This window comes from Homo sapiens, chromosome 5, assembly GCF_000001405.40.
Source record: "Homo sapiens chromosome 5, GRCh38.p14 Primary Assembly".
NCBI lineage: Eukaryota > Metazoa > Chordata > Mammalia > Primates > Hominidae > Homo > Homo sapiens.
In genome coordinates, this window is record NC_000005.10 from 23,129,946 (window position 1) to 23,202,034 (window position 72,089).

The window sequence follows — 72,089 nt, forward strand, 5'->3', positions numbered from 1 at the left end:
ATTGTCGTATTATCAAATTGTTTATCTTTTTGTTATCGAGTGGTAATTACTTTTAATATTCTGAATACAAGTTGTTTATAGACAAAATATATGTAAATATTTTCTCCCTCTATATTGCCTGCCTTTTTAAACAGTGCGTCAGAAAGCAATAATTATTATTATTTTGATGAATTTTAATGTAACGTTTAAAAAATTTTATTCCTCCTGTTTTTGTGCCCAGTTTAAGCTATCTTTGCTTATCTCAAGTCCTGAAACATTTTTTCTCATTTTATATTTTTCTTCAGAAGTTTTATATTTTAAGATGTTATGTTTGTATGCATTATCTATTTCAATTAAATGTTTGTATATCACATAGAAGAACTTGAGTTTTTTTTAAATATAGGTACCCAATTTTTCCAGTACTGCCTTTAAAAACACTTTCACTTTTTTATTGAAGTATCTTCACATTTGTTGAAAGACAGTTGAACATATATGTGTGTATCAATTTCTAGAAGTTTGGTTGTGTTCCATTTATCATTTATATATCTCTTGCCAATATCACACTGTCTGGATTATTGTAGTTTTAGAGTAAGAGTGAAATCTGGTAGAATGAATATTCTAACACAGTTGTTCTTTTTCAAGTTTGTTTTAGCTATTCTACTTACTTTGCATTTCCATGTACATTTTAAAATTAACTTACCAATTTCTGTAAATTAGCCAGCTAGGGCTATAAATGGGGCTGTGTTGAATCTGTAGTTCAATATGAGAAGATTTGAAGTCTTGATATAACTGATTACTCTAATGCAAAAGCATCAGATATTGTTCCATTTAGTTATGATTCGTAATGTATCAGTGATAGGTTATGGTTTTCACCTTACAAGTATTGATTCAAACACTCATCGTGGAAAAGTTTTATATATGATATAACATTTTTACCCAAAAGACCCTGATTTTAATTATAAAGTTTTAGATACAGTATCCCATTGAGTGTAATGCATGAGAGACATTAACCAAAAATATATTGTAAAATCCTAAAAATTAAAAAAATACAATATAAAATTCAGTGTATTTCAAGTTGTCTCTAACATAAATGAATTTGACCACCTAAAACTTGTTTCTTCCCCATCCTAACATCGTATGACCTTTTCCTTAGCTGTGTAACCTTATAAAAGATGGATTACCATTCCTCCACCCAATTTCTCTGAAGAAACAAGGACAAACATCTTTTTATATTCTAATTTTATTGATTATCTCTTTTTATTTAGGGCTCTTTCAGTGTCTTTATTTTCAACATACTGGATTGGTTCAAGAAACAATGATTTAGATGATTATATACATAAACCAACAGAATACTAACAAAGTTAAGACAGCCAAAGTTAACTTTTATACTTGAAGGTAACAGTTCACAATTGCAAGCGGTTAGGTTTTAGCAATCATAAATACACGCCTCAATATAAAATTGTAAAATAATAATGCCCTAATGCTATGCAAAGAATATTATAAATAAGATTTTCAGAGATATACAGTTTCTTTAAGAACTTAGGTGGTAATAAAGATTACATGCCTTAGAAAAATATTTCACAATGTAAAAGTTAGCTCTCGTAATAAAAAAGACAGTGCCAAAAATTAATGTAAAAAGTTTGTGTAAAATGTTTATATGAAATGTAAAAATAGATAAAAATAATATTGCCAAATTATTTATAGTTCCATATACATAATGTGCATAGATATATCTAAATTAAAAAATAAATTGTTATAGACATTTGTCCTATTAATCCATTTTCCAAAATTTGCATAATCTAATTGGGAAAATGGAAAATCAACTGTATTCTTCTATAGTAATCTTATATTCCATAATGCATATTTAATATATTTCTATGCTTAAATACAACATTTATTTAAAACATCTCATATCGCTTAATAATGTACAAAAAGTATACTGGAATTTTATCAATTAAATGCTTGTTTTTATACGGAGTAACAATTCTCACTATATCCAACTAGAATTTTTGTTTCCTCCATCAATAACTAAAATTAAGAAAGACAAGGAAAAAGGCAAAAAATGTGGCTGTCTGATTAGTAATACGTAAACAAACATTCATCAAGATCTCTGACTGTCCTGGAAAAAAAGTGTGATACGTTAACAATCTTCTTTCTGTAAATCATAGTGGACATATAATGTATCGGTGTTTCACTCAGCGTTTCATTTTTGGTGTCAAAATTTCTATTTCTTTAGCTTACTTGGGAGATTCTTTATGGAGTGAAGCTCATTAATTCTGCGATTTTTAAACACCTACTAAAATATAATATAAATGGATACTTTCCATAAGGAAAGCATTTTCAGAGCAAATACTCTCAAGGCTATAGCTATATTTGTTCCATTTTGGGCCTCATTATGAAATTCATGACTTCTCTCTTCAGGAGGCCAAATGCCCTCTAACACATCAAAATTAATCAGACATACATGTTTGATTAGTTCCACCGCCACAGCTGCAGGACATCCACCTTGCCACTGCACAGTTTGTCTTTTAATCCTTTCTGCGCTGTGACCTCACTTTTCCCTTTTGGGGAGTCTGAAATAACAACACTCTTAACTGAGGCCTCTAAAAAAGCAAAAAAAAAAAAAATTCATTGTGGCTTTAGCATTATTACATTAAAAATTATTTTTAATCTGACTCATTTTATAATGTATAATAGCTCTGCTAGCTTTTCAAGATTTAAGTACACTGAATTGTATTCCTAAACAAAAAACTGCAAAAAAAGTTTTAAAAAATGTTTTTGTTCTTTTTTGCAGTGCTGATTTGATGTGACAAACTATGACATCGATGTCTCTTCTTTGTATACATTGTGAATATTTCTGTTTTGGTTAGATCTTAATTACAGTGCACACGCATCTGACATCGCATCTCTATTTCCTGAGAACTGTAATTTTGCTGTTCACTTTTTGCGAGATTTTCTTCTGTTTATTTGTGTGTTCCCTGTCCTTTGTTATAAACTGCTACTGCTTGGTTTGTTCTGGACATCCGTGCCCTCATTTTTTATGATTTAATAGATGTCGTCCACTTAGTGTTTGAATCTTCAGGGACTTTGTGTGTTGTTTTAACACAAGATGATGAACAACCTCTGGGACACCATGAAAACCTAACCCTTTTTATGTCTCCATTCCCAGAGAGCTATTTTTCACTTTTCTTTTAAATCACAATTCTGTTTTTATTAATCCGTAACCAAAAATATGCAGAAGCATCATACGGATGTCTAACAATGACAAATGAATGGATTATTACTATTTTGATGCCAATCACATATCTTGTGACTCTTTTTCTTTTTTGAGAGAGAGAGAGATTTGGCCAACATTTAATATTTATGCAGCAACAAGGACATTTTTCATTTATATATATACGTATATATATAAAATACATATTTATAAATGGTAATCACATATAACTATTCAGAAATGAACACACTCACATTAAATAGAGCAACATAATTATTTTAAATCGGCATGCTAATTAGCAATAGATAATGTGACATTTTTGACTGCTTATCAATATGTGTCTTTTTTTATGGTTTCTTTATAAAAGTTCCAACACCTCTATCTTTCTCTTATTGCGTATCTTACAAAATGTGGAACAATTTGCAGAATATTAATATCATGTCTTAAGTATTGCCTTAAATGGTTTGTGGGATATTACTTGATATTCACCTTCTTGATAGATAAGATTCATCATTGGCAGCAAATAATTAAAGGTAAAAAAAAATGCCTAAGATTAACAATTTTCTAAATTTAAAGAATAGAAAAAAGGCCAGGTGTGGTGGTTCACGCCTATAATCCCAGAACTTTGGGAGGCCGAGGAGGGTGGATCTCCTGAGCTCAGGAGTTCCAGACCACCCAGGGCAACATGGCAAAACCCTATATCTAATAAAAATAATTTTTAAAAAATCTAGCCGGGCGTCCTTGCAGGCGACTGTAGTTCCAGCTACTCGGGAGGCTGAGGCACAAGAATTGCTTGAGACCCGGAAGCAGAGGTTGCAGTGAGCCGAGATCGTGCCACTGCACTCCAGCTTGGGCTACAGAGTGAGACTCCATCTTAACAAACAGACAAACAACAACAAAAACAAACAAACCAAAAAGAGTGGAAAATACATCTTCCCCCAATTCACCTGAACTTTAATGAACAGTCAACATGGCCTTCTTGTATAGAAGTGGCACAGTTGTCGCCTTAGAAGAATCAGGAATTCCTCCCTGCATTCAGGGAGGAGCATGTTCGCTTGTTGTGTTTGTTTCACTATTTGACTCAAATATTACAATTACTACAGTAATTAAGACTAATTATCTCAAGTCCAATTACATCGACAGCATAAATTTTTACCTCATACAGTCCAGTTTCAGTATTGAAAATAAAATCAGTCTGGGCACAGTGGCTCACGCCTGTAATCCCTGCACTTGGGGAGGCTGAGGCGGGAGGTTTACGAGGTCAGGAGTTCGAGATCAGTCTGACCAACATGGTGAAACTCCGTCTCCACTAAAAACACAAAATTAGCCGGGCGTGGTGGCACATGCCTCTAATCCCAAGCTACTCGGGAGGCTGAGGCAGGACAATGGCTCTAACCCAGGAGGCGGAGGTTGCAGTGAGCCAAGATCAAGCCATTGCAACCCAGCCTGGGCAACAAGAGGGAAACTCCAAAAAAAAATAAAAATAAAAATAAAAAGGATTAACTCTAGTTGACTCCAAATTTATGCTGCAGCCATACTGGTAACTTCTTAGAAACAGTTAGCAATAATCTGTGAAATACTGACGGCCTTGGAAAACAGTTGGACAAAAAAGAAAAAAATCAGCACCTTTGTTAAAAGGAATTTAAAAAAAGAAATATTGGAGACCAAGGGGAACATTTAATTCACCATAAAATAATTTCATTTTTATTCATTTTGAGCAAAGTTTTTTCAGTTGCATAATACCAAAAGCAAAATAATAATAATAATAATAATAATAATAATAATAATAAAACTTTGTCCTTCATTACCAAAATTCATTCAAATATTACTCACTACATGACAATTTATAGTTTCTAAGGTGGGGACATACCTTTCAAACACAAACTGCAATTCTCTTTCACATGTGATTATAAGAAAATTACATCTTTCCATAAATTTAATAATGTTTAGATTACAACGCCTTAAAAATATGGTCCTATAATCTTCTAGTCTAAGGAACAACAATGAACATTAACAATAGTAGCAACTAAATAAGACAGAGAATTGAGTCTGTAATCCCAGCACACTGGGAGGTCGAAGTGGGAGGATCACCTGAGGTCAGGAGTTGGAGACCAGCCTGGCCAACATGGTGAAACCCCATCGCTATTGAAAATACAAAAATTAGCCAGGCATGGTGTTGGGTGCCTGTAATCCCAGCTACTCGGGAGGCTGAGGCTGGAGAATTGCTTTAGCCTGGGAAGCAGAGGTTGCAGTGAGCTGAGATAGCGCCATTGCACTCCAGCCTGGGCAACGAGAATGAGACTCTGTCTCAAAAACAAACAAACAAACAAACAAAAAAAACACTGGCTAATATTATTTCCTTGGTTCAAAATTACTTAGTGTTAGAGGCATGCAAAGGATAAATGTTATTTAATGTGGATACAGATTATGAATATTTCATATTCATAAAATTCAGCAAATTGTTAATATTATTAAGAGTCTAGTTTAGAGATTGTTCCAGAGGTGATTCTGTTTGTGGGTATAAAAAAATTACTGTATGTTAAAAATTAAATGCAGTTTTTAATTTTTATCATATTGCTGCCTCCCAGGCAGCCACAACATTTTGTTATCATTGTATATTTTTCATTGTAGTAGCCAAATTATCATGTTAAACACTACCTATATAGAAATGCTATCTGTAGTATTTCAGTCTATGTATTAACTAATATTGTCAAATAAAGTCATGGTTTAGAAATGTTTAGAAATGTTAGAAAAATCTAGAAATGTTATGAAAAAAGTTTGACAAATGCATCTAAATAATCTTTTCTCTCCTATGAACAGAACATTCAGAGTATTTTTACCACAGAAAAGATAGAATCATTCTGTCTCATCATTCTTAACAGAAACACACATGGAAGAAACTTCAATTTCTTATACGACTAAAGAGAAGACATTTTATTCAAATTCTGTCTTAACTATACATATAGTACATTTGGACTTGACTATTCATATGTCATTATTTAAGAAATGATAATCCAATTCAATTATAATTTTATTATTTATTCTGAAATATATATTATTTAACAAATGGAAGGAGTCCTATAAATCATCTAGCCTAATAATATTGGTTTATCTATAAGAAAGTCCAAAATCTTAAGTCACTTTTATAAGGCCATCTTAGCCCATTAGGGCTCCTATAACAAACCATCATAGACTAGGTAGCTTACAAACAACAGAAATTTATTTCTTACAGTTCTGGAGGCTGGGAAGTCCAAGATTTCAGCATCCTCTTTTAGGTTGCAGCATCCTCACTGTGTCCTCATGTGGAACATTTCCCATAATCGTCTCTCAAAAGGCCCCACTTTCTAATATTATCAGCTTGGTGATTAATATTTTAACATAGAAATATGGGGGGAGCAGGGTACAACATTTAGATCCCAGAAAAGTTAATTAGTGGTGCAGGATTGGAAACAGACCTCTTAATTTCTAACTGAGAAAATAAAATTAGATGTTTTGGAATCTGAACATTACATGTGTAAGAGCTAATGAGTAGAAGACAGGCTACTGGATCATAAATTCATGTGAAACACAAAAAGTCTCTGTGACATTGTTACCTACTGATGGGAGATTGTGGTAGGCACTGGTACCGCCCCCCAATAAACAAGATGTCCATGTGCTAATCCTTGTCATCTATGAATATGCCATGTTACATGATGAAGAAGGCATTAAGATTGCAAATAGAACTAAGGTTACTAATCAGCTTATCTTGAAACAGAGTGATTATCTTGGATTATCTGAGTGGGCAAATGTAATGGCAAAGTGTCCCTGAGAGACGTAAGAAAGAGAACCAGGGAAATGCCAGTGTGCGAACTAGATTCACCTTGCTGGCTTTGAGGATGCTGCAAGGTTGCCACAGATCAGTAAATGCAGGTGGCATCCAGCAGCTGGAAAGGCTGGTAAAAAGATCTTCTCCTCTGGAAGGAGAAAAGCCCTGCTGACATCCTGATTTTAGCCCAGTGAGATCCACTTTGGACTTCTGACCTCCATACGATAAGACAATCAATTTGTGCTGTGTTAAGCCACTATGTTAGAGGTGATTTATTAAACCACCAACAGAAAATTAAGACAGAGATGAAAGAAAAGTTGAATTAGAAGTAACTGAGAGGTTTTTAACTGAAGTAATTGGCAGAAAAATGAAAGAGGCAGAAAATATAGAAGAGGTCTTGAGAGATAAATGTCTTAGCATTTTCAGTTTGAGAAAAAGAAGGATGATTAAAATAGAAACCTTCAATAGAAAATAAGTTTAAATAGGTATTAAACTCAGACACGGGCATTGGAAGTGGAATCTAGGTTTAGTCCTTTTAAATATTAATATGGAGGTGACAGCTGAAGTCTCAAGGTAGTACTTCTTTAAAGGAAGGAGAAAAAAATAGGAGAAACAGGGCATCTGATCATAGGCCAAGAGCCAGAGGTAGATATCTATATCATCAATATCTATCTGTCTGTATCTCCACCTTTCTCTCTCTCATAGATCTAGCTATTAGCTGCATATGAGATCATGTGCTATTCCCAACAACATAAAAGCATGATAATAATTTTTCTAATTTAAATTTTAGTTAGAATTTTAATTTCTAATAAATTATTATTTGACCATATTCCTAAAATGAAGCCACCATGCTCACCCATGACATTCATCTTAAATTAGAAGACCTGCAAACAGCCTAAATTGAACCCCTCTGTGATTTTATAATTGAAAGTGAATGTCTTATCAAGACTTGTCTAGACTTTTAGCATGTATGATGCTAAATTGACCTTTATGTAATCAGCACAGCATGCTAACCTTAGCTCTATGCATTTTCCTACTGTATCTGGATGTACTAGAATGTCCATGAATCTAAGTCCTGAGCAGCCTCTTTTCTAGATATAGCTTGTATTGCTTAATATTTGTGCTCTATGTCCCTGAACAATTAGTTTTTTACTAATTAGACTTTGACAAAGATTTTATTTCAGAAGAATCAGACAAAAACACAGTTTATTTATTATTTGGAGGAGACTGTATCAACATATAAATCTTGGAAATTTTTGTAAGTGAACAATTAAGATCTGCTTAGAATAACAAAAATCAAAGCTGAATAGGCATGTAGTTTGGCTAAGTTTATATTTATAAATGGCAATTAGAAGAAAATGTTGAAGTTAACATTTTTGTTTAACACATTTTGTGAAATAGCTTTTTAGCTAACAAACAAGACCTGTTTTATACACACAGTGAAACCAAACCACACTTTAATAGAATGATGCCTCCCTTAAAAACATTAATCTATAGAATTAGTAGGGATTATTGCACTAACATGCTTATATTTTTCATATAGGAAACGGAACCTAGAGATGATTCAGAGTTTGTTCTTTTGAGAATTGAAACTTAAAATCAAAGTAATATCAAACAAAATGGCTTTCAAATATATTAAGGCATGCTCTTTAATGTATTGAAATATAGAAACTTGAATTATATTTAAAATTTGTTTTGAGGTGGGAAGATTTTTCAGTGAGTGGTCAGGCAAGCAATTGCTTTCACACTGAACACTAAGGAAAGATTATAATACAAAGGTCTTCAGTTATGTGACAATAACTTGGAATCAATGATGGTTGAAATGACATTTGGTTTTCCATCTTCATTAAAAAGAAAGCATGAAAAGATTATATATTTTTAGTATAGCAAAATGAAAAACAGCATAGGTATAGAGATATACTAACGTGGGTTTGAAACACAGCAAAGGCATTTATTGTCTGTGCAATCTTCAAAATCATGGTCAGCATGTATTTTATCATCTGTAAAAAAGGCTTATAAAACCTACTCCATCCACTTATTATAAATTAAATAATGAAATAAATATAATTAATTTAATAAACCTGTCATAGTGTCAAACATACAGTTAATGCTATTACTATCATTACATAAATGATCACTTTCAAAATGTATTTGTCTTTATTGATCATATATATATTCATGTGAAGTGTATGCATGAGAATGCTAAAATATAATATTAACATTTAAAATATATTTAACTATATCAATGTAATTCACCTATTAAATTATTGTAATGATATTCTGAAAATTCTTACGCAGATTGAAAATGTGCCTGCCTTAAAATATGCTCCTTTTGTGAAGAGACTTTAGTTGTCAGGGATATTATTTGACTGCTTTTACTAGAGCAAACAGAGTATTAAACATATCCACTCTTATCTGAGGCTTTAGGAAAGGACAGATTCTTCCTGTCACCTAGAGTCTGATCACTATTTAGGAAAAAAAAAAAGTTTAAGCAGGACATTGGGTTAGCAGAAAGACTGTGATACTTCACTGGCTTTACTCAAATCTCAAATTGGCAAGATCAACTAGGGCAGCAGACAAACACTAATAGAGCAAGAGAGAATGACTGAGTTCAGGTTTGAGGTGCCAAATTAAATCAATCCATGACTGCTACCAAGAGGAACAGCAGAAAATAATCAGAGGGATAACACAATCTGGGTTTTAACTGCTGTTTTGATACCCTATTTAAGGTGATATCTAACTTACTGTAGCCTCCATCTCAAATGATTTTAAGTGTTACTATCAATAATCAGTTTGGTTTCATAAGGCTGAATTTAGTTTGGGGGTAAAATGCCGTGTATTTCAAAGCATCGCCATCTTATGGTGATAACCTAGAACTACATCTGAGAGTCTTCCTTATCAATGTTACACCTAGTTACACCGAGCATGAACTCACAAATACTATAAGCAGGAGAGACAAAACCCTTTGGCAAAATAATGTTTTTACTTAATATTGTTGCATACGCATAAAAAATTCATTTTTTCTTTCAAAATACATTTAAATAGATATAATTGCTTTCCTACCTGAAGGTACAGATGTGCAATATATTGAGGATGAGTTATTAGATATGAAAAGCTGAGGGGGAGGAGTTAGCTAAACTAAAGAGTAGACTAAATCACATAAACATCTTTTATCCAGATGTGGAATGTGGAGATCAATAATCCCTTGTTGTTTTCTACTATGTATTTTTGAAACTAATTTAACTATGTATGCCCGACTGCATAATTCTACAGAAGACAAGGGTCTTTTTGTTTTTTTCTACTCCATACAGTCTCTTGTACTTTCTAAGTGATCAAATATATCTATTAGAAAATGTCTATGTATTCTCTACTGACATTCACACTGTCGGACACCATTAAACAAAAATCACTAGAGAAACACATGGCCTCAAATTTGGTGTCATGATAAATATATGTTTTTGTCTTTCAATGAGATCTTCAATGTTTTATCTCAATTCTTATAGATTGGTTTGGCCGGTTCTTTCTCCCATTTTCTATTTTTTTCTTGATTTCTTCTAAAAAAATGATACTTGTGAAGGTTTGTTACATAGGTCTACGTGTGCCATGGTGGTTTGCTGCACCTATTGGCCCGTCCTCTAAGTTCCCTACCCTTACCCCCAACCCCTAAACAGGTCCTGGTGTGTGTATTTCCCCTCTCTGTGCCCATGTGTTCTCAATTTTCAACTCCCACTTATGAATAAGAACATGTGGTGTTTGGTTTTCTGTTCCTGTGTTAGTTTGCTGAGGATGATGACTACCAGATTCATCCATATCCCTGAAAAGGACATGATCTCATTGCTTTTTATGGCTGCATAGTATTCCATGGTGTATATTACCACATTTTCTTTATCCAGTCTATCACTGATGGGCATTTGGGTTGGTTCCAAGGCTTTGCTATTGTAAATACTGATGCAATAAACATATATATGCATGTGTCTTTATAGTACAATGATTTATATTCCCATGGGTATATACCCAGTAATGGGATTGCTGGGTCAAATGGTATTTCTGGTTCTAGATCCATAAGGAATTGCCATACTGTCTTCCACAATGGTTGAACTAATTTACATTCCCACTAACAGTGTAAAAGCGTTCTTATTTCTCCACAGCCTCACCAGCATCTATTGTTTCTTGACGTTTAAAAATAATCGCCATTCTGACTGGCAAGAGATGGTATCTCATTGTGGTTTTGATTTGCATTTTTCTGAGGATCCGTGTTGTTGAGCTTTTTTTCATATGTTTGTTGGAGGTGTAAATGCTTCTTTTAAGGAGTGTCTGTTCATATCCTTTGCCCACTTATTGATAGGGTTGTTTGATTTTTCTTGTAAATATGTTTAAGTTCCTTCTAAATTCTGGATATTAGACCTTTGTCAGATGGGTAGATTGCAAAAATGTTCTCCCATTCTTTAGGTTGCCTGTTCACACTGATGATAGTTCCTTTTGCTGTGCAGAGGCTCTTTAGTTTAATTAGAACCCATCTGTCAATTTGGCTTTTGTTGCAATTGCTTTTGCCGTTTTTGTCATGAAGTGTTTGCTCATGCCTATGTCCTGAATGGTATTGGCTGGGTTTTCTTCTAGGGTTTTTATGGTTTTGGGTTTTACATTTAAGTCTTTAGTGCATCTTGAGTTAAGTTTTGTATAAGGTGTAAGGAAGGGGTCCAGTTTCAGTTTTCTGCATATAGCTACCCAGTTTTCTCAGCACCATTTACTGAATAGGAGATCTTTCTCTATTGCTTGTTTTTGTCAGGTTTGTCGAACATCAGATGGTCGTAGATGTGTGATGTTATTTCTGAGGCTTCTGTTTTGCTCCATTGGTCTATATTTCTGTTTTGGTACCAGAACCACGCTGTTTTGGTTACCATAGCCTTGTAGTACAGTTTGAAGTCAGGTAGAGTGATGCCTCCAGCTTTATTCTTTTTGCTTAGGGTTGTCTTGGCTATACAGTGTCTTCTTTGATTCCACATAAAATTTAAAATAGGTTTTTCCAATTCCATGAAAAATTTCAGTAGTAGTTTCATGGGAATCGCATTGAATCCATAAATTACTTTGGGCAGTATGGCCATTTTCAATATATTGATTCTTCCTATCCATGAGGGTGGAATGATTTTCTGTTTGTTTGTATCCTCTCTTATTTCCTTGAACAGTGGTTTGTAGTTCTCCTTAAAGAGGTCCTTCACATCCCTTGTTTGCTGTACTCTTAGGTATTTTATTCTTTTTGTTGCAATTGTGAGTGGGAGTTCATTCATGATCTGGCTCTCTGCTGGCCTATTGTTGATGCAAAGGTATGCTTGTGTTTTTGCACATTGATTTTGTATCCTGAGACTTTGCTGACATTGCTTATCAGTTCAAGAAGTTTTGGGGCCGAGACGATTGGGTTTTCTAAATATAAAATCATGTCATTTGCAAACAGAGACAACTTGACTTCCTCTCTTCCTATTTGAATATTTTTATTTATTTCTCTTGCCTCATTGTCCTGGCCAGAACTTCCAATACTGTGTTGAATAGGAGTGGTGAGAGAGGGCACGCTTGTCTTGTACCCATTTTCAAAGGGAATGTTTTCAGCTTTTTCACATTCAATATGATATTGGTTGTGGGTTTGTCATAAATAGGTCTTATTATTTTGAGATATGTTCCCTCAATACCTAGTTTATTGAGAGTTTTTAACGTGAATGGATATTGAATTTTATCAAATGCTTTTTCTGCGTCTATTGAGATAATCATGTGGTTTTTGTCTTTGGTTCTATTTATGTGATGGATTACATTTATTGGTTTGCATATGTTGAACCAGCCTTGCCTTGCAGGGATAAAGCTGTGGTGGATAAGTTTTTTGATGTGCTGCTGGATTTGGCTTGCCAGTATTTCATTTTATTGAGAATTTTCTCATTGATGTTCATCAGGGATATTGGCCTGAAGTTTTCTTTTTTGTTGTTGTGTATCTTCGCGGTTTTGTTATCAGGATGATGCTGGATTCATAAAATGAGTTAGGGAGAAGTCCCTCCTTTTCAATTGTTTGGAATGATTTCACAAGGAATGGTACCAGCTCCTCTTTGTGTTTCTGGTAGAATTCAGCTGTGAATCCATCTGGTCCTGGGCTTTTGTTTTGTTTTGTTTTGTTTGTATGCTATTAATCACTGCCTCAATTTCAGAGCTTGTTGTTGGTCTATTCAGGGATTCAACTTCCTGTTTCAGTCTTGGTAGGGTGTATGCCTCCAGGAATTCATCCATTTCTTCTATATTTTCTAGAGTATTTGTGTAGAGGTGTTTGTAGTATTCTTTGACAGTAGTTTGCATTTCTGTAGGGTCAGTGGTGATATCCCCTTTATCATCTTTTATTGGGTCTATTTGATTCTTCTCTTTGTTCTTCTTTGTCTAGTAGTCTATCTTGTTAATTTTTTCAAAAAAAACAGCTCCTGGATTCATTGATTTTTGGAGAGTTTTTAGTGTCTCTATCTCCATCATTCTTCTGTAATCTTAGTTATTTCTTGTTTTCTGCTCACTTTTGGAAATGTTTGCTCTTCCCTCTCTAGCTCTTCAGGATTGTGAATGTTAGGGGGTCAATTTAGTATCTTTCTAGCTTTCTGGCATGGACATTTAGTGCTACAAATTTTCCTCTTAAGACTGCCTGTGCTGTGTCCCAGAGATTCTAGTACATTGTCTCTTTGTTCTCATTGGTTTCAAAGAACTTCTTGATCTTAGCCTCAATTTCATTATTTATCTAGATGTCATTCAGAAGCAGGTTGTTCAATTTTCATGAAATTGTGTGGTTTTGAGTGAGTTTCTTTATCCTGAGTTCTAATTTTATTGCACTGTGGTCTGAGAGACTGTTTTCTACGACTTCAGTTCTTTTGCATTTGCTGAGGAGTGTTTTATTCCAATTATGTGGTCAATTTGAAAATAAGTGCCATGTGGCACTGAGAAGAATGTATATTCTGTTGATTTTGGGTAAAGAGTTCTGTAGACATCTACTAGGTACACTTGATCCAGAGCTGAGTTCAAGTCCTGAATATCCTTATTAATTTTCTGTCTTGTTGGTCTGTCTAATAATGACAATGGAGTGTTAAAATCTCCCACTATTATTATGTGGGAGTCTAAGTCTTTGTAGGTCTCTAAGAACTTGTTTTATGAATCTGGGTGCTCCTGTATTGGGCACATATATATTTAGAATAGTTGGCTCTTCTTGTTGAATTGTTCCCTTTACCATTATGTAATGCCCTTCTTTGTCTTTTTTGATCTTTGTTGGTTTAACGTCTGTTTTGTCAGAGACTAGGATTGCAACCGCTGCTTTTTTCTGCTTTCATTTGCTTGGTATATTTTCTTCTATCCCTTTATTTTGAGCCTATGTGTGCCTTTGCATGTAAGATGGGTCTCCTGAGTACAGCACATCGATGGGTCTTGACTCTAACCAAATTGCCAGTCTGTGTCTTTTAATTGAGGCATTTAACCCATTTACATTTAAGGTTAGTACTGTTGTGTGTGAATTTGATCCTGTCATCATGATGCCTTTTGGTTATTTTGCACGCTAGTTGATGCAGTTTCTTCACAGTGTCATGGTCTTTATGTTTTGTTGTGTTTTTGCAGTGGCTGGTACTATTTTTTCTTTCCATATTTAGTGAACCTTACAGGAGCTCTTGCAGGGCACACCTGGTGGTAACAAAATCCCTCAGCATTTGCTTGTCTGGAAAGGATTTCATTTTTCCTTCACTTATGAAACTTAGTTTGGCTGAATATGAAATTCAGGGTTGAAAATTCTGTTCTTTAATAATGTTGAATATTGGTCTCCAATATCTTCTTGCTTGTAGAGTTTCTGCTGAGAGGTCTGCTGTTAGTCTGATGGGCTCCTGTGGTAAGTGATCTGTCCTTTCTCTCTGGCTGCCCTTAACAGTTTTTCCTTCATTTCGATCTTGGAGAATCTGATGATTATGTGTCTTGGGGTTGTTCTTCTCATGGAGTATCTTAATGGTGTTCTCTGTATTTCCTGAATTTTCATGCTGGCCTGCCCTGCTAGGTAGAGGAAATTCTCCTGGATAATATCCTGAAGTGTGTTTTTTCCATTCTCCTCATCTTCTTCTGGTACCCCAATCAATTGTAGGTTCAGTCTTTTTATGAAATCCCATATTTCTTGTAGGCTTTGTTAATTTCTTTTCATTCCTTTTTCTCTATTCTTTCTGCATGTCTTATTTCAGTAAGGTCATCTTTAGAATCTGATATTGTTTCTTTTGCTTGGCTGATTCAACGGTTGATATTTGTGTATGCTTCACGAAATGCTCATGCTGTGTTTTCCAGCTCCATCAGGTCATTTATGTTCCTCTCTAAACTGCTTATTCTAGTTAGCAATTCCTCTACCCTTTTATCAAGGTTCTTAGCTTCTTTGCATTGGGTTAGAACACACTCCTTTAGCTCATCATAGTGTTTTATTACCCATCTTCTGAAGCTTACTTCTGTCAATTTGTTCATCTGATCCTCCTTCCAGTTCTGTGCCCTTGATGGAGAGACGTGGCAATCATTTGTAGGAGAAGAGGTATTCTGGCCTTTTGAGTTTTCAGCATTTTTTTTATTCTTTCTTATCTTAGTGAGTTTGTCTAGTTTCGGTCTTTGAGGCTGCTGACCCTTGGATGAGGCTTTTGTGGGGGTCTTTCATTGTTGTTGTTGTTGTTGATGCTATCGTTTTTGTCTTCTGCTTGTTTGTTTTTCTTTCAATAGTCAGGTTCCTCTTCTGTAGGGCTGCTGCAGTTTTCTGGGGGTTCACTTCAGGCCCTATTCATCTGATCCTCTCCCATGCCTGGAGGTGTCACTCAAAGAGGCTGGAGAGCGGCAAAGATGGGTGCCTTCTCCTTCTTCTGGGATCTCTGGCCTCAAAGGGCACAAACATGATGCCAGTAGAATTGCTCCTGTATAGGGCATCTAACAACCTCTGTTGGAGAGTCTTATCCAGTTGGGTGGCATGGGGAGCAGAACCCATTTAACAAAGCACTTTGTCCCTTGGTGGAGAGGGTGTGTTTCGCTGGGGGGAAACCCACTTGTCTGTACTGCCTGGATTCCTCAGACCTACCAGGAGGAGAGGCTAAGTCTGCTGGTCCACAGAGACTGTGGCCACTCTTCTCCATAGGGGCTCAGGCCAAGAGAGATCTGAATTCTGTCCCTGAGCCTCTGGCTAGAGTTACTGGAGATCCTGCAGGGATGCCCCACCCACTGAGGAAGGATGGGTCAGGGTCAAAAAAGGATCTCTGGCCTCAGACTGCCATAGCTAGTGTGTTGGGCTGTGGGGACAAGCCTTGGGACTGAGATGTCCAGCCTCCTTGGCTCCAGCAGGGGAAAAGTGCAGCCTGGAGCTACAGAAATGGGGGCCGTCCTTCCCCCGCCCAGCGAGCTTAGTGTGTTAGGCAGTTGGGAGTCCCAGTGCTGGCTGCTGCCCCTTCCACAAGGAGCTCGAAGGTCTTGGACAGCAGGCAACCTCAGCCCGTGCTCGTCGCCCCTACCCCTGGGAGTTTGGTAGGCTTAAGCAGGTTCCCGCTGAGAGACTGTAAGATTCCGTGCTTTCTGGAGTTGGCACACTAAGCCCTGGTGACTTGGGTTCGCTAGCGGGATCTTCTGATCTGTGGGTTACACAGTTCCATGGAAAAAAGCACAGTTTCCCCTGCTGGGTAGCAGCTCAGTCACTGCCTCCTTTGGCTCGGGGAGGGAGTTCCCCTTCCCCGTGTGGCTATCAGGTGGGCCGATGCACCACACTGCCCTTCCTTCTCTCCGCGGGTCACGCCAGCCTTCCAGTCGATTTTGAGGAGAGCACCTGGATACCTTGGTGGCCAGTGAAGGATTCACACCCTTACTATATTTTTTCGATGGGAGTCTGGAAGGCTGCTGCTTCTAGCCAGCCATCTTGGCCCGGCCCTGCTTCTATTTTCTGTTTCAAACCATGCCCCGTCACCCCATCATCCAATTTTTAACCTTGTTTAGGGATCTTCACCTCTAATAATTAATCAATTACTCTTTCTAGTCCTCTATGTATTAATTGGCTTCTTCTCTGTAATAAACATACTCTATTCTGTCTCGTCTTTTTCTTTTGCCCTTTTTTGTTTGTTTGTTTGTTTTTTGAGACAAAGTTTCTCTCTGTCCCCCAGGCTGGAGTGCATTGGCATGATCTCGGCTTACTGCAGCATTTGCCTCCTGGACTCAAGTGATTCTCCTGCCTCGGCCTCAGGAGTAGCTGGGATTACAGGTGCCCACTGCCACGCGCAGCTTATTTTTGTATTTTTAGCAGAGACAGGGTTTCGCCATGTTGGCCAGGCTCCTCTCAAACTCCTATCCTCAAGTGATCCGCCCATCTCGGTCTCTCAAAGTGCTGGGATTATGGGCATGTGCCACCGGGCCCAGCCTTCTCTCTCCTTTCAAAAGTTTAAACTTTTTCTGATTGGGCGCAGTGGCTCACGCCTGTAATCCCAGCACTTTGGGAGGCCGAGGGGGGGGTGGATCACCTGAGGTCAGGAGTTCAAGACCAGTCTGGCCAACATGGTGAAAACTTGTCTCTACTAAAAATATAAAAATGAACTGAGTGTGGTGGTGTGCGCCTGTAATTCCAGCTGCTGCGGAAGCTGAGGTGGGAGAATCATTTGACCCCCAGGAGGCAGTTTAAACTTTCTACCACCCTGTTTTCCTCACCATGTAAAGCTCCTTGTATCTCCTACCAAGTATCTTGGACATTTTCTGTATTTCATGATTCCTGTCTTCTCTTTTGTACGCCTCAAGCCACAGCACTTTCAGCTGACACTCTTCAGATTACAGAAGTATGTTATAAGAAGATCTCAAATACAGTCAAGATAAACTCCGTGAAAGTATTTTGATAGACTGTCTGGTAGGTGTTGACAATGCTTCTTTTTGCTCATCTGTCACCATCGTCTGACGGTTTCTTGTCACTGTCTTTGGCTTCACACACTATTCTGGCTTTACTCTATCTAATGCAATACGTAATTTACTATGAAAGAAGTTTTGTTGCAATCCTGATCAAATTTTTTCTGTAGTCCAACAATTACCTAAATTATTGAAAGCAAAATAAATAACCACAATTTTGAGGCAATGTGGTGAAATTGTATGTCTTTGTTGTCTTGGGTGTAAAGAAAGAAGAAAAAATAAAAACAATTTTTTTTTCCATGACGAGACAATTGTTGAGTCCTAATCCACAAATTTTAATGTTTCTACTAATATTTTAGAGCAAGTTCTTAAGAATCAGTAATTAGAGTCTCTGCCATTTCTAGTCAGCATGCATGTGGGTGTGGGTGCAAGTTTAGGACTTTCTCAGAGTAGTCTTTGGCTTGTCATCCCCATGAGTACACTGATGGAATCAAAGAAACTTTTCTATTTTTGAGTTTCTTTTAAACACTTGAAAGACCATAGATGTTTCTTACTAAGGTGACATGTTTTTCTGTCAAGAATAAGTAAAAAAAAAAAGAAAAAAAGGAATTGGATTAAAAATAATAAAGAAAATCTTCACAGATAGAACACCTTTGATGCTAGAAGCTCCAAACATGACTTATTCATCCTACATCTAAGAGATCATCAACAATCCCCAAAGAAGTTTCATCTTCTGTTATGAAAATCATCGTCTATAACAGAAAAATAACTTTTTCAAGCAGGTTTTTAGATAGTGGATTTGTATTCATGCTCTCTACAATGGACATGTGATTTCGAAGATGAAGAGTCTTCCAGCGTTTGATTGAACTAGGGGTAGAATTATTAACTGTTTATTCTTTAAGTAAAGTTGTTTTTGAGTGAGAGAAATTTATACCTCAAATTCAGTCTAATTAAACCAAACAGACGTTTATTTATTGCTTGACTGACTTTGTAGGTAGTAGATGTATTTTGGCCAAGTGTATAAGGTAATTTTTTGTTTAATTGAAGGCCCTGAACTCACTAATATGGAATGTTGTTTAAAAGTAAAAGTTTGCAACTAGCTACCAAACTGCAATAAAAGAAGATACATGAATGAATATGTGAATCTTTCAGTGCTAGGAGAAGCATCCCTGCATCTTTGGGTTGACAAAAGTAAAGCTTTGTCTGTTTTCCACAAAAATAAATCTCTAATCACCTGAATAAAAGGCTGAGAAACTCTTTGCACAGTTATTTCTTAGAAAAAATTAACAATACGAAAGCATATTCTTAATGTTTTCCATGGTGACGCAAATAGCATAGAAGCTGCAGCCCATCCTAAACATAGCCCGAATGAATTGAGGACAAAGAAGGAGATGCAACCTGACTTCAGTTTAAAATGTCTTAGAGAATCCTGACATTCCTGAATTACAATCTAGTCCACTAGATCACAGAAGGGTCACTTGCATTTTTCATATTTTTAGTGCCATCGAAACTTAAAATATAAATTGGTTGGTTTGAAAAATGCTACACACATTGCCACATCAATGACCTCTCAGTAATATCAACTTCAAAATAAGGTTAAATAACAGTATCTTTCATGTCACTTTTGAATCTGAGCAGAATTACATTTATTTTTATGTGTACTATTTAGATTTTTTCTATATCTTATTAATTGTCTTTTATTAAAAACAAAATATACATGTATATGGGTGTGTGTATGTATATTTATATTATCATATCATTTATATTATTTCTACATGTTATAAAACATATATTTTTATACACAAATATATTTTATGCACAATAGATTTTATAACATGCAGACATAATTTAAATGAATTTCTAATTTACTATGTATATTTAGGTCTTAGCGTAGTCATTTGCTTGTCATTTCTAATTTACTATGTTTGGTTATGTCTTTTGTCTGCTACAACAAAATGTCTTTTGTCTGCTATCCCATAGACTGGGTGGCTTAAAAAATGAACATTTATTTCTCACATTTCTGGAGGCTGGAGGGTACAGATTAGGGTATCAACATGGTTGGATTCTGGAGAGGGCCCTTCTCCTGGTTTCCCCGTGTGGCAGAGAGAAAGACAGAGAGAAAAAAATTTTCCCATTTGTCTTCTTTTAACGGCACGAATCCCAGCCTGAGGGCCCTGCCCTTCTGACCCAATTACCTCTCAAAGTCTCCACCTTCTAATTCCATCTGATTGGGGGTTAGGATTTCAACAGATGAATTTTGGGGAACACAAAGATTTGGTTCATAACAATATAGTCATGCACATTTTCTGTGTAGGGGCATTTTAACCACGCTTTCATTTTAAAGCAATCATTGATTTAGCTATGTATAAATCCTGCTATTCTAAATGTTGGAATTCTCCAAAGTTCTGTCCTCATATTTCTTATGTCCTCATTTCTTATGTTCCTTACATCAAGTCCCCTGGATTCCGTTACAAATCTGATTCCAGTCATTAGTTTCAAGAAGCCTTCTGAGAACACGCCTCATCTTGACTGTGTGTTCTTCTTATGTGCTTCCATCATATCCGTGTTCTCTAGCACACTTACCACACCACACTCTAACTGCCTTTTTATTTGCCTGCATTATATACCAGATTTTATGGCCTGTGAAGTGAGGGGCCATCTCTCTAATGTGCACATATTAAAGATAGCACATAACACAACATGTGGCAGGCAATAGCTGGTCAATAAATATCTGTGGATGACTGCATTTGAGTCAAAGTCTCCTGGCATTTTCTAGTGTTACAAATAATTTTTATTCTTTGAATTCTGTCTCTCTACTGAAAACTTAAACCACTAATGATAATATGACTTAAGTGTTTGTTCCAGAAAATTATTGTGCTGAAAGATAAGACTATAAACCAAAAAATAACTACTCTTTCCTCCAGAAAAATTACTAAACTTCTCTGTGAAAACTACTTGCTTATAAGGCAACTGTTAGCCTAGAAGGACTTGTTTCAGACCCTGGCCTCACTTTGTCTACTGATCATAAACTACTGTTCTGTAAACTTTGCCCTATTCCAGCTATTTACTCTCTCTGAGAAATACACTTTAGACCAGGGGTCCCCAAACCCTGCTACAGCTGGTGGTAAGCAGAGGGTGAGCGAAGCTTCATCTGTAACAGCCACTCCCCATCACTCACATTACCACCTGAACTCTGCCTCCTGTCAGAGCAGCAGTGGCATTAGATTTTCTTAGGAATGCAAACCCTAGTGTGAACTGTGCGTGCAAGGATCTATGTTACCCGCTCCTTATAATAATCTAATGTCGGATGATCTGTCACTGCCTCCCATCATCCCCACATGGGACCATCTGGTTGGAAAACAAACTCAGGGCTCCCACTGATTCTGCATTATGGTGAGTTGTAGAATTATTTCATTATATATTAGAATGTAATAGTAATAGAAATAAAATGCACATTAACTGTAATGCACTTGAATCACTCTGAAACCATCCCTTACCCTGGTTTGTGAAAAATTGTCTTCCACGAAACCAGTCCCTGGTGACAAAAAGGTTGGGGGCTGCTGCTTTAGACCAATGAAGTCCATACTTCAAAACCTGATAATTAACTATCTTCCTTCTTTTGAACAATTGCCAAAATGATATTTTCTCTTATGAGTTAAGTTAAATTAACTCAGCTTTTCATTGACCAATACATTGTTCTAGTTGTATTTATGGGATTCAAACAGTCAACACTACCAATAATTTAAAATTCCTGTGAGAAGGAACCTTATCTTACATTCTCTTTTATTCCACTCTTTGGCTCGTGCATCTGTGTTATACTGCAAATGACCATAGACAAAGTAACTATTTGCCTGAATTTTCCAAATGTTTCTAGCACAAAGTAGATAATGCACGAACTATTTAAACAGCTAATACTGTGTTTTAAAACAGTTACAATATTGTGCATTTCTCACAGATCAGTTTCTAGCACCAAAGAGGTGTGTTCTTGAATGTAATTTGTGTTCCTGAATTTCCTTTAAATGTCATGGTTTGTTCTTTTCTCTCTATGTGGGAACATAAATAAACCAATACCAGATTTGGGTTTGGTTAATTTTACTGGGGGGTGGGAGGTCCCTAAATCTCAAACAGAAGGTATGAGCATATTTTTAGGATTTGAACACAGCAACGGCATTGTAAAATGTGCTTTGTTGGTGCTCCAGTTCAACATAATTACATGTTATATGTACTATGTTTAAATTGGCAGGTGTGAATAACTCTAGTTAAATTTTGTATTAGAAAAGTAAGTTTTTTATTTTAAAAAGACAATTTTTGATAGCTAGTTAATCTTTTTCTTAACTTAGAACTTTTGAAATGTAAAACTGTAGCAAGGAATTTAATAAAAGAAGATGTTAGCTTTTCATTACAATATTTCCTTCATTTCATCTTTTGGAAAAAATTGAAAAGACAGAGTTTTTGTTTTTGTTGTGATTTTTTGAGGAGGGTAGATAATAACTCACTGCAAAGGTTTATCACAGCAAAGGATACAAAGCAAAAGCATCAGAAAAATGATGAGTCCAAAAGGAATCCAGGGAGGTCTAGCACAGCCTTCCAGGAGCTCTCTGGTCTGAAGCCACACAAGTGTGCTCATTTTCTAGCAGTGAACAACAGAGACACGAGAAATGTCTCTGCCCAGGAAAACCCCAGTGAGTTTCAGGACCTAAGACTTTCATGGAAGGCTGGTCCCAGTTTTAATTTTTAAGTCTAATTTTTATACAAAAATTCTATTTTGTTCACAAATCTCAGTAAGAAAAAAAATGAGTCAATAACAAATTTAATTGTCTGTTTTTAAAATCTCATAGATGACTTATTTTAAAAGTACCACTTTAAAACATTATATTAATTCATATCAATTATCTAATTACAGAGCTCCAGCCTTAGGTGTATTTTATCCCTTTGTTGCCAAAACAAGAACAAAGTTTACCATGACGGAAACCCTTGTTGACTTTCTGAGGATGCAAGTAATTATACAAATTACCCTCTTATGGAAGTTTCTGGAAGGAAAGATGATTTCTTGAAAGGAAAACAAAAGAAAAATAAGAGTCAGTATAGATGGACTGAAGCCATGATGAAGAGATGATGGAGTAATAATTTCACTTCAGTATAACCACAGGACTTGGAACTCGAAGGCTAATGTTAATACATGTAACTCCTCCAAAACAGCCAAGCCAGAGAAAACTCTAGATACAGAGCCTCTTCTGTTGCACTCTTCATGCTTTCCCCCATAGCTACTAGTCCTGACTTCCTTGAACCCTCTGACCCTTTCTAGATAGAGTCTAATTTTGACTTTCATAAGTAACATCTAACTTTCATGATTAAGATCTAGGGCCCACACATTTTATGAGTTTCAAACTTGGCTAACAGTTTCTGATTTCATTAAGAAACATTTTGTAGTTCATGATGAAAAACAAAACATAACATTTTTGAAAATATACGTCATTTGTGACCCTGCAACTCCATAATGAAAGATAAAAATTAGCAGACATAAGGACTTTTAATAACTTTAAAGTATTTTTTTTATGTTTTAGACACTGAACTGCAATGATATCTTGCTACTAAATGGTAGTATGTGCTAGAGTCGTCAATATCAGATGGATAAAATTTGGGCTTTTTCCAAAAGCCCAAAAGTAATCTAAATCCCAAAATCAAAAGATTAAAACTAATCCACTTACTTCTTTTTTATTTATTTTTATATTTATAATTATTTTTGAGACAGGATCTCACTCTGTCATATAGGCTGGAGTTCAGTGGCACAATCATGATTCACCACAGCCTCGACCTTCCAGGCTCAGGTGATCCTCCCATCTCAGCTTCCCGAGTAGCTGGGACTATAGGCACCTGCCACCACATCTGGCTAATTTTTGTATTTTTTGTAGAGAAGGGATTTTGCCATTTCACCCAGGCTAGTCTGGACTCCAGGGTTCAATTGATCCACCTGCCTCAGCCTCCCAAAGTGTTAGGATTACAGGCCTCCATTCACCCTTAAAAAGTAACTGATAATTGTGCTATAAAACTCAGAAACATGGTATTTCAGATGTGATTTACTTTCTAGGATATTTTTTTTGTGGCTATTATCATTTTTTTTTAGATTAAGAAAAATAATGCACTAAGATCAAGATTTTCAGAGAGATGGCAGGAACTGTAAGGGATGAGATTATATTAGTATAATGTCTGGAAACACAGTCTGAATCTAAGAAATCAGGCAAAAGAGATGAAAACTCCATGTAAGAAGAATAATATACATAGGAGTATATAATCCAGGCAACACTAACTCTGGAAACCCTGCATATCATCTGTATGAGAGGAGGTCAGGATCTGAGAAGCCTGAAGTCTCTGGAGCAGAAATTCCCTTAAAATACACTAATTTCCACTGCTTCCCTCCTCCCTCTTAGAGTCACACTAGGAGTGTGGGTTGAACACTAGAGTGTCTGAGTAAAGAAGCAGACACTAAAGCAGTTATAAAACAAAACATTTGCAAAGTGCGTTTGTTTGACCTCATTCTGAATCAAAATTTACTCATGTTTCAAAACCATGCCCAAAAGTAATCTAAAACCTCAAATTAGTATACTTTAATAAAGTAATTTTTAAAAGGAAAACAAACAGTAAATTGGGTAACTACATTTATTAAATGAAGTAAAAATAATTATTTAAATTTTATGAAGTAGCTTTTACAAGGTTCATGATAGGAATTCTTTATTCATATTTTCTACTTAAATAAATATCTGTCCCAGAAAGGCAAGCAAGTGGAGGAAAATGATAATTAGATGCTATTTTTCTATTCAGGGAGAGACCTTTATTATTCATGTAGCCATTTATATTGATTTAGAAATATTTGTAGAGATGTACAGAGTTCTATTTCAGAATTTTATTTTCTTAACATTACAAGTATCATCCATATTTGAGAACAGTGTAAATAATCAGATATGCTTTTTAGTCAAAAACATGTTTGCATATTTATTGAAAGATAATATTATTCTTATATTTGAAAGTTTTAGGCTCTAACTCAGAAGTACATATATGCAATATAGGCTTCTGTTAGGATTTCATAATTCTGATTTCATAGAAATAATTTCACATTGAATAATAAAAAGACAGTGAAGGACAGAAGAGCCTGGGGGGTTGGGGGGAATAAATAATTTTAGGATTAGAAATTTCATAAAGCTCCAAATGTATATATTGGCAGTTAATAAACACTTCTATATTACTTTTAGATTGACAGAAAAGTTGCAGTAATATTAAAGAAAGTTCCTGTGTAGCAAGTGATATAGTTTGGCTGTGTCCTCACCCAAATTTCACCTTGAATTGTAATGATCCCCACGTGTCATGGGAGGAACCTGGTGGGAGGTAATTGAATCATGGGGGTGGTTACCTCTGTGCTGTTCTTGTGATAGTGAGTGAGTTCTCAAGAGATCTGATGGTTTTATAAGGGGCTTCCCCCTTCACTTGGCTCTTATTCTCTCCCCTGCCACTATGTGAAGAAGGATGTGTTTGCTTCCCCTTCTGCCATGATTGTAAGTTTCCCGGGGCCTTCCCAGGCATAAGAAACTGCGAGTCGATTAAACCTCTTTTCATTATAAATTACCCAGTCTCAGGTATGTCTTTATTAGCAGCATGAGAACAGACTTATACACCAAGTCCCCCAGTTTTTCTTCAATTGTTAACATGTTACGTAACTTTAGTACAATTGTTATAATTAATGAACTAATGTTGATTTAGTATTACTAAAGTCCATATGTTATTAGAACTTCCTTTGTTTTTACCTAATGTCCTTCTCTTATTCTAAGATCCCTTCTCAAGTTATGACATCACATTTAGTCATCTCTCCATCCCTCCAAAATATATTTTCGTAATTTTCAAATATGGAATATAACCGAATGCATTGCACACTGGGATGGCTAGAATATTGAGACAAAGCAATTATGTTGCACTGGTGGAAAATGGATTATCAAAGTGCTAATATATCCAGCCACATAAATCATGCATGACCTATAATTTCAAGATTGCATTGGAAATTTTGTATATTGAATAATATTGAGACTCAAACTGAAAGGAATATAATATACCTTCAAAAGATCCAAAGGTAATATATTTCTAAATTTGGATAAAGTAGGTGCTACAGACATATAATAATTTTTTCAATTTTGTCAGAGAAAATAAGGTAAAAAATCCTATGTTTTATCTTGAACTATGAGAAACACAAAGATTTTCTCTAATTTAGAAGAGAAGTATTTTCAAATGGAATTTTAAAATATTATGGTGATATTTGATTGCAGATGATAGAACATATGAATTATCCTTAAATTTTCTCCTCAGTGGAAATATAGTAAGAACTAAATAATGCATATCTCTTATATTTAAATTACAGTGTAGATTTTGCTTTGGGGCTATTAAATTCTTTATCTCAGTTGCTAGTTCAGGACATAATTCGGAACATTTCAGTATCTAATAATGGCAACATTTATCAGGTACTTACTATATGCCAAACTGTTCTTTATAGTTGACATGTTTTAACTCATTTTTTCCTTGTAACAACCCTCTGAGAAAAATACAATTATCTGCATTCTAGAGATGGGACAACTGATAAACAGAGAACAGTAAATTGCATAAGGCATTTTGATTCTGGGTACCTTGATCATAAACAATACCTTCTATTGCCTCATATGTGGGGAAAACCAAAATACCGTATTACTGACATCTCTGTCACATTTCTACATGGATTCATTGAACTTAGGCATAAAAACTGCTTTCCCTTTGTCTGTGGGTCTTCATTTCTGAAGGCTGTCATGTCACATCAAACTTTGATTAAATCCATTTGTTATGCTTTTCCCTTGTTGACCTGTCTTTCGTTACAGGAGTGTGAGTCCTGGACCTTATGATGGGTGTGAAAAGGTATCACACCTTTGCACCTCTGCATAGTCTGTTATACGTACCTATGTGCCTTTGATGGCCCTTACAATGGGTGTGAAAAGGTATCTCACCTTTGTACCCCTGAACAGTGGATGTTTTATGTACCTGTGTGCACATAAACTCATGCTCCATTGTATGCTGCATAGATCCTGATAATACAGTATATTCTGTGACAGATTACAGTAGTGAAAATGTTCCTGTGTGTCTGAAGACTATTACTTTGTTGAAAGTAAACTTTTCCATTTCAGTGGAGTCATTCGTAACTGAGAATTACAAGACATTTTATCATCTCAAGCTCTCTTGTATGGAACTCCTACAAGCTGCATTTTATCATTTCTTAGGTTTGAGGTAAGATAATCATATATTTGAGCAGGGGTTATGACATGACTCCACACATTCTCTATAGTATATAGGGAATATTTTCTTACCAGAAGAAAGGAAGCATTAATGGGTTTTTAGAAAGTTCTTGTTAGCCAATATTAAATTCAGAAAATCTAATTGTATTAGTTCATTCTCTCATTGCTACAAAGAACCACCTGAGATTAGCAATTTATAAAGAAGAGAGGTTTAATTGACTCACAGTTCCTCAGGCTTTCCAGGAAGCATGACTGGGCAGGCCCCAGGAAACTTACAATCATGGTGGAAGGCGAAGGGGAAACAGGCATGTGTTACATGTTCAGAGCAGGAGAGAGAGCTAGGGGAGATGCTACACACTTTTAAACAACAAGATCTCATGAGAACTCACTCACTATCATGAGAACAGCAAGGGGAATATCTGTGCCCATCATCCAATCACCTCCCACCAGGCCCTTCCTACAGCATTGGGGATTACAATTCGACATCAGATTTGGATGGAGACACAAATCCAAACCATATCACTAATGTTCCAGAAATTACATTTATTCTTCATTGCATCCCTGATTCTATTGATCACAGTATAACTATTCCTTCAAAATGATTTGTTGTTAATATCTAACCAACACAAGAACCTTTTATTTGCTGGTCACCCTACTAATTGCTGGTGATGCAAGGGTGAAGAGTCATGCATTCAAAAGTTCACAATCCTGTGGGGAAAATTGATACATTAGTGTTATTAATATGCATGAGTCATAAAGTGTGACAATCATATGACCCCATATCAGTTTAAATGAATTACATCACAGACTTGACCCTCTATGAGACCAGTGCTGTGTGATAGAATCATAACACAAGACAAATATTCATTCAAAAACTTAGCATTCACTCAAATACATAAAAAGAAACAGATCATATGAATTTTAAGAATATATTTCACGTAATCCAATATATCCAAAACATCATTTATTCAACATGTAACCATGATAAAAAACATTTTGTTGATATATTTTTTATTATTTGTTTAGTAAGTTTCAAAATCCGCTGTCTCTTTTAGACTCACAGCACATCTCTCTTCTGACTAGTCACATTTCAAGTGTCCCATAACTGCCCGTCACTAGTGGCTAGGTTATTGGATGGTGTGGCTCCACACCCATGCCACTCAGAGAATAGTTCTTGGACCAGCAGCATTAGCATCAGCTGTGAGCTTCTGAGGGCTACAGAATCTCATCTCTGACTTCAAACCTACTGAATATTCAAAAGATTCTCAGGTGACTCACATGCTCATTAAAGGTGAGAAGTACTTTTCTAAAAGAAGTCATATAAGGAATGCCTCAGGATTTCTTATCAAGGAAAGTTGGCAAACACTGCGCTAGTCAGTTGGGCACACAAAGCCTTACTTTGTAATTCAAGCAAATGGATTCAAACAATGAATCCTAATGAAGGAAGCCAGTTCAAGAAAATAGTCTCAAAGATGTTTACAGGGATCTTCAAAACAGAAATCTTTGAAAATTTTGTGAAGCTGCCTTGACATCTATTCCATAATGAGTTATTCTGAGTGTATTTGTGTGTGTATGTGTTTGTGTTTACACATGTGTGTTTATTTTGTACTATTTTTATCAAAAAATTTAGACTGATTTCTTTGATAATTAAGTATCTTTTGTTTGGACAAGCATGTTTATAAAACTGATTATGCAAAAGATAAATAAACTCACTGTGCTGATTTAACTGTTATCCACATATTAGATTCAGCAAATAATTCATAACTTCAATGACAGTTCAGAGAACAGCTGGAACTTGAGCAATCAATTATAAATGCATCTCCCCCAGGCACCTAAAGAGAATGGGAGTTTATTCCATAGTGTTAAGGATTTTTATTCCCTCAGCTACTATGCCATGTCAAATCTCATCTTTGAAATGGTGACCAAATTCTCAGAGTTACGACATGTTGCATGTGTGCATAATCAGGCAGTCAAACTTTTATCTGGGTGATTCTCTTGTGGCTACTTATCTAGTTGAAATAAGTCCAAATATATTCTAATAAAAAAGGAAATATACGTTCAAGAGATAAAAAAAGAGTTTATTACTGTGTCTTCTTTTCTAATATTTGCTAACTTAGTGATTAAATAAAATACTGCCTAAAAACATGAGTTTTTAAATCAGACAGGTCTAGGTTCAATTTCTGACCCTTTCACTCATTGTCTGAATACACTTGAACACATTAAATAGCATCTGAGTCTTTTTATTTTTCTTTTTTGCTTGTAGCTGCTGGGTGAGGTGTCAGAGTCCCAGCATCAGAAAGTGGCCAACTCGTGAGTTGGTAAGAAGAATTTACCAACAGCATAGGTTTGAAAAAAGAAAAGTTTCTTTAGAAAGAAAGAATGCTGCAGAAGAGTGCAGCAGGGAGCCTTAGCAAGACAGGACTGAGAGCACCAGGGTGGATTTTTTCCTTAGAGGTATTTATGGACCTTCAAGCAGGAGCTGAAGGGTAATTTGGACCATAGTTGCCATTTAGGTCATGATAAATGATTACATTTGTAGACAATTTGGTGCCTTAATGTTAGCAAGAGTTACACAATCAGTTTTGATATGCATGCATTCTGTAGATGTATAGAAATTCTACTTATAAATTCTGGGGAAAGAAGCCTAGTACCTGAAGCCTGCTTTAGATAATAGAGAAGTCTAATTACTTCTGAATTCCTCACATAAGGAGTTTTACCTCTGGATGATCTGCTTGATGGCTACAAGATGATCTTTGCTCTCTTCAACAGCTAAAGTAAAAATGATCAGTTTTACTGGTTTATTTAAGAATTAAAGAAAATAAAAATTTTCCACATAATTAATGCTCACTTAATAGTTTCTGAAACACTTGAGGTTTCACCATATCACATTATAGGTAAGACTCCTTTTTATTATCCTTTACTCTTACAAAAAAAAAAAAAAAAAGCAACCTCTGGTCTCAAAGACTCCAGGTGTTACTTTCTCTTTGAAACTCAACTCTAAAATATATAATTCTGTAGCCCTTGCATCGTCATCATCGTCATCATCGTCATCATCACCCTCCTAGCTCACATTTACTGGGACACGTTGTTAAAAGATTTGCATACATTTTCGTGGCTTTTTTTTTTTTTGAGATGAAGTTTTGCTCTTGTTGCCAAGGCTGGAGTGCAATGGCATGATCTCAGCTCACCACAACCTCTGCCTCCCAGGTTCAAGCGATTCTCCTGCCTCAGCTTCCTGAGTAGCTGGGATTACAGGCGTGTGCCATCACACCTGGCTAATTTTGTATTATTTTCTTACATCTCACAAGAATTTCATGAAGTAGCTACTGGTAATGTCTTGAAAGAGGAGCTTTATAAAGGTTAAGTAACTTCTTTAAATTCGCACTGTGTGAAGGCAGGGATAAATCCTGGACTGGTAATAGCAGAGACAACTCACTAAATTAAAAACATGAAGTAATTAGAAAGTTGAATACCTGTGTCACATCAACACTTTCCTAGGAAATATAAGACTGTAAAGCACGACTATTTGCTTCAGAAAATTCCAGCAAACCAATTTATGTAAAATAACAATCTGTTCACCTGAAGTAATAGCTTATATATCGATATTATGGGCTGAATTGTTCCCCTCTCCAAAATTCATATTGATGTCCTAACATATAGTACCTTAGAATGTGACTGTATTTGGAAATAGAATATTTAAAGAGGTCATTAAGGATCAGAAAGGCCGTGAGGATGAGTCCTAATCTGATACACGTGGTATCCCAATAAGAAGAAAGATTAGGATATCCTGATATGAAGAAAGATGAGGACACAGATATACAGAGTGAAATACTATGTGAAGGCACAGGAAGAAGATGGCTATCAATAAGCCAAGGAGAGAGACCTAAGAAGAAACCAACCTTGCTGACACCTTCATCTCAGACTTATAGACTCCAGAATTATACAAAATTAAATTTCTGTTGTTTAAGTCACCTACTCTATGGTACTTTGTTAAGACAATCCAAACTAGTACAGATGCTTCTCTAATTGAGAATGTGCTTATGTCCTGATAAACTTATTATAAATAAGAAATATCAGAAGTTGAAAATGTATTTATTACCCCCCAAAACCCGTTGTAAAAATAAAAATTCATAATTTGAACCATCATAAGTCCAGATGCTCCTAAATTTATGATGGGGTTACATCCCAATAAACCCATGGTATTGTTGAAAACTTATCAATGAAACCATAAGTCAGAGACTGTGCAATCAAGCACTACTGTTAACTACCAATATTACTGATTGGTGTAGTTTTAATGATGTCATATTATTATAAATCTAAGTCTATCCTCTCTGTGCCAGACACCTACTAATTACGTGTATTTACATTATAATCCTAGTTATTAGAAATATCATCTAAATGTTACAATTTTTAATAATAATGATAATAATGATAATAATAATGATAATGATAATAATAATGGTAATTTAACATTACAATTGCCACTTTGAAGATCTTTTATTATGAACAAAATTGTTCATTCAAGAGGTACTTTAGAAATCAAAGAAAAATGACAGAAGCATTTAATGGTCTGAATTGGGGGAAGTGGAATTAAAAGGAAGTTTACAAAATAAATTAAGATTATACAATGATTTTATTGACAAAGGTAAATATAAATGTAAAAAAGTTAAAACTGTCTTTATGTTAGATACTCCAAGCACAATTTGAATCTAATGGCCATTACACTACTGTTTCTCTTCCCCCAACCTACACTTTAATGGTACCCCTAGCTGTTACTCTCTTCCTGGCCTACTTTCCTTTTTTATGGCTACCCAAACACTTACACAGCTAATTTACCTCTTAAGGGTAAATTCCTTTCTCAATAGGGCAAGGTTGATATTAAGAGCTGGTCTCCTTCTGTGCTGAGAACGATTATCAAGGACTTTCCAAAGCCTAGAAAAGATAGAGAAAAAAAAGATTAACAGAGGGATTTAGAATACATTTAACAATATATAATCTATTATTCTTAAGTCTATATCAATTGGTCCATATGTTATCAGGATCCTTAAACACAGAACAGTTGGAAGAAAATGAAGAATTATGAGACCTCGAGAATGATTTAAGAAAGCTGGATTTGCATAAGAAACAAGGGGGTTTGGAAAATATGTAGAACTTGGACAAAATCTTTTGAAGGCTATTTCCAATATCTTCCTTTCGTGAGTAGAGTAGACCCTAATATAGTCCTGCAAGCAAAGAAAGAATAGTCTATTAGGCGCTTTAGGGATACTCTTCTTATCTTCTTTAGACAGCATCCATTAGTAAATCCTAATGTAGTTGAGACTGAACCTTTCTCTTCGCTTTTTGAAAAATTAATGGTGAACCTTAAACATAATACGGGCCTCTAAAGAAAGAGCATACACTATTTTATGAGAAGAACACACTTAAATTTCTATATACTTTTTGAGATATTTATATTTCTAAGAAAACTGGGAAGCAAATAAAGCATTAAATTCAGTAACATGATTGACACCCCCCTTTTTTTTCATGAACTCTAAAGAATGGGATCTGTTCTTTTCAAGCACTCTTTAGATTCTGGTTTAGAAGTGGACTATAAATTCTAGAAAACCTATTTCTTATGGTGTTAAAATATATGACTTTTGGAGTTTGAAATGTTGTTGCAAGCTGTTCTCGCATCAAATGATCCAACAAAAGATCATCCAACAAAAACAGGCAAATCTGAAGTATACAGCAGTTGAAATCGCCACCATCAGAAACATAATATGCGTTGTTACTCTTCAAAGAACAGTACAGCTCTGAAGTAGTAAAGTCCACAGATGACCATGCTGAATCCTTCAGAATGAGTGATGAACGACCGTAAGGAGAAGCTAAGCATTGAAAGCACCTGAACCAACATTTTGCAGTCATGAAACAGTTATCAGTTAAGGTAAGATGATACAAAAATTAATAACTTCACTGTTTGCTTCGGGAAATTCCTGGAGATCAAATTATCTTAGACAAGAGTCTGCTCCCCTGAGGAAACAGCAAACATATCCAACAATCATTTATCAAGATTCACTTCGAGATGCTAACCTCACTGTGCCCACCAATCCTACACATTTATGTAGTGAACATTGATCGTCAAATCTAAGCCAATTCAACACCTTGTTAGATATACATACCTTAAACCACTTGACCCAGACTTTAAAACCTTATAATTATCTTTCTTTTGTGTTTCCTTTTCTGAGAGACTGCTGAAATTTTGTTAAGATGGTATTTTCTGTTATGACAATGAGTTCCAATAAATGTATTTTATTATATTAACAAGCTATCTGGTGATATTTGGGGGAGTTGACCTATCACAGTATTTTATAATGGAAAGGACAACAAAATTGGAATAAAAGACCTTGGTTGGATTCATTACTTCAGTTAACTGAGGCACATAAAACAGGTGCCTAATATTTTCATACAATATTTTTGTGGGTGAACTTAGAATAACAATTATTTTTCTTCCTGCATCATAATATTCCTAATACAGTAATGGAATATGATGGCAAAATTAAAACAGCCTTGTAAAAACTGAACGGTTACACAAATATAAAACTTTGCTTAGTTTCATATTTGTATAACCGTTCAGTTTTTACAAAGTGTGCATAAAACTGACCACCTAGGCCAGAACACTCTCAAAAGTAAGGGTGCCACTATTTTTATAGTCCTAAGATCCATGTCATAAAGGAGAACTATCCCAGTCAAAGTCCTATAAATCATTGCTCAATTATTCCTGTAAGTTCAAGTTACTTCTTTTATTCAGGCAATTCTCTTCACCGCCACAGCTACTACCAGCACCAACTGCAAAAAAACTCTTCTATCTTTGGGAAGATCCTCAGGGAAACCATATCTGACTTAAGTTTAGGGCCACAAAATTAATTCAAATAAAGCACTATGAAGACAAAAATATGATTTTGGTAATTTCTGCCTCCTGAAATCTCAAGGTTGTTTTTTTTTTTTCTTAGTATCTGGGACAAGTGAACCAAGTAGGTATATAAATAAAAATTAGCTAAATTTTTCCAGTTGTATTTAGTTGTGTTCTGCCTCTTCACTAAACATCTACACAGAGAAGTTAAGAAATAGCTAAATGTAGTAAAGTACTCAAGTTAGTTTGGAAAAATGAGCAGCGAGAAAAAAAGGACAAGTGCTGTAAATGATTTACATACCAGATAGCAGGCTCCTGACAAATAGAGCTTCCATTTTATTTTGTTTTCATTATTTCAAGGTGCATAATTTAAAAATCGAGTTCACTGTGTCACATACCAGGATACTTAATCTTCTCTAAAATGACATTGTTGAATGGTGTCATATTTCAGGTGGAAATTGAAACTAGGCACCTACAAAATAACACGCATCATGAAAACGTTAATCACAAAAATCTGCCAAACTCTGGAATTAAAAATGAATGCATATAAAACAAGAATTAAAACATTTTATTACATTGTCATTCTTTTTCTATCTCTGTATTTTTAAATACCGTGAGATAACTAAAACTAAAATTTCGCTTATTTTTTAATTGTTAACTTTGAATTTAAGTTGGATGATAAAATAATTATACAGAATAAAAAGTCAAGTGAGTGGATATTTTAGTATATTCCTTTTTATTTTACAATGCTTTTTTTCAAAACTGATAAATTATCAGTGAACTGAAGAATATAAAATATTTTGTTTAAATAATTTATCCTTTAAGAAAAGGCAAAATACATTAGAATAAAAAACAAGGTATTTTGGAAAGACAGAGTATAAGTAATAACTCATTTCATAAACATGAAAATGTTTAGAATAAAAACCTTATAAAATTTTATGGGTTAGTATCATCTAAAAAGGAATCATTTAAAAAAATACAGTAATAACATTTTAAAAGGATGCAACAAAAACTTTCTGGATTATATTGTGTGTGTGTATGTGTGTGTGTGTGTGTGTGTGTGTGTGTGTGTATGAGAGAGAGAGGAAAGAAGAGAAAGAGAGAGAACAAAAGAGAAGCAACCCAGGAGGTCAGAAGAAATGGTCAAAATGTGTTAAATTCCAGGTCAGGAATTGTAGCTCACACCTGTAATCTTAGCACTTTGAAAAGCTAAGATAGGAGAACTGCTTGAGGCCAGAAGCTCAAAATCAGCCTGGGAAACACAGTGAGACTCTATCTCTAAAAAAAAAAAAAAAAAAAAATTAAAAATTAGCCTGGCATGATGGCACATGCATATAGTCCCAGCTACTTGGGGGCTGAGACAGGAAGATTCCTTGAGCCCAGAGAGTCAAGGCTGCAGGAACTATGATCACATCACTGCACTCCAGCCTGGGTGACAGAATGACACCTTGTCTTTAAAAATTAAAAAAAAAAAAAGATAAATTCTAAACTACATAATATAATAAAAAGTAAACTTATCTATTATATTAGTAATAGTATTTTTTGTGATTTACTAAAAATTAAACGTTTTTCTTAGACTGGATTATGTTTTAAAATTAATTTTTCTCAAAAATATTTTTAAATACATTTTACTATTATACTCGGCATTTCTCAATTATGGTGGAGATAAATATATATTTTTACATACTATTTGCATTTTTGAGTATATATTTATCTGATTAGTGAAAACAAATTGTATTGCTACTCTTGTTTCTCCCTTTAAGAAACCAACATACTAATTATTCCTTACTTTAATTTGTTTAATTTCAAAATCTAGATAAAATAATTATTCAGTAAAAATGATGGTTACCTAGATTGCATCATTGAATAGTAAGGAATTGTATTCAGAATGCTAACAAATTTTAAAAGTTTATGTAATCCCTAAGAGATTATTGAACACCAAATTGTAGCTCTGATTAATTTAGTTAAAGAAGCATTTCACATTCCCTGTGTTTTATTGATTGACATGATTCTTCTAGTGAAATTATAAACTGCATTGCTATATTTTACTTTAACAATGATTCTTGTATTGTTGCTATATGAAAACCAAATGCAAGACGAGAAAGAACTGATTTCATTTTTAACATATCACCAAAAATAAATAAAAATGCAATTCCACAGAACACTGGCAAATGTGTTTTTATGAAAATGCAACTGAAGAATTTAAAGTTTGAAAACACACAGGTAAACAATTCACATTTCCTAATTTTATGGTATTAAAAATTTGTTCATAAAAAAGACTAGCAATAAAGTATATTTTAAATTTGCTGTTTGCTCTGTAATTTGGATTTCAAAATGACCCTCCCTAAAGAATGCAATAGTTGTTTTCTTCTGTGAGTTATTTTAAAATCACAAAAAAATCTTGAATTTAAAATTTTAATGCTAGCTGAAGTAAATGCAGTGATTTCTTAAATAGTTTAGCAAGAATCAAAGTTTTGTTTTCTTTTTCTTTTTTTTCTGAAATGCAAGAGGGATGTACTTCTCAAAGAAACTACTTCAAACAGAATACAGATAAAAATGTATTTACAGGGCTTTGAGTAGATGGACCTCTACTTTGAGGAGCAGTCACAGAAAACTGAACAGAAACCCCAGCAACGTTTCATGCACACTGCCACGTGCTTTTTCTTTTTTTTCTTTTTTCTTTTTCTTTTTTTTTTTTTTTTGAGAGGGAGTTTCGTTCTGTCGCCCAGGCTGGAGAGCAGTGGCACGATCTCGGCTCACTGCAAGCTCCGCCTCCCAGGTTCACGCCATTCTCCTGCCTTAGCCTCCCAAGTAGCTGGGACTACAGGCGCCCGCCACCACGCCCGGCTAATTTTTTTGTATTTTTAGTAGAGACGGGGTTTCACCGTGTTAGCCAAGATGGTCTCGATCTCCTGACCTCATGATCCGCCTGCCTCGGCCTGCCAAAGTGCTGGGATTAGAGGCCTGAGCCTGATTTTGGGAGCGCTACTGGTTGTTATTTCCCTGTAACTAAGGTTTAACTAAGCGCTAAATGGAAATTTCCACATAGGTGCAAGGAAAAATCATTATGAGAAAATGGAAATTCAGGAAAGTTCAAGAAAATACAGCCTTTCATATTTAATTATGTAAGAATTAATGACTGTCTTTGAATCAACTTGATAATTATCTTTTTATAGTACAAAAACTCATACCTTATTCAGACCTGAATCATTTTAAAATGTGTGGCATTGAGCTTGAACTCACAAGTTTTATGTTGTAAATACTTGTTGAATCCAACACATTGTGATTCCTGCTCTTATTTTCCTACAGAAACTACTAATTGATCTTAAGGATTTCACTCAAAAATAAAGTAACCCAATTTAATAATTCCATTATAAGACAGTGTATAACTATTCACACATTCAGAAATATGGTACAGAAAGAAAATGGTTACATATTTTCCCTCTGTGTGTTATGCTTGTAATATGGCTTTCCATTTTGACTCACTGTTCTCAAAATTCATTAAGTAGTAATGTTTCACAATTTTTTGAAGAATTCAATGAGCATTTTTTGTGTGTTAACTCAGTTTTCACTGATACTAGGAGCCCAACTGTGCAGACATCCTGGGTAAACAGCAAACAGCAGCAGCTTTCCAATAATATCTATTGACATGCTCATCTCTGCTACAACACATTTAGTTAGTGCTCTTGAATTACACTTCAAGGTTTCTCTACTAGAGCCATGGCTGTTTTCTTCTATTTAATGTTTGCTACTATATACATCTGCCATCTGAATCATAGTGTAACTACTCTTTGGGCCGACAAGAATTCATTTTATGGGAAAGACAAGACACTTCTCACTTATCGAAAACAGAGTGGCCATACATCTACACATTTAATTACTGAATCTATTAAATACACATTTTAAGTAATTATTCTGTGCTCATCACTGTGCTGCAAAAAATAAGGGTAGATTAAGATACAGGTCTCCATGTCATGGACGCCAAGGTTTAGGGTTAAGACTTTACATAAAAATCAAATAGCTATAAAATAATTTGATAATTCTGATTACTTTCATCTGCTTTGGATGGGAAGAAGGGCTTCCTAGAAGAGAGGAGTCAGGAAAATTGTAACCTGTATCTTGCTAATAAACTCATTCCCTTACTCAGGAGTCCCCAGACCCCAGGCCATGTCCCAGTCCATGGCCTGTCAGGAGCTGCCCACACATCAGAAGGTGAGCAGTGGGCGGGAGCAAAGTTTCATTTGTTATTTACAGCCACTCCCCATTGCTTGCATTACCACCTGAGCTCCGCCTCCTGTCAGATCAAGGGTGGCATTAAATTCTCATAAGAGTGTGAACCCCATTGTGAACTGTGCATACAAGGAATCTAGGTAATGGCACTCCTTGTGAGAGTCTAATGCCTGATGATCTGCCACTGTCTCCCATCACCCCCAGCTGGCACCATCTAATTCCAGAAAAACAAGCCAAGGGCTCCCCTTGATTCTACATTATGGTGAGTTGCAGAATTATTTCATCATATATTACAATGTAGTAATAATAGAAAGAAAGGGTACAATAAATGTAATGTGCTTGGATCATCCTGAAACCACCCCCACCACTGGATCATCCTGAAACCATCCCCACCATTGGCTCATCCTGAAACCATCCCCACCTTTCTCCTGGTCTGTGAAAAAAAGTGCCTTCCATGAAACTGGTTCCTGGTGCCATACTGGTGGGGGACCACTGCCCTTATTGGCTTTTACAAAGCAATTAAGCAATTGCAATCCTTCAAAGGCACACTAAAAGACAGCAAAATACACCTCCATAAAATCTGCTCCTTTGACATAAGGGTTACTTTGAGCTAAAGTTCATTGAGAAGAAGCAGATGCAAGAAAGGCTCTCTGAACTCTCTATCTAGACCTCAGAGCAGGACATAATTTTACAAAGGTGTCCCTTCACTCCTAGGGTGTGTGGCAGAGGGTGGTGATGACAACAAAGTTTGATAATAGAAGACAGTTACTTTACTCAGTAACTTTACTAAGAAGATTTGCTCTTCATGTATTTACCTTCTCATGATTTGCACCCCTTCGAAACTCTCTTTTCTTTGTCTAGACGCTTCTCTATAAATGTATTGTGCTCTGTTGATGTTGCTATACTATATAAGCCAGAGTTCTAAGCCTCTTCTGAGAATTACTGGTTCCCTGGGTATCACCCATGTATATATGAAATATGCATGTTGGCCGGGTGCAGTGGCTCATGCCTGTAATCCCAGCACTATGGTGGCTGAGGCAGGTGGATCATGAGATCAGGAGATCGAGACCATCCTGGCCAACATGGTGAAACTCTGTCTCTACTAAAAATACAAAAATTAGCTGGGCGTGGTGGTGCGTGCCTGTAATCTCAGCCACTCAGGAGGCTGAGGCAGGAGAATCACTTGAACCAGGGAGTCGGAGGTTGCCGTGAGCTGAGATCACACCACAGCACTGCAGCCTGGCAACAGAGCGAGACTCCATCTCAAAAAAAAAAAAAAAAAAAAAAAAAAGGAAATATACATGTGAATAAACTTCTGTTTTTCTCTTGTTAATCTGTCTTTTGTCATTAGGGTCTGTGACAAAACAAAAAAACAAAAAAACAAAAAACTGTTTTTCCTCTGCTATCACACCACAACAATCAATACAGAAAACTTCTGTGACGGACCAAAGGTGTGAGAGTTTTCCCCCTCACATCAAGTAAGCAACCAGTTCTGCAGGGGACACAAGTTGGGTGTGTGCTCTAACTGAATTCGAGCACTATGCACCTAGAAAGAGCATCATCCATCTCACACGCTGAAGGCTTAGTTCCCAAGACTGTCTTCCTTTCACATAACAATTGCATGTCTGGGTCTCCAGGATTTCTGAATGACTGGCTTCAAGCTGGGGTTCTCATGACCCCTTTGTGATTTTGATTTATTTGATAGAGTGGCTCACAGAACTGAGAGAAATACTTATTTACATTTACTGGTTTGTTTATTTTAAAATAAATAGGGTCTTCCTCTGTCACCCAGGCTAGAGTGCAGTGGCGCAATTATAACTAACTGCAGCCCCAAGCTCCTGGGCTCAAGTGATCCTCTCACCTCAGCTTCCCGACTAGCTGGGACTACAGACACACACTGCTCTGTCCAGCTAATTTATTTTTATTTTTACATTTTTAGAGTTGAGGGTCTTGCTATGCTGCCCAGGCTTGTCTCAAATTTCTGACCAGAAGTGATTCTCCCTCCTCAGCCTCTCAAAGCACTGGGATTACAGGCATGAGCCACCGTGCCTCATCAACTAGCTTATTATAAAAGATATAAAAGATATTACAAAGGATACAAGAAGGGGCACAGAGCTTCTAAGACCTCTCTGGGTATATCACCTTCTAGGAACCTCCACGTGATTGCCTATCTGGAAGCTCTCTGAACCCTGTTCTTTCAGGTTTTATGGAGGTTTCATTACTCAGGCATGAGTAATTAAACCATTGGGAACTGGCAATCAGCTTAGCCTTCAATCCTACTCCCCTCCTCTGAGGTTAGGGGGTGAGATTTGAATGTTCCAACCCTCTAATCATTCCTTGGACTTTCTGGTGACCAACCCACAACCTGAAGCCAGCTAGGGGCTTCCGGCCGCCAGCCGACTCATTAGCATACAGAAATACATCATTTTGGAGATTCTAAGGATTTTAGAAGTTGTGTTCCAGAAAATGAAGTAAAAGATCAAATATAGATTTCACAATGTCACAGACTCCCAGCTAAAAACTCAGAAAAATAGAGGGGAAATTATTTTTCCTCCCCTACCCCATCTAGCATGAAGCTAAGAGTGGCCTCTGGCCAACAGCCAGCTAGACAATGAGTTCCTCAGTCCAACAACCAAAAGAAACTCAATTCTGCCAACAACCACGTGAACCTGAAAATTGATCTATTCTCAGTGGAGTCTTGAGATAAATGCAGCCCGGCTGACATCCTGATTAGTCTTGTGAAAGAGGCTAAGACTAAAGACTCACTTAAGCTGGGCCCTAAGAAACTGGGCCCTAAGTAAATGTGTGTATGCGTTTTTAAGTTGCTAGATATTTGGTAATGATGTTACACATCAATAGTTAGCCAATTCAGATTTTTATCTAATGCCAATATTGATTGAGATATTGGATAAATGGTAGAATTAAATGCACAGTGAAGAGTAAACCTCCATGCAGAAGACAGCTAACAAGGCAAGGAGATGAGAAGCAACAACATTCTTATAGGGATGTAAGTGTTTTGTGTTGCAGGAGCAGCTATTCCAAGAAAGTTTCAGGTAGAAAATCAGAAAGCAGCCAAAACCCAGAGGAGGTTATATATCAATTCAGGGGACTTGGGCTTTGAATCATTCTTGTCATGTCACAGTGTAGATGGAGCAGAAGAAAGAGAAGTTTGGGTGTGATTTAGAGAGATAATGCTTATAAAGAGGAAAAATGTAGGACAAGCAAGATTAGTAATATATTAGTAATGGCTAGTATTTATTGGGCACTTACGTGACAGGAACTCTTCTACTTCATTAACGTCTACAAGCCTCACTGATGTGACAGGAACTTCTCTACCTCATTTAACATCCATAAGACTCCTCTGTACATTTTATTTGGAATCATTTCTAATATGAGGAAATTGAGGTAAGGAGAAATTAAGTTAAATTATGAAAGGTGCAGAGCTAATAAGTTGCACTGCCAAGATTTGAATGTAATCAGATATTCCCCAGAAACCGTGTGCTGCCCCTCTACAGAGGTGCCTGAACTGCTATAGTGATACAGTCAATCACTGAAGAAATCTAGGAGAGAATGAATTAAAGAGAATTCTGATCACAAAAGTATTCCATCAACTTCCAAATTCCTGGCTTCCTATTCATCCATCCATTCATCTCCCTCCTTTTGACGATATGAGTCATGTCCCATTTCTTATCTCTGCCTCTTTTCTCAGTTCTGTCTTCTCTCACACTCTCAGTATTCTTTCCATCCAACATCTCTCTTGCCAGAAACCCCATACTGTTTCTCTCTTCTTGCCTCTACCCATTAGGATTTAAAGTTTAATTTTTAGTTCATGCAAAATTCTTTTGATTTGGGGTAGGGTGGAGTGGGTAATAAATCTTTATCTTCTACTGGCAATTTTCTCCCCTTTCACTGAGAGGTATTCTCAGGTGATGAGCTCAAAGGGAGAATAATATGAATTAAAAGTACTGGTGCCTTGTCTTTCTCGCTTGCGTGTTTATCTTTAATGTGTGCATTGCCATTCAGGCCTGGCACCACTGTCAGAAGGTAAGAACAATAGGAAGTTCATTTGAATTTAGACATAAGGGGAATGGGCCAGAGGCAGCTTGCCCAGGTTTGATTTGTTATAGGTCACCTGGGCCAAAGTAAAGCAACTTTACCTGGGATTCAGCTTAGCTCAAACTGGATGAGGTGCAAACACATCATAAATATGACAGGCTGTTGCCTTGATTGTTGTCGTTCCTAAGTTTTCCCCATGACAATAGTTTGACAATCTGGATTCAAATACTATTTATTGCTTATAAGCAACGGGGCCATAGGAAAATTCCTTCTCCTTTATTTCATTTTCCCAACTCCATGATAAAACCTACCCCATATAATTTTCTTTAAATTTAATTTAATTATATTTTATTTTAAGGTCCAGGGTGTATGTGCAGGACATGCAGGTTTGTTACATAGATAAGCATGTGCTATGGTGGTTTGCTGCACCTATCAACCCGTCACCTAAGTATTAAGCTCAGCATGCATTAGCTATTTTTCCTGATGCTGCCCCTCCTCCTATACCCCCAATGGGCTCCAGTGTGTTATTCTCCTTCATGTGTCTATGTGTTCTCATTGTTTATCTCCCACTTATTAATGAGAACATGCAGTATTTGGTTTTCTGTTCCTGCATTATTCTGCTGAGGATAATGGCTTCCAGCTCCATCCATGTACCTGCAAACGACATGATCTCATTCCTTTTTTATGGCTGCATCGTATTCCATGGTGCATATGTACCACATTTTCTTTTTCCAGTCTATCATTTGTGGGCATTTGGATTGATTCCGTGTCTTTACTATTGTGAATAGTGCTGCACTGAACATACAAGTGTATGTATCTTTATAATAGAATGATTTATATTCCTTTGGGTATATACCCAGTAGTGGGGTTGCTGGGTCAAATGGTATTTCTGGTTCTAGGCATTTGAGGAATCACCACACTGTCTTCTACCATGGTTGAACTAATTTACATTCCCACCAACAATGTAAAAGTGTTCCTAGTGCTTTGCAGCCTCCCCGACATCTATTGCTTCTAAACTTTTTAATAATTGCCGTTCTGACTTGGGCGGCATGGTATCTCAATGTGGTTTTGATTGCATTTCTTTAATAATCAGTGATGTTGAGCTTTTGTTCATCTCTTTCTTGGTCACTTGTCTTTTGAGAAGGGCCTGTTGATGTCCTTTGCCTGCTTTTTGACAGGGTTGTGTATCAGTTCTTGTGCTGCTATTAAGAAATAGCCAAGACTGGGTAATTTATAAAAGAAAGAAGTTTAATTGACTCACAGTTCTGCAGGGCTGGAGAGGCCTCAGAAAACTTACAATCATGTTGGAAGAGGAAGAAAACACATCCTTCTTCACATGGCAGCAGCAAGAAGAAGTGCCAATAAGAAGGGGAGAAGTCCCTTATAAAACCATCAGATCCCCTGAGAACTCCCTCATTACCATGAGAACGTCATAAGGGTAACAGCCCCCATGATTCAATTACTTCTTACCGGGTCCCTTTTATGACATGTGGGCAATATGGGAACCACAATTTAAGATGACACTTGGATGCAGACAAAGCCAAACGGTATCAGGTTGTTTTTTTCTTGTAAATTTGTTTAACTTCATTGTAAACTCTGAATATTATACCTTTGTCAGATGAATAGGTTGCAAAAGTTTTTTTCCCCATTCTGTAGGTTGTCTGCTTGCTCTGATGATATTTTATTTACCTGTACAGAAGGTCTTCTGTTTAATTAGATTCTATTTGTCAATATTTACTTTTGTTGCAATTGCTTTTGATGTTTTTGTCATTAAATCTTTGCTCATGTCTATGTCCTGAATGGTATTGCCTAGGCTTTCTTTAGAGTTTTCATAGTTTTTGGTTTTACATTTAAGCCTTAATCCATCTTGAGTTAATTTTTGCATAAGATATACAGAAGGGGTCCAGTTTTAATTTTCTGCATATGGCTAGTCAGTTATCGCACCACCATTTATTAAGTAGGGAATCCTTTCCCCATTGCTTGTTTTTGTCAGGTTTGTCAAAGATCAGATGGTTGTAAAGGTGTGGTCTTATTTCTGAGTTCTCTATTCTGTACCATTGGTCTATATTTCTGTTTTTGCACCACTACCAAGCTGTTTTGGTAACTGTTGCCTTGTAATATAGTTTGAAGTCAGGTAGCATGATGCCTCTAGCTCTGTTCTTTTTGGTTAAGATTGTCTTGGCTATATGGGCTCTTTTTGGTTCCATATAAATTTAAAAATCATTTTTTTCTAATTCTGTGAAGAATGTTAATGGTAGTCTGATGGGAATAATGTTGGAACTATAAATTACTTTGGGCTGTAAGGCCATTTTCATGACATTGATTCTTCCTATGTATGAGGATGAAATGTTTTTCCATTTGGTGTGTCCTCTCTGATTTCCTTGAGCAGTAGTTTGTAGTTCTCCTTGAAGAAGTCCTTCACTTCCCTTGTTAGCTATATTCCTAGGTATTTTTTTCTCTTTGCAGCAATTGCGAATGGGAGTTCATTCATGATTTGGCTCTCATCTTGCCTGTCACTGGTGTATAGAAATGTTTGTGACTTTTGCACATTGATTTTGTGTCCTGAGAATTTGCTGAAGTTGCTTATCAGCTTAAGAAACTTTTGGGCTGAGATGATGGAGTTTTCTAGATATATGATCATGTCAGCTGCAAACAGATAATTTGACTTCCTCTTTTCCTAATTGAATACTTTTTTATTTCTTTCTCTTTCCTGATTGCCCTGGCCAGAACTTCCAATACTATGTTGAATAGCAGTGGTGAGAGAAGGCATCCTTGCCTTGTGGCTGTTTTCAAGGGGAATGCTTCTGGCTTTCAAGGGGAATGCTTCTGGCATTCAGTATAATGTTGGCTGCAGGTTTGTCATAAATGGCTCTTATTGTTTTGATGTATGTTTCTTCAATATCTAATTTATTGAGAGTTTTTAACATGAAGGGATGTTGGATTTTGTTGAAGGCCTTTTCTGTATCAATTGAGATAATCATGTGGGTTTTGTCTTTAGTTCTGTTTATGTGATGAATCACGTTTATCGATTTGCATATGTTGAACCAGGCTTGGATTCCATGAATAAGGCAAATTTGATGGTGCTGGATAAGCTTTTTGATGTGCTGCTGGATTTGCTTTGCCAGTATTTTATTGATGACATTTGCATCTAGGTTCATCAGGGATATTGGCCTGAAGATTTCTTTTCTTTTCTTTTCTTTTCTTTGAGACGGAGTCTGGCTCTGTCACCCAGGCTGGAGTGCAGTGGCACAATCTCGGCTCACTGCAAGCTCTGCCTTCCGGGTTCACACCATTCTCCTGCCTCAGCCTCCCATGCAGCTGGGACTACAGGTGCCCACCACCACACCTGGCTAATTTTTTGTATTTTTTTAGTAGAGACGGGGTTTCACTGTGTTAGCTAGGATAGTCTCGATCTCCTGACCTTGTGATCCGCCTGCCTCAGCCTCCCAAAGTGCTGCGACTACAGGTGTGAGCCACTGTGCCTGGCCAATTTTCTTTTTTTGTTGTATCTCTACCAGGTTTTGTTATCAGGATGATGCTGGCCTCATAAAATGAGTTAAGGAGGCCCTCCTTTTTAATTGTTTAGAATAGTTTCAGAAGAAATGGTACCAGCTCTTCTTTGTACCTCTGGTAGAATTCAGCTGTGAATCCATCTGGCCCTGGGCTTTTTTTTTGGTTGGTAGCCTACTAATTACTGCCTCAATTTCAGAACTCATTGTTGGTCTATTCAGGGATTCACCTTCATGGTTCAGTCTTGGGAGTGTATATATGTCCAGGAACTTGTTCATTTCTTCTAGATTTTCTAGTTTATTTGCATAGATGTGTTTATAGTATTCGCTGATGGTTGTTTGCATTTCTGTGGGGACAGTGTTAATATCTCCTTTATCATTTTTTATTGTGTCTATTTGATTCTTCTCTCTTTTCTTCTCTATTAATCCAGCTAGAAGTCTACTTATTTTATTAATTTTTTTCAAAAAACCAGCTCCTGGATTCACTGATTCTTTCAAGAGTTTTTTTAATCTCTATCTCCTTCAGCCCCACACTGATCTTGGTCATTTCTTGTCTTCTGCTAGCTTTGGGGTTTGTTTGCTCTTCGTTCTCTCATTCTTTTAGTTGTGATGTTAGGATGTCGATTTGAGATATTTCTAGCTTTTTGATGTGTCAATTTAGTGCTATAAATTTTCCTCTTAATACTGCTTTAGCTGCATCCCAGATGTTCTGGTACATTGTCATTTTGCTCTCATTAGTTACCAAGAATTTCTTGATATCTACCTTAATTTCATTATATACCCTGAGTTATTCAGAAACAAATTGTTCGATTTCCATGTAGTTGTGTGGTCTTGACTAGGTTTCTTAATCTTGAATTCTGATTTAATTGCACTGTGGTCTGAGAAAATGTTATTATTTCAGTTATTTTGCTTTTGCTGAGGAGCGTTTTACTTCCAATTATGTGATCAGTTTTAGAGTGAGTGCCATGTGGTGCTGACAAGAATGTATATTTTGTTGTTTTGGGGTGGAGAGTTCTGTAGATATCTCTCAGGTCTACTTCATCCAGAGCTGAGTTCAAGTCCTGAATATCTTTTTTTTACATTTTTTTGGTCTCGGTGATCTAATGTTGATGTTGGTGTGTTAAAGTCTCCCACTATTATTGTGTGGGAGTCTAAATCTCTTTGTAGGTCTGTAGGTACTTATTTTATGAATTTTGGTGCTCCTGTATTGGGTGCATATATATTTAGGATAGTTAGCTCTTCTTGTTGAATTGAACTCTTTACCATATGTAATGCCCTTCTTCATCTTTGTTTATCTTTGTTGGTTTAAAATCTGTTTTGTCAGAAACTAGAATTGCAAACCCTGCTTTATATTGTTTTCCGTGTGCTTGGTAAATTTTCCTCGATTTCCTTATTTTGAGCCTAGGTGTGTCTCTGCACTTGAGATGGGTCTCTTGAATACACACACAGATGGGTCTTTACTCTATCCAGCTTGCCATTCTGTGTCTTTTAATTGGGGCATTTAGGCCATTTACCTTTAAGCATAATATTGTTATGTGTGAATTTGATCGTGTCTTCATGATTCTGGCTGGTTACTTTGCAGATTTGTTAATATAGTTGCTTCATAGTGACATTGGTCTGTGTACTTCGGTGTGTTTTTGTAGTGGCTGGTAATGGTGTTTCTTTTTCATATTAAGTGTTTCTTTTGGGAACTCTTGCAAGGCAGGTCTGGTGGTGATGAATTCCCTCAGCATTTGCTTGTCTGAAAATGATTTTATTTCTCCTTCATTTATGAAGCTTAGTTTGGCCAAATATGAAATTCTGGGTTGAAAATTATTTTCTTTAAGAATATTGAATATTGGCCCTCATTCTCTTCTGGCTTGTAGGGTTTTCCCTGAAAGGTCTGCTGTTCATCTGATGGGCTTTCCTTTGTAGGTGAACTGGCTTTTCTCTCTAGCTGCCCTTAACATTTTTTCTTTTTATTTCAAATGTGGAAAATCTGATGATTATGTGTCTTGGGGTGGATCTTCTCATTGGGTATTTTACTGGAGTTGTCTGGATTTCCTGAATTTCAATATTGGCCTGTCTTTCTAGGTTTGAGAAGTTCTTCTGGATGATATCCTGAAGTATGTTTTTCAATTTGATTCCATACTCCTCATCTTTCAGGTGCCCCAATCAGTCATAAGTTTAGTCTTTTTACATAATCTCACAGTTCTCGGAGGTTTCATTTCTTTTCTTTTTTTCTCTCTAATCTTGTCTGCCCATCTTATTTCTGCAAGATAGTCTTTAAGCTCTGAGATTCTCTCCTCCACTTTGTCTATTTGGCTATTGATACTTGTGGTTGCATTGTAAAGTTCTCATGTTGTGTTTTTCAGCTCTATCACATCATTTATGTTCCTCTCTAAACTAGTTGTTCTGGTTAACAGCTCCTGTAATGTTTTATCATTGTTCTTAGCTTCTTTGCATTAAATTAGAACGTACTCCTTTAGCTCAGCAAAGTTCATTATTACCCACTTTCTAGAGCCTATTTCTGTCAATTCATCCATCTCAGCCTCAGCCCAGTTCTGTGCCCTTACTGAAGAGGTGTTGCAATCATTTGTAGGAGAGGAGACACTCTGGCTTTTTGAATTTTCAGCATTTTTACTTTATATTTTCTCATCTTAATAGGTTTATCTACCTTCAATGTTGAAGCTGTTGACCTCTGGATGGGGTTCTTGTAGGGTCCTTTTGTTGCTGTTGTTGTTTTGTTGCTGTTGCTTTCTGTTTGTTTGTTTTTCTTTTAACAATCAGGCCCCTCTTCTGCAGGGTTGCTGTGGTTTGCTGGGGGTCCACTCCAGACTCTATTCACCTGTGTCCCTCCTGCACTTGGAGGTATCACCAGTGGAGGCTACAGAATAGTAAAGATGGCTGCCTGCTCCTTCCTCTGGGAGCTCTTTCCCAGAGGAACACCAATCTGATGCTGGTGGGAATTCTCCTGTATGAAGTGTCTGGTGACCTCTGTTGGGAGGTCTCACCCAGTCAAGAGGCACAGGATCAGGGACCTGCTTAAAGAAGCAGTCTGACTGCCCTTTGGTGGAGCAGGTGTGCTGCACTGCGGGGGAATTTCACTCATCCAGACTGCCCTGATTCCTCAGAGCCCGCCGGGGGAAAGACTAACTCTGCTGATCTGTAGAGACCCTGGCAGTCCCTCCTCCCGGGGGTTCTGTCCCAGGGAAATCAAACTTCTGTTCCTAAACTCCTGGCTGGAGCTGCAAAAATTCCCACTGGGAGGCCCTGCCTGATGAGGAAGAATGAATCTGGGTCTCACCTAAGTAAGCAGCCTAGCCACGATCTGTCACAGCATCAATCTGGGTCTCAGCTAAATAAGCAGTCTAGCCATGATCTGCCACAGCCGTTGTGCTGTGCTGTGGGGAATTCCACACAGTCCAAACCGTCCAGTCTCCCCATTACTGACAGGGGAAAACAGCTGATGTGAGCTGCAGTGATGGTGGTCTTTCCTCTCCCCAGGAACTCAGTTGTCTTAGGTGGTCTCCAGCCTGCTGCCACAACCCGACCGGCCCGAAGAGTCTACACAACTCTGTGCTTGGGACCCAGGGTCCTGGTGGCGTGGGCTCATACGAGGATTTCCAGATCTGTGAGTTGCACAGATCCATGGGAAAAGCATGGTTTCCCTGGTAGGGTAGCATAATCACTATCTACCTCCCTTGGCTGCCGGTGGGAGTGCCCCTTACCCAGGATAGCTCCTGGGTGGGCTGTCGCTCCACACTGCTTTTCCTCTCTCTCCATGAGTCCTGACAACAGCCTAGTCAGTCCAAATGAGAAAACATGGACACCTCAGCTGAAGATGCAGGATTCACTCACCATATTTGTTCTTCTCAGTGGGATCCGCAGACCGGAGCTGCTTGTAATCGGCCATCTTATCTCATAGAATTTAGATGACAACATTCACGGTAAGAGAGTCTGGCTCACACCAAGCACTCACATAGCAAAATCCACAAAAGCAGCGTCAGCGTGCAATTTGATTTAAAGACAGATTGTTTTAATACAATTGAATAGGACCTATTATTATATTTTGGTTTGAGCCTGACCAGTTGATATAAGCAGGTGAAGTAAACTGGAGAACATATTTCCTAAAATGCAAAAGAAACTAGTAACTTATAATGAATACAGGAAATCACTTGAAATAAGTTTTAAACAAATTACACTCTTTTGCAATAGCTGTTCCGAAAGTTGAATATAAATTGAAATCACTATCAATACTGTCTCGTAGTATACGAAATCATTAGGGCACCTCTTCACCCATCAAGTTATTTTTACCAAGATTATTTTCATGTTATCATGACACATATAGAATGGAGAGAATTAGACGTTTTAGTGAGTAGATTAACATTAAGATTATTTTAAATATTTATCTAGATCATAAATATAAGGTATATTTCTATAATGATTTTGTAATCTGTGCTGTATCCTTACTCTTGATTTGGCTATGATTTCTCCCACATTCAACACAGAAGCAAAATTAAAAAGGAAGAAACTCAGTATGCTCACAAAATATTATGTTTAGCATCCCTATTTTAATGATTGAACATAACAGAGTGTATACTGTGAACGAAGACCTGGGCCTGTCCAGGATTTACAACTAACAAAGAACAAACCTCCTGGCCACTATTTCACTGTTTCCAACTGTGCCTGCAAATATCAAGTTGGGGGTTTATGTCTCACTTTAAACTTTGTCTCATTCCCTTAACCTTGTAATGTCATAGTTTCCTTATCAGTAAAATGAAGATGATAATTGCACTACTTCACCAGGTTACTTATAAAATTCAATTACATACTATATGAAGTATCAGACACAATGCATAGCATAAAGCAAGAATTCAAATAACTGTAATTTTATTCAGGGCACATGTAGAAATCACTCAGCTGGAGCATCACCTCTAAGCCTGTAACATAGAAAGCAAACATGTTTCTTCTGTGTTGAGCAACTTCTTTATTTCTAACTTTTATTTTAATTTCAAAGGTTCATGAGCAGGATGATCCAGCTTTCTTTTTCTCTTTTCTTTTTTTTTTTTTTTTTTTTGAGATGGAGTCATACTCTGTTGCCCAGGCTGGAGTGCAGTGGCACAATCTTGGTTCACTGTATCCTCTATCTCCCAGATTCCTGCCTCAGCCTCTCAGGTAGCTGGAATTACAGGCATGCACCACCATGCCCAGCTAATTTTTGTGTATATCTTGTTTTCAGTAGAGACATGGTTTCATCATGTTGGCCAGGCTGGTCTCAAACTACTGACCTCAGGTGATCCACTTGCCTTGGCTTCCCAAAGTGCTGGGATTACAGGTGGGATCCACCACGCCTGGCCAAGGATGATCAACTTCTTACTGTGACTAATGAATAGAATCCAGATGCTGAAGGGAGGGAGGGAAAAAGCACAGAGAGGTTGGCTGAGAATGAGTACTGATGAAATATAACTTGGTTAGAAGTACAGGCAAAAATAATAAACTCTGTCTGTTAGAGACAGTATTAATAACTTTTCACAGTTTATGTTTGATTCTAAGTCTTCTTGCCTTGACACTCTGTTGACTTATTTATTTTTTTTTATTTCATGGAACATCTTGCAATAAAAAACAGAAAAATGTCAAGCACGCAGCTACAGCAGTGTGAACTACTTTGAAGTTTGAAAGCAACCTGTGTAGGTAAGTCTGATTTTTATTTAATCATTAAAATCTTTAAGATCTTTCTGTTTTTTCTTTTTAAATTCCACACAATATATCATGTAAGGGGTTTCTAAACTTTCTGAGATATGCACTGTGAGCCAGCAAGTCTTTTCAGCCAAAAATAAATACAGAAATAAAATAAAACTCCCTAATGTTTAGAGATGATGAGCAAAGAATTAGATAAAAAAACATTAATTAGGATGGCCTGAAATGGTTTTATACTTAGTACAGACAATAAAAATAAATCATTTTCTGTGAGACTTATTCCTAGGCAAAAGTGTCAATGGATTGATATAAATATACTAAATATGTTGTTGATTTGTTGATATTACCCTTGGAGAAAATATAGATGATTATAAACAGTTCATTAGTTTTTACATATCTTTACTAAAACTCTGTGTGTAAATTAAATATAGAAGAGACAAATAATGGATTCCCATCTTGTTAGAGCAAAGGCTTACTCTCTCAGTCAGAAGATGAAAAATTGGACTTTGTTATTTAGGCACAAACCAATAGATTTTGTATATTTTTACAAGACAAATCTTTTTTTTTTTTTTTTTTAAGACGAAGTTGCACTTCCGTTGCCCAGGCTGGAGTGCAATGGCGCAATCTCAGCTCACTGCAACCTCCGCCTCCCATGTTCAAGCAATTCCCCTGCCTCAGTCTCCCAAGTAGCTGGGATTACAGGCGCCCACCACCATGCCCAGCTAATTTTTGTATTTTTAGTAGAGACGGGGTTTCACCACGTTGGTCAGACTGGTCTTGAACTTCTGGCCACAGGTGATCCGCCCGCCTAGGCCTCCCAAAGTACTGGGATTACAGGTGTGAGTCACCGCACCCAGCTGACAAATCTTATCAGTAATTGAATGTACTCTACCAATTTTAGATCAAATGACTGTCAAAAAAGATAACTATTTCCCAGTTTTTCACATTTAATGATTCACAGTTCAACTTTAATTCTGTTGTTGGTGAGAATGGTTATTCTTTTCTATTCTTTGTCTTTGAACTTCTAAGTTCATATGCATTTGTAATTTCAAGTTTAAAAGTACAGAGTTATAAAAGAAAATAAAACTCACATCTTTTCCCCACGTACATACATGTTCTGATAATCTCTGAATTATACCTAGTGAAGAGTGTGTTGTCTATTTTTTTCTTCACCATCTTTTTTTTTTTTTTTTTTTTTGAGACTTCTGTCATCCAGGTGGAGGGCAGTGGTACAATCTCTGCTCACTGCAACCTCCACCTCCTGGGTGCAAGTGATTCTCTTGCCTCAGCTTCCCAAGTAGCTGGGGGTACAGGTGCATTCCACTACAGTTGGCTAATTTTTGTATTTTTAGTAGAGTTGGGGTTTCTCTGTGTTGGCCAGGCTGGTCTCAAACTCCTGACCTCAAGTGATCCACCTGCCTCAGCCTCCCAAAATGCTGGAATTAGAGGCATGAGCCACCATGCACAGGCTTCACCATCTTTCTGATGCTGAGATCTACACATTCTATAACTTCTAAAAGCACTTCTGCTTCCAGGTTTTTATTTCCCTTGCCACTCAGAATTTAAATCAATTAATAAGATTCAATAAATCTTGAAATTGCAATACAAATTTAATGGTACATATTGACCTTCCATTTTGTTTTTTCAGGACAAGCTCAAGAGGGCTATCTAACGGCAGGAACAATGAGAACCATCATTTGATGGTTCTCCAAGACTTCTCCAAGAAGTCTACATCCCAACAGCACCTTATAAATAAATAGCCTCAGAAGAACAAGTGCTGCTATTCCCCACTGAAGACTTCCTTCTAGGCAACAATGCTTGTAGTGACAACAAGCAAGAGAAACAAGATTTTCAAATACTCAGTTCAATTTTTTCAATTAGATCTATGCCTGCAAGCTAATCAGCAAACCTGCAATAACCAGGAAAGTCCCTTTCTGGTCTGTTCAGAATCATTCCCTTTTAATCACAGCCCAAGTCCTCCCAATCTCTCTCCTGTGTGTGCTGTATGTATTTCTTTCAAACTCCTCCTGGAAACTTGGCCTTGACTTAGAGCTAGTTAGACCACAGGTCACCCTATCATCACTCCAGGAATGCTGCATGGAAGAGACCAGTGTGCAGAGGGGATCTCACTAACCTGTGCTCTGCTTTGCTGAAACCCAGCTCGGTTCTGGGCTCACCTCGGTTGTGAGATAGCAAGAATGTAATATCATTTCAGCCACTTCTTGTTTTTGCTTCTCACAATAGCTTGCTGACTGGCATAGATTTTATTAGAAACAGTCAACTTGATAACAATGATATTGTTATCAGTCAAAAATGATAACAGTAGTATTAATCAAATAATTATATTATTTTATATCACCGAATACATTGATCTATTCATAATATTGAATTTGTTATGTAATTTTATTTACTATATTTATTTTTGTATTTACAATATTTTCACTCAATTTTCATGTTTATTTAATATCATTGAAGATAAAATTGTCTATATTTTATTAGCATACTCTTATGTGTATTATATATTTTAAATTTTATCCATAGTTTATGATTATTTCTGTTTAACAAACATGTAAAATCGAATAATTTATTATGCATTTCCCTCTAAAATTATTTCCAACTACATACTACGTACCTGATATTGGACCTATATATCCTCCCAAATTCAAGAAGTAGTTTTCTTACTTAAATAAAATTGCCCATAACTAAAGAAAAAAGGTAGTGTTTCTTCTCATTGGTTTTAATTACAACTTTCCTCTTCCCTATAAAATCATTTTATGATTTGAGAATGACATTAACTTTATTATGCTATATTATTATAAAGGTGATTCCTGTTGATGGTAAATTTAATTTCAATCACAGGAATAGTACTTATAGTGTCATATCTGTCATCTTGATTTATAATTTCTGTTTCAAATGCTTTCTTACTTTTTTTACTTTCCATTTGTGATGTTATCAAAGTTATTTTTTTAAGGTCACTATACACTCTGCAGACACCCACTGATTTGAAAAATGTAAAGTTATTTTATTTTTATATTTTTACCAGTACTTGTTTTTACAACTTTAGGTAATCCTACTCCTTAAGTTAATAACGTTAGAAATTTTAAAATAAAGCACTACTAATGTATCCTTATAAAATAAAATAACTTGATACTTATCCTTCCAATTCTTGCTTCTAAAGCACACATTGGTTTGTATGACCTTGAATTTTTGTCACCAGCTCAAAAGGTAAAATGATAACAAATAGTATTAATCAAATAATTATAATTATTATTTTATATCTCCGAATACATTGATCTATTCATAATATTGCACTTGTTATGTAATTTTACTATATTTATTTTTGTACTTACAATATTTTCACACAATTTTCAAAACCATATTAATACAACTTTATCATTTGTAGATTCTTGTTTTGCTCAGTGACTCCAGTTGCTCAATAGCAGTCAGGGTCAAGTAGATTTTGTTTTAAAGGTCAGTATTCTTCCAGCATTTTTGATATCTTAGAGGATATTCTACATGGTCATCCCATAACAATTTGTCTGGCTACGGGATTATTTGTCACACTCACTTTCAAAAATAGTACTGTAAATGTTCAGTCATTCACTCATTTATTTATTCAAGAAATATTTGTGAAGTTAAATAACATATCAGGTAGTATGCCAGGAGCTGGAAATATCACAGTCTGGGATGAGAAAGAAGGAATTAAATAAAACTATCCCTCAAAATGAAATAACCATGAATTATATTGAGTGTTATATACAAAAAAGAGAGGCTAGTAATTGAAAAAATGTAAGGTCATCAGGGAAGCAGACTTCAAGCTACAGCTTAAAAATTGAAAGGAGCTAGCCACGGGATGAATTTCGAGAGTGGAGTTTCAAGAAGAAGAAAGAGCAAATCCAGTCTCAGGGCCTCCCTACACCATATGAGAAAATGAACTGCTATAATGGTAGACAGTTCAGTTATGGCCGAGTGTCAGAACAATAAGCATGGTGGCTAATCTGAATTCTGTTTCTTGTGCCTAGAGAAGCTAGTGAAGGGTTATAAGCAAACAGATACAACCTAATTTATGTTTTTGGGAGGCTGTGTGTGTGTGTGTATGTGTGTGTGTGTTTGTGCACCTGTGTGTTTGTTTGGTATAGTTGACACAGACTGTCCTATGGACAATTGATTAGAGACGGTAAATACATAAGTAGCAAGGCCAGATGGAAGGCCTTTACCCTGACAACTGCATCAAAGGGAGATGGAGAGAGACTAATGGCTTTGAAGAAGAATCTATAGGACTTGCTCAGAAATAAGTTGTATAGAATGAGCCAAAGGGAGGAATCCAATTTAAAATCATGTTTTCTTATTTGAGCAATTAGAAAAATAGTGGACCCAATTACTAAGGTGAGAAAAATTGCAGAAATAGCAGATTTAAAGGCTAAATCAATCTGCCTTTGAAAGACTTAATTGGTTCATAACCATGAGTATGTCTTCAATTCACCTTCAGGGACCAGAGTTCTAAATAAGAGTGATATATTCATCAACTGGGAAAGCCAGACCAAAAGATACTGGTTTTATATATCCTCAGACCATCTCTTTTATCCCTACTGTTTTGTAACTGGAGGAAAATTTTTCTAATTCACAATTGCTGCCACATTTGGAGAAATATTTGAAATACACAGGTTCCATTCTAAGATGGCTGAATAGGAACAGCTCCGGTCTGCAGCTCCCAGTGTGATGAACAGAGAAGATGGGTGATTTCTGCATTTCCAACTAAGGTACCTGGTTCATCTCACTGAAACTGGTTGGACAGTGGGTGCAGCCCATGGAGGGCGAACCAAAGCAGGGCGGGGTGTTGCCTCACCCGGGAAGCACAAGGGGTCCGGGGATTTCTCTTTCCTAGCCAAAGGAAGCCGTGACAGACTGTATCTGGAAAAATGGGACACTCCTGCCCAAATACTGCAACCAGCAGACCAGGAGATTCTCTCCTGTGCCTGGCATGGCAGGTCCCATACCCATGGAGCCTTGCTCACTGCTAGTGCAGCCATCTGAGATCAAACTGCCAGGCTGCAGCCTGGCAGGGGGGAGGGGCATCTGCCCTTGTTGAGGCTTGAGTTGGTAAACAAAGCAGCTGGGAAGCTCAAACTGGGCAAAGCCCACCGCAGCTCAACAAGGCTTACTGCCTCTATAGACTCCACCTCTGTGGGCAGGGCATAGCTGAACAAAAGGCAGTAGAAACTTTCACAGACTTAAACAGCCCTGTCTGACAGCTCTGAAGAGAGCAATAGTTCTCCCAGCATGGTGTTTGAGCTCTGAGAATGGACAGACTGCCTCCTCAAGTGGGTCCCTGACCCCCATGCGGCCTAACTGGGAGATACCTCCCAGTCGGGGCCGACAGATGCCTCATACAGGCAGGTGCTCCTCTGGGATGAAGCTTCCAAAGGAAGGATCAGGCAGTAATATTTGCTGTTCTGCAATATTCGCTGTTCTGCAGCCTCCACTGGTGATACCCAGGAAAACAGCATCTGGAGTGGACCTCCAGCAAACTTCTACAGACCTGCAGCTGAGAGACCTGTTAGAAGCATAACTAACAAACAGAAAGAAATAGCATCAACATCAACAAAAAGGACATCCATACCAAAACCCCATCTGTAGGTCACCAACATCAAAGACCAAAGGTAGATAAAACCACAAAGATGGGGGAAAACCAGAGCAGAAAAGCTGAGAATTCTAAAAACCAGAGTGCCTGTTCTCCTCCAAAGGATTGCAGCTCCTTGCCAGCAATGGAATAAAGCTGGACGGAGAATGACTTTGACGAGTTGACAGAAGTAGGCTTCAGAAAGTCGTTAATAACAAACATCTCTGAGCTAAAGGAGCATGTTCTAACCCATCACAAGGAAGCTAAAAACCTTGAAAAAAGGTTAGACAAATGGCTAACTAGAATAACAGGGTAGAGAAGACCTTAAATGACCTGATGGAATTGAAAACCATGGCACGAGAACTCCTTGACGCATGCACAAGCTTCAATAGCTGATTCGATTGATTGGAAGAAAGGATATCAGTGATTGAAGATCCAATTAATGAAATAAAGTGAAAATACAAGTTTATAGAAAAAAGAGTAAAAAGAAATGAACAAAGCCTCCAAGAAATATGGGACTATGTGAAAAGACCAAATCTACGTTTAATTGGTGTACCTGAAAGTGTTGGGGAGAATGGAACCAAGTTGGAAAACACTCTGCAGGATATTATCCAGGAGAACTTCCCCAATCTAGCAAGGCGGGCCAACATTCAAATTCAGGAAATACAGAGAACACCACAAAGATACTCCTTGAGAAGAGCAACCCCAAGACACATAATTGTCAGAATCACCAAGGTTGAAATGAAGAAAAAAATGTTAACGACAGCCAGAGAGAAAGGGCGGGTTACCCACAAAGGGAAGCCCATCAGACTAACAAGGGATCTCTCGGCAGAAACTCTACAAGCCAGAAGAGAGTGGGAGCCAATATTCAATATTCTTAAAGAAAAGAATTTTCAACCCAGAATTTCATATCCAGCCAAACTAAACTCATAAGTGAAGGTGAAATAAAATCCTTTACAGACAAGCAAATGTTAAGAGATTCTGTCACCACCAGGCCTGCCTTACAAGAGCTCCTGAAGGAAGCACTAAACATGGGAAGGAACAACTAGTACCAGCCACCACAAAAACATGCCAAATTATAAAGACCATCGATGCTAGGAAGAAACTGCATCAACTAACGAGCAAAATAACCAGCTAACATCATAATGACAGAATCAAATTCACACATAACAATATTAACCTTAAATTTAAATGGGCTAAATGCCCCAATTAAAAGGCACAGACTGGAAAATTGGATAAAGAGTCAAGACCCATCCATTTATTGTATTCAGGAGACCCATCTCACGTGCAGAGACACACATTGGCTCAAAATAAAGGGATGGAGGAAGATCTGCCAAGCAAACGGAAAGTAAAAAAAGCAGGGGTTGCAATCCTAGTCTCTGATAGAATAGACTTTAAACCAACAAAGATCAAAACAGACAAAGAAGGCCATTACATAATGGTAAAGGGATCATTTCAACAAGAAGAGCTAACCATCCTAAATATATATGCACCCAATACAGGAGGATCCAGATTCATAAAGCAAGTCCTTAGAGACCTACAAAGAGACTTAGACTCCCACACAATAATAATGGGAGACTTTAACACCCCACTGTCAATATTAGACAGATCAACGAGACAGAAGGTTAACAAAGATATCCAGGACTTGAACTCAGCTCTGCACCACGTGGACCTAGTAGATATCTACAGAACTCTCCACCCCAAATCAACAGAATATACATTCTTCTCAGCATCACATCGCATTTATTCTAAAATTGACCACATAATTGGAAGTAAAGCACTCCTCAGCAAATGTAAAAGAACAGAAATCACAACAAACTGTCTCTCAGACAACAGGAAAATCAAATTAGACCTCAGGATTAAGAAACTCACTCAAAAACCACACATTTAAAGCAGTGTGTAGAGGGAAATTTATAGCACTAAATGCCCACAAGAGAAAGCAGGAAAGATCTAAAATCGACACCCTAACATCACAATTAAAAGAACTAGAGAAGCAAGAGCAAACACATTCAAAAGCTAACAGAAGATAAGGAATAACTAAGATCAGAGCAGAACTGAAGGAGATAGAGACACACACACAAAAAAAAAACCCTCAAAAAATCAATGAATCCAGGAGCTGGTATTTTGAGAAGATCAACAAAATTGATAGACTGCTAACAAGACTAATAAAAAAGAAAAGTGAGAAGAATCAAATAGATGCAATAAAAAATGATAAAGGAGGATATCACCACAGAACCCACAGAAATACAAACTATCATCAAAGAATACTATAAACACCTCTACGCAAATAAACTAGAAAATCTAGAAGAAATGGATAAATTCCTGGACACATACACTTTCCCAAGACTAAACCAGGAAGAAGTTGAATCTCTGAATAGACCAATAATAGGCTCTGAAATTGAAGCAATAATTAATAGCCTACCAACCAAAAAAAGTCCAAGACCAGACAGATTCACAGCCAAATTCTAGCAGAGGTAAAAAGAGGAGCTGTTACCACTCCATCTGAAACTATTTCAATCAATAGAAAAAGAGGGAATCCTCCCTAACTCATTTTATGAGGACAGCATCATCCTAATACCAAAGCCTGGCAGAGACACAACAAAAAAAAGAGAATTTTAGATCAATGTCCCTGACGAACATTGATGCAAAACTCCTCAATAAAATACTGGCAAACTGAATCCAGCAGCACATCAAAAAGCTTATCCACCGCGATTAAGTTGGCTTCATCCCTGAGATGCAAGGCTGGTTCAACATACACAAATCAATAAACGTAATCCATCCCATAAACAGAACCAATGACAAAAACCACGATTATCTCAATAGATGCAGAAAAGGCCTTTGACAAAATTCAGCAGCCTTTCATGCTAAAAACTCTCAATAAACTAGATATTGATGGAACGTATCTCAATATAATACAAGCTATTTATGACAAACCCACAGCTAATATCATACTGAATGGGCAGAAACTGGAAGTATTCCTTTTGAAAACTGTCGTAAGTCAAGGATGCCCTCTCTCATCACTCCTATTCAACATAGTGTTGGAAGTTCTGGCCAGGGCAATCAGGCAAGAGAAAGAAATAAAGTGTATTCAATTAGGAAAAAAGAAAGTCAAATTGTCCCTGTTTGCAGATGATATGACTGTATATTTAGAAAACCCCATGGTCTCAGCCCAACATCTCCTTAAGCTGATAAGCAACTTCAGCAACGTCTCAGGATACAAAATCAATGTGCAAAAATCACAAGCATACCTATACACCAATAATAGACAAACAGAGAGCCAAATCAGGAGTGAACTCCCATTCACAATTGCTACAAAGAGAATAAAATACCTAGGAATCCAACTTACAAGGGAAGTGAAGGACCTCTTCAAGGAGAACTATAAACCACTGCTCAATGAAATAAAAGAGGACATGAACAAACAGAAGAATATTCCATGCTCATGGATAGGAAAGATCAATGTTGTGAAAATGGCCATACTGCCCAAGGTAATTTAAAGATTCAATGCCAACCCCATCAAGCTACCAATGACTTTCTTCATGAGATTGGAAAAAACTACTTTAAAGTTCATATGGAATCAAAAAGAGCCCACATTGCCAAGACAATCCTAAAAAAAAAAGAACAAAGCTGGAGGCATCATGCTAACTGACTTCAAACTATACTACAAGGCTACAGTAACAAAAACAGCATGGTACTGGTATATACACCTGCTATATATACAGTAACAAAAACAGATATATAGACCAGTGGAACAGAACAAAGGCCTCAGAAATAACACCACACAACTACAACTATCTGATCTTTGACAAACCTGACAAAAACAAGAAATGGCAAAGGATTCCCTATTTAATAAATGGTGCTGGGAAAACTGGCTAGCCATATGTAGAAAGCTAAAGCTAGATCCCTTCTTTACACCTTATATAAAAATTAATTCAAGATGGGTTAAAGACTTAAATGTTAGACCTAAAACCATACAAACCCTAGAAGAAAACCTAGGCAATACCATTCAGGACATAGGCATGGGCAAGGACTTCATGACTAAAACATCAAAAGCAATGGCAACAAAAGTCAAAGTAGACAAATAGATCTAATTAAACTAAAAAGCTTCTGCACAACAAAAGAACTACCATTATAGTGAACAGGCAACCTACAGAATGGGAGAAAATTTTTGCAATCTACCCATCTGACAAAAGGCTAATATCCAGAATCTACAAAGAACTTAAACAAATTTCCAAGAAAAAAACAAACAACCCCATCAAAAAGTGGGTGAAGGATATGAACAGACACTTCTCAAAAGAAAACATTTATGCAGCCAATAGACACATGAAAAAATGGTCATCATCACTGGTCATCAGAGAAATGCAAATCAAAACCACAATGAGATATCATCCACGCCACTTAGTATGGTGAGCATTAAAAAGTCAGGAAACAACAGATGCTGAAGAGGAAGTGGAGAAATAGGAAAGTTTTTACGCTGTTGGTGGAACTGTAAATTATTTCAACCATTGTGGAAGACTGTGGCGATTCCTCAAGGATCTAGAAATAGAAATACCATTTGACCCAGCAATCCCATTACTGGGTATATACCCAAAGGATTATAAATCATCCTACTATACAGATACATGCACATGTATGTTTATTGTGGCACTATTCACTATAGCAAAGACTTGGAACCAACCTAAATGTCCATCAATGATAGACTGCATTAAGAAAATGTGGCACATATACACCATAGAATACTATGCAGCCATAAAACAGGATGAGTTCATGTCCTTTGCAGGGACATGGATGAAGCTGGAAACCATCATTCTCAGAAAACTATCACAAGGACAGAAAACCAAACACCCCATGTCTCACTCATAGGTGGGAGTTGAACAATGAGAACACTTGGACACAGGGCAGAGAACATCACACACCAGGGCTTGTCGGGCAGTGGGGGGCTAGGGAGGGATAGCATTAGGAGAAATACCTAATGTAAATGACGAGTTGTTGGGTGCAGCAAACCAGCATGGCACATGTATACCTATGTAACAAACCTGCACGTTGTGCACATGTAACCCAGAATGTAAAGTATAATAACAACGAAAAAAGAAATACATATACATTTTTTTTCATGTGCCTGATGACTATTTCTTACAACAGTGCCCTATTTTCTCATGACTGGGTACCATGCATTGGCTCTGTATATCTTTCTTCATTTTGACGTAAATTCTACGTAATACTGTATAAATATTTTATAGTATATGGTTCTTACTGTTACCTAGTTTCAACATGAATGAAGATACATTTTTTATTTTTGCTCCCTTTAAAAATAGTTCAGGAATCTTTTGAAAAGGACAGAGAATTAGGAGCTAGTTCTTACCCTGTTGTCTTTTTCTAAACTTCCAAATATCTGTTCATTAAATTCACCTGTATATAGAACACTGCTGTTAACTTCCAGGATATGCATAAAAATGAAGATTTAAAATTAAATAGGCCACGTGACTACCGAATGCATTTGCCATGGCTATGCATGTCAAAATTTCTAATTTGAAAAAATGATTACTACAATGAATTATGAGTAGCAGATCTGAAGTTAGAGGAGGCATAAGAAATCTTTCATTTTAAAAACTTACAGAATTTTAGATACAAAATGTCTTCATCAGCAGGGGCCATGCAGCTCAGAACATTCATTTAGAGTTTAATAAAATAAGCCCATGGTTACAACTGTCTTCATTAAAATATGTTTTATAAATAGGTTTAATTTGCCTGATTTCAAATACAGGCTAAGAATTAAAATGAAATCACAAAAAAAAAAAACCTTGAGAATATTTTTAGAATTTAGATATTTGCCTTCATAAGACAAACCTTACATGGCTAAATAAACAAATAGATATTATTTTGACATTTTGGAGGTATCAGTGCATCCTGATCCATAAATGAGAAATGTAATTTGCCTAAGAACTTTGTTTAGGGTAAAACCATGAAACAAACAAACAAAAATACTTTTTGTCTAAATGGAATAAGACATTTAACTTTTAACATTTTATCCTTTCTAGTTAAGAATTAGTATTACCAGGATAATTTGTTTTTGAGAAAGTAAACCTAGATTTAATGAGTGTCAAACTTTGTGCTATGGGATTTACATATAAAATCTCATTTAATTCTCCTAAAATCCCCTTGTTCATCTTTATTATATAAGATATCGGTGATGTACAGTCAGATTAAGTAATTTATGCAACTTAACAGAGTTTGGTTATGAGGGAGCTCATTTTGTTTCGTAATATCAGAGTGGTTTAACTGTGCCTAAAATGCAACACTAGAAGATAATTGTATAACATTCTCATGCATATATTTTATAATGCAATTGATCATAATACTGTTTTTTACACATGTAGCTACCCATGATAAAACATTGATTCTCTGCATGTTAAAGTATATAGCAATAAAACAGTATTATAATTACTAAAGCAATTAGTCCATGTTTTAATAAATTGATTTTCTTATTAATGTGGAAATGATAAAGAATTCAGTGATAACTTTATAAACTAAACAGACATTTCTTGATTTTTAGGGTAACATTTATAATGCTTAATCATATGTTACCGACAAAATGCTTTTCATAAAGGTCAGCCAGTAATTTAATCCAGCTGGTGGAAAAATAAATAAATGAACATTTCTAAGTACATGATAATTAAGTTATTCAGTGCAATCACAAGATAGCATATCTTGGATATTTCAAATGGCTCTAGTGAAATAGAGCCTAGCTAGAGTTTTTACCTTTTCTTGCTTGTATCAATCAGAGGCCTACTGAGAAAACAGAACACAGAGAAAGTATTCAAATAGTGTATGTTTAATGCAGGTGATTTGTTACTCTTGTCATGTAAGATCTAAGCCACACAGAGGACAGTGAGGTAACACAAAGATCAGAAGCAACCACTCTGAAACTGGAGGACAGGAATGAAGAGGTGTTCCATGACCCCTGGGCCATCTGACCAAACCAAGCTACAACCAGCTGTCAAGAGAGCATGGCAAAGTGCAGCTGCAAAGGTCTCCTATCTTGTGATAGAGAACAAAGCAAGGAAAAAGTGAGGAACATGTCTAAGAGCAAACAGACCAAGCACCAGCTACGATAGTTTTGCTTGCTGGTGAAGAAATAATTTCCTTTTTTATATTATACCCAACAACACTCTAAAGTAAGTAGAAGTTACATTTTTAAAATTTTTTTTAAAAAGATAATAAGTCACAGTATTTTCAACAAGTCTTTTCATAAAATGTCGCCCAAATATTTGTGTATTATTATCTTTCGTCTATGTTTTATTTGGTCTTACCCTTACCAAATGCAATACCACATTCTGAATACAAATGCATTATAATTATATAAGTTTATTTAAAATGTATTCAAAGAGACAATTTTATTCTCAGATAAATAATTTTAAAAACACTTTAAAAGATGGAAAAATGATAATGTCATTCAAGGATAACGCAACAAAGAAACCAGTATTTATTCTTCAGTATACTTTAATATATATATATTCTTTTCCTAAGAATTTGTAGATTGATGTAGGTACAAAGGTTGGCAACCTAAGGACTGTCGGCAAAAGTCTGCCACCACTTTTTGTAAATAAAATTTTATTTAAACAAAGTCACACCCCTGTGTTCAAGTATTGTCTGTGGCCATTTGGCTTACTATAGCAGAGGTGAATAGTTGTGACAGAGACCATATGGCTGACTAGCCTAAAACATTTACTAATTGACCCTTTAAAGAAAAGATTGCAGACTTAGGAAGTGAGTATGTGTTTCATTTTTGTTTTTAACTGAAACCTCCATTAAAAGAGGAACCTAATTTTACTTCTTATATTACCTGAGAATAACAGAAAATAAAATCACAAAACCAATTATGTCTCCCTCATATACCCTAAACACAAATATATACCTAGAGTAGATTTAAACTTCATATAAAGCAAAATTATTTTGCCAGTGGAAACATTTGAACTACCCAAATTAGGTTATCTTATAAATGTGCTTAATAATTCAATTATGAGGTATTCTTTAGAAAAGTTATTTTTTAATTTTTTACCAGGTAGATTTAATGAACTTTTTATTAAATAGGAGTTCATATTGTAGCCAAGGTTGTATATGTTTGTTTTCATAGCCATTGGCAACATGATACTTCTTGATGCTTTTAAATGAAAATCCTTCGCAAAAGTCTCCGTGAATGTATAATAAATATATATTTACTTAAATACAAGTGTCACAAGCAAAGTTAATGATTCTTAATTCGGTAACTATTTTGTTTACCTTACATTTATCATTACAAAAATAATTTTAATTTTGAAATATGTCCTAGGAGTATGAGTATAATTATAATTGAATGATTAGCAGGAATACATAATAAATAGTGATCATTTCATCTTAGGCATAGGTGAAGCAAAGGAGGATCTCTGAGAAAGTTTTAGGTGAAACGCAGCCTCCTGATATTAAATTATTAGGAAGCAACCTTTAAAAACTAATAAAATAAATAGATAAAGTACATGTTGTTAACCAACTTCTAATGATTGCAATAAAGCCTCTTGCCGAGACCGACTTTTAAATTTATTCCTCAAACATGGATGGACTATCTACTCTGCAGAAATCACTGAATATACACAATAAAATTATCAGTTTAATTACCACTTGTTTAAGAAAGCTAAAGAAAAGAGAGAAAATACAGTGGTAAAACAGAATATATTGTGATGACAATTAAGGGGCATGCATCCAACTCATTTCCAATATAAGGTGTCTGAATTCCTCACAAATTATATATAACACCATTGGTAACTTGTTCTAAAGTACAAATTTTATTTACCATGATAAACAACTCAATATAGTCCCAATGCCTACATTGCAAGACTAGGAGCTTGCTTAATTTTATATGTGTTTATCCTTCACCATAAAATTAAAAATGGAACTCATATTTACTAATGCATTTGTTGTTCTGTCTTGCTCTGGGCAGAAGCCAAAATCCCTAGCCTAGACTTTACCTCTTTCTCTGTAACTGCTCTGGTAGCCTGCAAAGAAGTACAAACATGGAGTGTGGAGCAGAAATGATGTTCTCTGATGTTCAATGCCCCTTTCTAAAGTTCACCCTTTCTGAGACTGTATTTCAAGACTGTATTTCAAGCTACATTCTCCCATTCTACATTTCAAAATTAACACCAAAACACAGTGGTCCATAACTTCTGTTTCGGTTATGTCACGGCAACTATTGCTGTCACCTAAATGCACCTGGATGATATCAGATGGCCTTGGTATTGACTTTAATATTTTTTGGTGGCCTTGACCAACAATGGTAAGTCAGCCTACTCCACTGGTACCAAACCTGTGCTCTCTGTTAATGGAGATGGCCTTCTCCTATTAGACATCCGCTTTTCTTATGAGCCCCTGGAGAGCCATATATATATTACTTCTGTCATTATTACTGCTCAGACTCTCCCTTTCCATAACTTCTACTGTTATGGAATGAATGTTTATGTCTCCTCCAAATTCATATATAGAAATGCTAATCTCCAACGTGATGGCATTAGAAAGTAAGGTCCTTGAGAGGTGATAAAATCATGATGATAGAGCCCCCATGAGTGAGATTAGCACCCTTATTAAAGAGGCACCAGAGAACCCTCTTGCCCTCTTTCAACCCTGGGGGGAGACAATGAGAAGTTGGCAATTGCAATCTGGAAAAGGGCCCGCCCCAGAACCTGACCATACCAGTATCCTGATCTTGGACTGTCAGCCTTCAGAACTGTGAGCAAAAAAAAATGTGTTGTTTATAGCCACCCAGTGTATGGTATTTTGTTATAGCATTCTGAACTGAGATATCCATCTGTCACAATTTGGTAAAAGCTCCGTTCAGGGACAATTTGGAAATAACTCAACTGCCACATTAAAAATTTAGAACTTTCAAACAAAATTCTGGGAGATGTAAACACAAATCTCTTGGTTTCTAATTTAAAGGGACACCTTTCTTTTACTTTCACTTCATTGTAGGAAGTAATCAACATCTGTTTTGTCTTTTTCTTCCAACTTTATGTTGCTGCTGGTGACAAACTGAAGATTGTCTTGGAGTTCCTGTCCTATGCAATAGGGTTCTGAGCCCTAGGTGGGGCTCTATTTCTAGCTCAGGGGTAAAGCATCAATTTCATTGCAATCTCTCTCTCTCTCTCTCTCCAGACACACACACACACACACACACACACACACACACACACACACACACACTCACACACACACATTATGCTTATTGGTTCAGGGTAGAAGTTTATGTTAAATTTGTCCATACAGAGGAATGCATGGGACTGTTATTCATCAGAAAGAGAAACTTTCTTTTTATGCTGGCTTTGAACCCAGGAGGCTATGAGTATTGACCTACTATGGGCCATCATAAAAAGTAAAAGAAAGAATACACCATGAGAGGCAGAGCTTAGAGAATCATAGAAATGGTGCTCTGATGATATAGTATGAATCCTGAATATGATGGTGTCTGAAACTAGGACTAAAAACAGATGTTTCAGTTTTTGAACCAATCAATTTGTTTCTCTTTCTGCTTGAACCTGTTAGTACTAGATTATGTCACTTGAAATTGAGAGACTGTAAAGCAGATATTAAGGGATAACTTTTGTCTCCCTGTTTGATGGTCACTGGAAACTCCTTAAGTATTCCATTACATCAAGTGTGTGGGTGAGGAAAGGGGGATGATTTGTAGGATAAGCCAATTACTGTGAAGAGTAGATGCTTGTACGTTAGCAGCGGTGAATCTGTAGGGGTCTGCAGCAACCTCAATTCTTGTCTCCTCAGAAGAAAGAATTCAACCACAGGGCACAAGGCAGAGTGAGAGGCCGAGGCAAGTTTTAGAGCAATAGTGAAAGTTTATTAAAAAGCTTTGGGACAGAAATGAAAGGAAGTAAAGTACACGTGGAAGAAGGCCAAGCACTTGACTCTAGAGAGACAAATGAGTGGTTTGACCTCTGGCTTGGGGTTTTATATGTTGGCATGATTCCTGGGGGTTGCATCTCTTCTCCTCTGATTCTTCCCTTAGGGTGGGCTCTCCGCACGCTCAGTGGCCTACTGGCAGTTGGGAGGGGCTCTATGTGCAGTCTGTTTACTAAAATATGCATGTTCACTTGGGCATTTTTCCCTTATCTGTCCGGTGTTCCTAGAGGAAGATCGTCTGCCATTTTGCCTCTTAGTGCTCATGTTTGAGCCCACTCACCCAACTTCTGAGATCTTATTGGGAAACTGCTAATCACCAGTTTCTTGTGTTTCTATCTGTTGGGAGACTGCCTTTCCCTGGTGCTGGCTGCAACTAATTATTATTTTAGAGAGACAGTTAATGACCACCTGGCCATCACCTGATGGTTGCCTGACATTCCTAATTGTGTGGGGCCCTCTCTTACCCTGCTCATGTCTGACTGGCTACCTACTCAAACAATCTCATGGTCAATTTCAACCCACCCATGTTACATCACTGAACTAGGAGTTGTGAAGGGATGGACGTGATCAATTCTTGCTAGTCAGTGCAAGCCATTCTTGGCGTATAACACCAATAGTATCTTCATTCCTCTATGACTTCCCAAGTTCTCTCAGTGGTTATGCAGAATTTTTTAAATTTTGTAGGGCAATGCTGATTTCTAGTCTGGCATGTCAGTTACTTAGAAGTTGCCACTCCATCGTAACAACAAATAAAAAGATAACAAAATCATCAGTTCTTGTTACATCTGGTAGAGAAGTGAGTGCAGATCACTGTCTATCACTCCCAATGTTGGAGAAACAGACAGACAGATACAGAGAATCACAACTTATCTGAGCAGAAACCCTGGATCAAAAATCTCTGCAGGAACCAGTGGCAGGGTGGACCTGAACTGTAATTGATAAATTGTTGAAGCACAGTGTGGACAACTCTGAGACTTAAAAACTCCAGGAGGCCCTGTTTTCGGGAGGCTGCTGCATTTTTATAAATTTTACCTTCAGAAGTGCTACCAATTCTTCACAGTAAATATTGGAAAAAACTTCCCTTTGTGATGTTGGTAGGGGGAGACGAAAAGTAATCATTTTGAAAGATGCCATAGCATTCTCTTCTTCTTAATATAAGGCCTGCCTTCAGGGGAAACTATTTAGCAGAGACTAATCTGCTGGGGTTTTATGAAAGCCTAACTGTCCTGGGGAAAGGAAGCCTTCTACATGGAGGAAGGGAAATACACAGCACTTGCCCTCTTCCAGCCATCCTGCTCCACCTAAGTGGGAGAGGACCAGGAGGCACTAGCGAAGTTCATGGTCCAAGGGCACAATCTTACCAAAAGAATGAGACCAAATTATAAGACAAAAACTTTTCTTGTCCCCACAATTTACTGTTATATTGCTAAAGGTCTACTTAGTGCAGTTTCTTGTATCCTGTAGGTTATATCCATTTTTCAACAAAGAATTATAAGGCATACTCATAGGCAAAAACAAAGTTTGAGAGACTGAATAAGATTCAGAACCAGTCAGTTATAGAAAGAATGCCAGAATTATCAGATCAAGAATCAAAACAAAATCTCCCCAAAAATCTATAATTACTATGCTAAGAGCTTTAATGGAAAATGTAGATAATATGCCAAAACAGAAGAATAATATAAGCAGAGAGATAGAAATTATATCAAAGAGTCAAAAATAATGCTAGAAATTAAAGACTCTGTAACAGAAATGAAGAATTTATCGTGTGGGTTCATTAGACTGGACGTGGCTGAGGAAAGACTGTCTGAGCTTGAAGATATGACAATAGAATCTTCAAAAACTAAAAACAACAGAGAAAAAAATGCTGAATAAAACCCCCCACAAAAACAGCATAATATCCAAGAGCTGTGCAACAACAAAATGTATAACATAAGTATAATGAGAATACCGGAAAAAGAAGAAAGAATGGAATGAACAGAAAGGTTATTTGAGAAAATAATGATGGAGAATTTTCCCAAATTAACGTCAGAAACTAAACAACAAACCCAGGAAACTCAGAAAACACAAAGCAGGATAAATGCCAGAAAACCTATATCTGGCCAGGAGTGGTGGCTCACACCTGTAATCCCAGCACTTTGGGAGGCTGAGGCAGATGGATCATGAGGTCAGGAGTTCGAGACCAGCCTGGCCAACATGGTGAAACCCCATCTGTACTAAAGATACAAAAAATTAGCCAGGCATGGTGGAACATGCCTGTAATCCCAGCTATATGGGAGGCTGAGGCATGAAAATCATTTAAACCCGGGAAGAAGAGGTTGCAGTGAGCCCAGATTGCACTATTGCACTCCAGCTTAGTGACAGGGTAAGACTCCTTCTCAGAAAAAAGAAAAAAAAAAAAAAGTTAAAAAAAGTTGTGAAAGAAGCCAGAGGGAAGAAAAAAAAAAATTTCAAAGGTAAGAATTACATACAACTTCCCCTCAAACAACATGCCTGAAAGAAGAGTGTAGAATAAAATATTTGAGGGGTTGAGAGAAAAAATAAAACAAACAAACATAAAAACACCAACTTAGAATTTATTATCCCTCAAATGTGAAGGAGTAGTGAAGATTTTCACAGAAAAACAAAAGTTGAGGGAATTTTTTGCCATCAGATGTCTTGCAAGAAGAGTTAAAAACCTGTTTTTCAGTACAAAGAAAAATTATATAGGTCAGAAATGCAGATCTAAATAAAGACAGGAAGAACGTTAGAGAATAAATAAGTAAAAAACAATACTTTTATTTTTCTTATTCTTAGTTTATCCAATAGATAACAAAATTGTTCAAAATAACAGTAGAAGCTATATTCAATTATTTACAACTATATATATTTATATATGCTTATGTATAAGTAAAATGTATGACATCACTGATAATACAAGGAACAGGAGGAAAAAATAGGAATAGTTTGTTATTATGAGTTATACTTCCTGTTAAGTAGTATAATGTTATCTGAAAATGGGCTTGAAGTAATTCTAAATATAGATTGTAAAATCTCAACCACTTAATTTTTTTAAATGCATAATTATGACAATAAGAACGGAGAATGAATGAAATTATATAAAATACCCAATTAAAATCACAAAAGGCAGAAAAAGTTTGGAAGATAAAAATAGAAACAAAAAACAATAGTGACAAAAACAATAACAAATATGGTAGCTATTAATGCAACTATATCACTAATAACCTTAAACATTAATAGGCTAAATACACCAATTAAAAAACAGATTGTCAGAGTAAATTAAAAGAAAACTGTGTACTAGTTACAAGAAGCCCACATTAAATGTAATTACACATATAGTTTTAAAATAAAGCGATGAAGAAAGATATACCATTCTAACATGAATCAAAAGAATCGGGAAGCCGGGCGCGGTGGCTCATGCCTGTAATCCCAGCACTTTGGGAGGCCAAGGCAGGCAGATCACCTGAGGTTGGGAGTTTGAGACCGGCCTGACCAACATGGAAAAACCCTGTCTCTGCCAAAAACACAAAATTAGCCGGGTGTGGTGGCACACACCTGTAATCCCAGCTACTTGGGAGGCTGAGGCAGGAGAATCACTTGAACCCGGGAGGCAGAGGTTGCAGTGAGCAGAGATGGGGTTTCTCCATGTTGGTCAGGCTGGTCTTGAACTCCCAACCTCAGGTGATTCGCCCCCTTCAGCCTCCCAAAGTGCTGGGATTACAGGCATGAGCTACCGCACCCAGCCATTACTGCTTTTTTAACATCATCCTGGAAGTCCCAGTTGATGTGATAAGTCAATACGAGAAATTTAAAATTACATAGATTGAAAAGACAAAATGAAACAGTCTTTGTTCATAGGTGATATTATCATTGACATGAAGAAATGGAAAAAATTAGAGGACCAGACAATTTAAAAAACCTTCTCAGAACTAATATGCAATTATAGCAAGGTTGCAGGATACAAGGTTAATATACAAAGGGCAATTCTGT

General features: G+C 36.6%; 1 long non-coding RNA gene across 1 annotated transcript, besides 1 other annotated feature; it reads right to left on the reverse strand.

Moving 5' to 3' along the window:
* Positions 1-29,898: 29,898 nt before the first annotated feature.
* On the reverse strand, positions 29,899-41,650 carry LOC105374687 (uncharacterized). The gene is made up of 4 exons (XR_925851.1): positions 41,568-41,650; positions 34,369-34,539; positions 32,015-32,110; positions 29,899-29,947 (listed from the first exon to the last, which is right to left on the reverse strand). It is a non-coding gene; the product is annotated as an uncharacterized LOC105374687 (long non-coding RNA).
* Positions 39,715-40,009: a silencer, noted in NCBI's record as "tiled region #8980; HepG2 Repressive non-DNase unmatched - State 24:Quies, and K562 Repressive non-DNase unmatched - State 24:Quies". NCBI's record gives its function as "represses a minimal TATA promoter and a strong SV40 promoter by Sharpr-MPRA in HepG2 and K562 cells {active_cell/tissue: HepG2 | K562}" and the evidence as "EXISTENCE:reporter gene assay evidence [ECO:0000049][PMID:27701403]".
* Positions 41,651-72,089: the final 30,439 nt, after the last annotated feature.